The 72,089-nt window shown below is 33.1% G+C and overlaps 2 protein-coding genes across 2 annotated transcripts; both read right to left on the bottom strand.

Moving 5' to 3' along the window:
* Positions 1-12,073: 12,073 nt before the first annotated feature.
* LOC139500020 (uncharacterized) lies at positions 12,074-27,591 on the bottom strand. Its single transcript, XM_071288712.1, has 6 exons — positions 27,157-27,591; positions 26,466-26,527; positions 20,238-20,408; positions 18,756-18,885; positions 14,439-14,762; positions 12,074-12,991 (listed from the first exon to the last, which is right to left on the bottom strand). The coding sequence occupies exons 1-6, from the start codon at positions 27,538-27,540 to the stop codon at positions 12,815-12,817; spliced, it is 1,248 nt and encodes a 415-aa protein (XP_071144813.1). The 5' UTR covers positions 27,541-27,591; the 3' UTR covers positions 12,074-12,814.
* A 5,990-nt stretch (positions 27,592-33,581) lies between these two features.
* LOC139500447 (uncharacterized) lies at positions 33,582-66,131 on the bottom strand. The gene is made up of 7 exons (XM_071289184.1): positions 66,011-66,131; positions 55,039-55,181; positions 54,287-54,447; positions 51,394-51,527; positions 50,601-50,651; positions 49,019-49,186; positions 33,582-34,639 (listed from the first exon to the last, which is right to left on the bottom strand). Exons 1-7 carry the CDS (start codon positions 66,129-66,131, stop codon positions 34,449-34,451), a joined length of 969 nt encoding a protein of 322 aa, XP_071145285.1. The 3' UTR covers positions 33,582-34,448.
* Between the last annotated feature and the right edge of the window lie 5,958 nt (positions 66,132-72,089).

Here is a 72,089-nt window from a genome sequence, read left to right as displayed (position 1 = left end):
CAAAAATACACACGAAACGAACCTATATATTATCTACTTCATGCTCTGTAAAAAGTAAAATCACAAAAATACTGAACTTAGAGGAAGATCAATTGGGAAAGTCCATAATCACATGGCAAAATCAAATAACAAAACGCATCAAAAACGAATGGACAAGAACTGTCATATTCCTGACTTGGTACAGGCATTTTCAAATGTAGAAAATGGTGGATTAAACCTGGTTCTATAGCGCTAACCCTCTCACTTTTGATAGTTTGGATAAATGTTTTACATTATCATAAATCAAATATGAGAGTTTGAGTCAAATCGGTGACCATGAATTTGACAGCTAGTGCCCCTTTAAGTAAACACTTTGCATCTTGATTTTTTATCATCGTTAGGTCGTGCAATTATATCATATGAGTTCGTGTTAAGGTTGTTATATTACAATCACATGTTTTTCTTGCATAACCTAATTGTATTGTGATTTATAATTCTAGTCCTATCACATATAATATACTACTTATATAAAGTTTTTTTCAACCCTTTCATTTTGACTATTAGGGGGTCAACATCTATATAAGAACAATGCTAAATTGGTACCCAATTAGAAGTCTTTCTGATCTTAGAAAATGTTGAATTGATTAAAGAAGAAATTTCGTGGTCATGAGTCTTGAGTCAGCAGAGATACAAATTCGCAATGATTGCAGTTCTTCTAGTTGATCGTAATTGTTCGTATTAGTTGACTGTTAGTAGTTCAAGTTGACTTTAGTACGACCTTGTAAAAGTATGAATGGACTTGCTTCCCTGGAAAGAAAACTGAGTTTGTGTTCTACAGTACAAAAGTTATGAGACACAAATCAGACAAATGTTTACTACTACAGGGATCAATAGTGAGGTCTGACTGACCTGTCCATAGTAAATGTACCCACCTTCACCCAAGTTCACGATGTCTAAGTTTGGAATAAAATGACAGGTGTTAGGTCTAGCAAAGGGATAAGCATATGTGACGCCTATGAAATTGACCTTGTATGTCATTCAATATTTTTGAAAGGACAAACAGGAATGAATATGGTTTAGGAGTTGGTATCTCAATCTTTAACAAGTTCTCAAAACACACACAAGAGGGTGTGGGATGACCCTAGGGACTTCCCCTATATTTCATTTGATTTGTTATATTGTCCAATACATGAAAATATATGGTTGAGGGGCGGGGATCTCATCTGTTTCCAAGTTATCAAACAGGATTGGGTAGGGTGACCCTTAGGTCTCTCCCTATATTTCATTTGATTAGTAATTTTGTCCCATACATGAAAATATATGGTTTAATTTAAAGGTGGGGATCTCGACTGTTTCCAAGTTCTCAAACAACAGGAGGGGTGGGGTGACGGCAGGGACTCCCCCTATATTTTATTTGATTTGTTATTTAGTCCCATACATGAGTATATATGGTTAAGGGCTAAGGATCTCGACTGTTTCCAAGTTCTCAAACAGGAGGGTGCAGTGACCCTGGGGACTCCCCCTATAATTCATTTGATTTATTATATTGTCCAATACATGAATATACATGGTTTATGGGTGGGGATCTCAACCGTTTTCAAATTCTCAAACAGGAAGGAGTAGAGTGGCCCCACGAACTCCACCTATATTTCATATTATTTGTTATATTGTCCCATACATAAATATATATGGTTTAGGGGTGGGGATCTCTACTGTTTCAAAGTTCCCAAACAGTAGGGATGGAGTGACCCTAGGGACTTCACCTATATTTCATTTGATTAGTTATATAGTCCCATGGGTGGGGATCTCAACCGTTTTCAAATTCTCAAACAGGAAGGAGTAGAGTGGCCCCACGAACTCCACCTGTATTTCATTTGATTGGTTATACTGTACCATACATGAATAAATATGGTTGAGGGATGGGGATCGCGACTGTTTCCAGGTTCTAAAGCAGGAGGCGGTGGGTGACCCTAGGGACTTCACCTATATTTCATTTGATTAGTTATATAGTCCCATACATGAATGTAAATGGTTGAGATGTGGGGATCTCAGCCGTTTCAAAGTTATCAAACAGGAGGGGGTAGAGTGCCCCAAAGGACTCCACATACATATCATATGATTTGCTTAAATCAAGTTATCATATAATCTAGTTGCACTATATGTGTAAAATAAGAAACTTCCAGCTATTTTAACTGACCCATCAAAATTGAGAAAAATAATACCCATTGAAATTGCAGTAATATGTTTACACTTTAAAAGCATCTAACTTGCTTTACCAACATTTATTACATATAAAGAAAATTTATACTGTCACCAGGACCATATATATTGTTAGATATACTGTTCCCAGCTGTCACAAAGACTCACATTGTATTGGATTTTGACATTAAAATTTGTCAAAAAGTAATTTTGAGTTTCAGTACAAAATGTTTTCTGTTTTTTCATTCTTTTACATATATCTTTTGGTTTTCAATTCTAGTGTTTATATTTATTTACCATGCAAAGATGTATTTGTCATCCGTCTGATTTTATTAAAAGTTGATCGCCAAAACCCGGAATTACCCATATCCGGTTCCGGAATCGGATCCGATATTGTAATTTTCTTATCATGAAAAGAATGTTTTCAATGTTGTTATTGTCTGATACGTTTTTAGTCGAATTTAAACATTATTTGTAGGCAATTTTCTGTATAAAGCTAGCGGTTGAACAAAATGAACATAACTGTCATGAATAATAATGCTAAAAACAAGTTTTGAGATCGTTTATTAGGAGACTTTGGTAAAAAGGTTTGCAAAGTAATTTTTTATTTCCTCTCAAGTCTGGCATGTCGAGCGTAGCTAGTAACCAAGTCGAAAGTCCGACAGCAAAAGACCCCGGACAACGGCTAATTTGAACCCCTGCCTCCAAATTGAAAAGATACAAAAATTTCGTCTTATAATTAAAAATTGCCACCAACAGCATGAACAGTGGAACTTATTTTAAGACTACTGACGTAGTTGACTACGTATTGACGACAAACAATTTTCCTACGACTTTTGCCATTTGGGAAATCTAAACTACTTGTCTTTAGAGATTTTCGGCGATTAAACATTTCATACGTTTGTTCTTTGACAGCTTAGCCAAAATCTCTGGGGATAATAAACTACATTAAGATTCCTGATGTGCCCCACTTCCTATGTGCAACTTCAAAACTTTTGGATAAATCGACGATCATTTAAGGTTTTTCTGGTCATATTTTTTGTAATCAAGAATTAAAAGTATGAAAAAACTGTCCAATTAGTTATAAATAACATAATATCCAGCTAGATAATAACAATGGCACATATTTCAGCATTTATTTGGTAGAACACAAATCTAGGGCGCTTGCATAAGGCAGCTTAACTGCCTAAAAATAAGATGATATGGTATGATTGCCAATGCGACAACTCTCCACAAAAGACCAAATGACAGAAATTAACAACTATGAGTCACTGTACTGGCTTCCACAATGAGTAAAACCCACACCTCATAGCCAGCTATAAAGACCCCGAATAGACAAATGTAAACCAATTCAAACGAGAAAACTAACGGCTTAGTTTATGTACAATATGATGAACGAAAAACAAATATGATATGTTTGTTCCGCAAATGTTAGAAGGGCAAAATTCACACTAACATATAATTTGAAATGCATCGTCTAGTTTAAAATGACAACAAGAGACTGGATGAGATCCCTGAAATATATATAATTTCTGAATACTAGCTCATTGTTTTGGATTTTGACTGCAAGCAGAAGACACAAAATGTTAAATGGACGTCATTATGATTAGGTTGACTGTTATTAAATACTTGCATCATAGGTGTGATTTGAAGTTAGAATAAAAATGTGTGGTTTGAACTTAATGAGGTGATATTTATAGAGAGAGAGCTACATTTGAGTAGTTAGATATCTATATATAGAAATCTTTATATTTTTTAAGCCTCGGTCACACCTTACCGGATAGCTCGAACGTTATTATCTGTTAGACGTCAGTTGTTATCCGTTAGACGTCCGTTCATATCCGTTACATGTCCGTTAAGCGTATGTTTTATCCGTAGACGTCCGTTTTGTCCGGTGGAAAATTTTGAGCATGTTCAAAACTTTGAACGGACGTCCAACGGATAAAATGTTCGTTGAACGTCCATTAGGCGTCCGTTTTGTACGGTACTCGTCCGTTTCGTTTCCGTTTTGTTTCCGTTACATGTCCGTTATACATCCGTTGGAGGTGTGGTAGATAAATTCACCAACGGACTTCTAACGGACGTTGAACGGATAAAACGGATGTTGAACGAATGAGAAACGGACTTCTACCGGACGTATAACGGATAAAACGGATGATGAACGGATCTGAAACGGATAAATGCCAATTGAAAATTTCGCGTCAGAAATGCCAATTATTGGTATGTCATTTCTTACGGTTCATGAATTCTTATTATTCATAGAGTAAGAGCAATTCTTCACAATCAAGCAGCTCTTATTCAGGTCAAACACGGACCTTTTGCGGTATTTTGAAGAATAAACCAAAACCAGTTACACCTAAACATTTTGAATATTGATGCTAAGTACATGTATTTTTATTGTCGCCTTTAATTTTTCCGTATATATTGTTCATCCGTTTTATCCGGTACGCTTCCGTTAGGTGTCCGTTTTATCCGGTACGCTTCCGTTATGTGTCCGTTTTATCCGGTACGCTTCCGTTAGGTGTCCGTTTTATCCGGTACTCGTCCGTTGGATGTACGTTCGACATCCGTTATGTCCAGTACGTTTCCATTTCTCGTACGTTGCATATCCGGTGTGTGTCCGTTAGGCATCCGTTACACGTCCGTTTTATACGGTCAGTACATTAACGGACTCCCAACGGATAACAATTTTGTCAACGGGTAACTTTTATTTTCATCCGTTAGGCGTCCGTTCGTGCTATTCGGTAAGGTGTGACCGAGGCTTTAGTGCTTGTTTTTTTTTTACTGATATCGCATTTAAACTTCTTTCCTTTACTTATATTTTAGTTTTGGAAGTAACACGTTTTCTGATTGGCTGAAAGTGTTTTGTCTATCAGCTTATAGACATAATTTTATCATGTGACCGGGACGTTACCAACGTTTTTTTTTCAAAATTACTCTTTATAAAATTAATTAAATTATAAGAAATGACTGTAATATTTTTTTCTGTCTAAGACGGAAGTAACCTAAAAATGTGGTGCACACTTTTAAATATTTATTCAGTGTGCACCACATGTTTATGTTATTTCTTAATAGTCAGAAAAATATTACAGTCATTCCTTAAACAAAATAAATGTCAGGCTACATAACATCACATACAAATATATTGAATATGTGTTCAGAACATTAGCGCATACTATTTATAATTGATCGTTCGGTCAAAATCCTCTCGAATTAAAATATAAACATTTTCTAATTTCTGTAAGTGAACTGTCAATAATGTTAAGTATAAAACTTACACTGGAGTATTCCTGGAAATACAAAATCCATCACAAAATCTTTGAAAGCTACCCTTGTACACGGCAGCAGAATGATAGACTGATAGCTTAGATAGACTGAAAATAGTAACAATAAAAGTGACCTGATATGATAACTATATAAGCATAAAAATACGAAACGCTGAAAACGAGGCTGTGCCGAGGGCTATATAGATATAGGAGATGTATATATCCGTTTAGTGTTGTGACGTTACGCGCAGTGTTCAGTCTGTTCAGTAATGGTAACGTTAGTCGACGTAATTTTCATTTATTTCAACCGACTTTTGTACAAAATGTTCAAGCTTTGCACTATTTTTAATACATATGGCTTTTTCATGTTTGACTACTTATCTAAAAAAATAATAGATTGTGAACATGACTGATTATACATTTTTAATGAATAATCTTTCCATTCTCGATTTTATTTATTTCCTCATAATCTTAACTTCTTGAAATAATTTTAGGGTCTTTCTATCCGTACTACCAACAGTAAACATTCCAAATATGAGTCTTTCGAGAAGATTATAATGAAAAATAAGTCTCGTTCGGGTCAATGGCAGCAACAGCTACTATATGTATCCTCTGTTTGCTTGATCTATAATTACAATTTCATTCTCAGCTTTTGGAAAGAAAACGGCAGTTTGAAATTGCTCATTTTATTAAGATTAAAAAGTGATCTACAGTCCTTGAATTAGGATCAGTATTTTTCACATGCGTCCGTTTGTCGGATGCGTGGAAATAACTGTTAGTGTATTCAACAAACATCCGTACTAGCAGAAACATATCTTTTACTAAAGGTCCCAAAGTAGAAAGGTTCGGTATTATAGAAAAGTTATCATTTATCAAAAACTTCGACGCCTTTAAGACCAGCACATGGTTTACAAAACTTTGATGGAAGTCAAATTTCTTGTTGATTTATTACATTTTAGAATAAATATTTGAAAACTCTCTCCAAACAATATATCATTCAACAGAACGTGTCAAATGCTTAGGAGTTAGGACACAAAAATGCTTAACTTTTAGTCTATGGAAAATTAAATACATATACGTTACATTGACGTTCCTTGCAAAAAACGTTCAATTTGGACGTGGTAACATTTTGGGGAGACATGAACAACTTGATGGAAATTGATGAAAAATTTAGCGTTTGCTTAACATTGAAGGCTTAAACCAATCTTTAAAAAAAAATACATTTCAGAAGTAACATTTGTTTTCATAGCTCATTTGTCTGTCACAAATCTAAAATACCATAAATCAGCATGGTACTGACAATATCTTAAACAATGGCTCTATGGTAACATTTAAGGGAGACACGGAAAAAACTGAGAAAAAAAAATGAGAGAAGCTATGTTTGAAATAAATATGTGTTCGTAAAATTCAATAAAATTACATTTGCGTGTAGAGGTGTCGAACCTTTTTTTATGACTTATGTGAAAATATTGTAATATCGAAGTGCTTGCTTTCATTTTTGTATACTCGAATTTTCAAATCTTACAGCTGTATGGAATTTCGAAAATGGCCACTAGAATGCGAACTGACATGATATTTATCGTAACCGTTTCACACCATGCATATGATCATATTATGTCCCACCTGTTTGAATTTCATCGTAATCCATTCAGTAGTTTTTGATTTTTTTTTTCGTTTATATTTGTATGGTAAGTTATAATTGTTGTTACGTCTTACACGGCAAAAATGGCCTTTATTGCTTAATTATGTAATAATACATAAAATTAAATATTTTAAAATTAGGTTTTATTTAATATCGATTAAACTGATGAACCAAGACAAGTAATTATTTGTTAATACGCATAATTGATTTGTTTCTGTCCTACTTATGCATCAAGAAATGGTCAAATGAAACATAGACCGAATACCGTGCGTAACGTCTGTATCCTTACATTATTTTTATGTTAAGTTTATTCACAATTGCGGTCTTGAAACTGCATAGTAAACCGATTTCATACACATTTAATGTTATCGTTTTGTTCTTTTGTATATATTTTTTATAAAGAAATAAGAAGATGTGGTATGAGTGCCAATGAAACAACTCTCCATCCTAGTCACAATGTGTAAAAAGTAAACCATCATAGGTCAAAGTACGGCCTTCAACACGAAGCCTTGGCTCACAACGAACAGCAAGCTATAAAGGGCCTCAAAATGACTAGCGTAAAACAATTCAAAGAGGAAAATCAAAACTGTTTAACTGTTTTCAAAATTCAACCTTTTGACTCTTTAAATACATGAATTACATTGGTCCTAAATAATGTATGAACCATTTTCTACAAGAAATTAAGCAAATAATCAATCAATCAATCATATAGAAAACAAGATCTAACAATGGGGCAGTTTGTCAGATTTTTATAATAGGTTTAACTTGAAAATCTTTATATTAAGCCAATAATTTAGACAAAAAGGTTAAGGATGTGTAAAAATATTATCTATGTCTGTTTTCATAGATGTACAACCTTTATTATTGTGATTGTTAATGGTCATTAAATTTTAAGTAGTGATTTTCTGACAGAGGGTAAACTGCTATCATCAGAAATAGGTAGTACAAAAACATGTATAGACTCTAGTGATTCACACATTATTTTAGTATAGTAAATGTTAAAACATTAAACTTATAACACAATATTGACTTGGCGTCTCAATAGTGGTAAGGGATGTCTAATCCCGACACCGCTTATTGTTTTGTTAGATTCCAGTATCCCGCTTATTATTGTATTGACAACGCTTACAAACGATCAGCCACGATCTCGCGTCACGATTAAACACCAGGAGACCCACTTGACGGTTGCACCAAACCTTATGACGTCTTTGCTTAGTATTTATTTAGCTCACACTTCGTTGCCAATGTTATGAAACTCTATGCAACTGCCATACAAGTAAAACGTTTAGCTATGCAAGTAGGTGGAACATTCATTTTTTACATAAGGAAGTTTCTGCACCAAATTAAGAATATGACAGTTATTTTTCATTCGTTCGGTGTATTCAAGTTTTTGATTTTGCAATTTATAATGATAAAGATCTTTCCCCTTTGAATTTTCCTTGGAGTTCGGTATTTTTAGTATTCTAATCTAAAGTAATTATGTGTCAGTATATTATATAATTTTAAGAAACTAAGCGACGATAAAAAAAAAAGCTGTAAATACTACATTTTGTACATTTCTAGGTAGAAATAGTGAATTGTGAATAGGTCCTCTGATACAGCTTGTTCACATAAGAACATGCAATGATGCCAAAAGATTATAAAATCAAATTCAAAGTAACTTAAAATAACTCACCGGTCTCAAGTATTGTTGCGAGATATTAATTTTGTTGAATCGTTTTGCGATCAAGTATTTATAGTAATCTGTTTTAGTTGTTATATATAAAGATTATGCTAAATCAATTTAATAACACCAGGAAATAGGACAATATTAATTCATGGGATATTTTGACGATCTATATGATGTATTTATCATCACGAGTATGTTATGTCCACATAATTTGATGCATTTAATTACAAAACAAAAGGATGAACATATTATGCAATAGGATATGAAACGTAGGACGAACATAGCTTATTTAGCCTCGCATGTTATTATGTCATATTTGATTAAATATTGTTTCGTTTATAATTTAATTTATTTTACCTTCCTTATTGACTTTTGAAGTAATCTGTCATTTAATTATTAACATACAAGTGAAAAGTATATAGTTCTATAATTGATTTAAGATAATTCAATGTATGGGCTTGTATAGTGTTGAAGGGGTCTTTATGGGTGTAACTAATGAGACGAGACTTCTGGTTTCTGACGGTTATTACCAGAAAATATAAACTCACATGTGGTAAAGTTTCTAATAAGAATTGGATAACTAAAATTTATTATTAACCAATAATTTTGAAATTACAAAATTAATTATATATTTTTTAAAGCATATAAAAATCACTATGCTAGATTCTATCACAGAAGATATCGGATATGTTCCTAAAATAGTAAGTGCAACCCCGTTCCCTTTTAAGGAATGTGACTTACCGACGGCGGATGCCACATGTAAAGCAGGATATGCTTACCCTTCCAGAGCACCTGCCATCACACAATCTGTGGTGGGGTTCGTGTTGCTTAGTCTTTATTTGTCTATGTTGTATTTTGTGTACTATTGTTTGTCTATTTCTTTTAAGCCACCGCGTTGTCATTTATTTGTTTATCTGTGTGTTTGAATGTCCCTCTGGTATCTTTCGCCTTCTTTTATCAAAGTGTTTTGATTACAAGATATACTCGAGCGTTATGGTAACATATATTATGATGTATGTAGGATTTCTCAAATAGCTGTAGAAAACATACAGTAACTTTTTGGTGAAATTTCAGAAAATTTTGATACGCTATAATGTAGCTGCATATTATCCGAAAGTATTCAATAATAGCAATATTTTACGATCTATTGCATGGCTAAAATCGAATTCATGAAAGGATATTTTGGGATATACTGTAATAGTATTTCAGACGTTTGATAAGAATTGGATTATCTTAAATGTCAAAAACAGCAAATAAATTCGACACAACAGCAAAACAGTTGTTATCATAGGCATACATAATCAATGTTTTAAAGTCTTACTTACACTTTTTTTCCGATAGCAAGATAATATGTCATCAAATTATCTGTAATACTATGACCATTTGAATGGTATACAGCTGGTTAATGAAATAAGAGTAAAGCTTTCCTACTCCTCTATTTTTATTGTATGCTAGGATTAAAGTTTCCAAGAGTTTTCGTGCAAATCAATAATAAGCAAAATAATGAAATGATGAACAAATAATATTTATATAACGAATTCTAGGCCCATTGTGACTTACTTTATTGTTGTTACAGTTGAATCTTTAATATTTCTAACATTTCCGGACCACAGTGTCCAAATTATATTTGTATCTAGACATCCTTGACTATCAAATATTCGACTTTGAACGTTCCTAATGAAGGTAAATCTTGAAAACATCGTTATGCAAGGGTAACAACTGCAATAAGGACTCAACTGACAATGTCGACCATGTAGATCTTGTCATGCTGTTCGTTTTTGCCACCTAACGTTTCTGTCTATTATAAATTCCAAAATAACAAACAGAAATCAGGTCATCAATCACATTTTTCAAAGTATATACACCCTTGAAGACTTAAGCCAAATTTGGTAAAATTCAACAGCTAATGAAGACGTTTTAATCGTTTTTAATGGCAACAACTCATGTAGAGAGTAAACTGACCCTATCCATATGTTCACCAATTTGTAGATCTTGTCTAGATAAACATTCTGTTTTCATTAATGGGCAGTAATTCCTATATAGAGTTAGGCAGCAACCATTTGATTTTCTTGGGGGGGGGGGGGGGGGGGGGGGGGCGGGGGGGCTATGGATTTTTTTTCTGAACAAATTTTTTTTTTCGCCTATGGCGAAAAACAATCTAATTTTTTTGCGACAAGTCGAAAACAATTTTTTTCTTTCAATTTTAGCATAACATATAGTGGCACCTGAGGGGAAACAAACAATTTTTTTTCTCAGATGAATCAAAAACAAATTATCTTTTTCTCCAAAAACAGGAAACAAACTTTTTTTCCAAAAAAATCCATAGCCCCCACCCCCCAGAAAATCAAATGGTTGCTGCCTTAACTGACATACATGTTTTCGGCAATGCTGACATAATTGTAAATCTTATCCTGCTGATCATTTTTGATGTTTCAGTTTCCAATTTTAAATAGTTTTCTAGATAATAGGCAACTAATTTGTATAGTTAGTTCTAATGGTGTACTGCTACGTCACTGTCCAATGTTCTGGGAGAGTTGTATCCTTCAAAGTAAATTTAACCCAGTCACATTCTATATATAAGTCTGGAGCCTGTAATTGAGTAATATTTGTTGTTTGTTACTGTTTTAAGTTTATTATAATTGTTTTTGTTTAGTGCTGTTGAACCATTCTCCCATGTTTAGAGGGTTGGCACCATCTAACACCTTTATTTTAAACACAGTCCCATTCTCTATCTGCCTGTCCAAAGTCGATCGCCTGTAATTCAATGGTTGTCATTTGTTGCTGTGTAACATAATTGTTTTTCATTCAATATTTTGTACATAAATTAAGCCTTTAGTTTTCTCTTTTGAATTGTTTAACATTTGTTATTTCTGTGCCTTTTTTCTGACAGTGCAGTATGGTTTTTGCTCAATGTTTAAGGCTGTACGCTGACTTAGAATTGTTAATTTCTCTGTCACTTGGTCTATTGTGAATTATAAAACTACCACACCACATATTCTTATTTTTATAAAAATGCTCAAATTTGATGAGGGCAATAAGTACATGTAGCATATAAAGTTCAGCAAATTTGACTTATTTGTAGATCTTGTCTTGGAAATTATATTTATATATAAACAGTGTCTCCCTATCTATAATAGTTTTTGAAAAACAATATGCAATCACACAAACTATTTTTAAAATTGCTTTCTTCAGGCTACAAATCATTAGAAGAGTCAAACTACAATTTCATCTCTGTCTTACTTGTTGTAAATCATGTTTTGCTGATTATTTTTGCTTTATATCTATTGGTTTTCAAGATAGTAAACACCGTTCAAAAGATAACATCCAGAAATAATTTTATTTACAAAATTTCAGATGCTGTAACAATGACATATTGATCCTTAAACCAATAGGGGTTCATTCTCCCCTCATGGGTCATTAACAAACTAAATCTGGTTAAGATATTGGTTATAACTCAAAACATTTTATTTGGGAACATAATATTAACATTAGATATCCAGACACCATCCATCCATCATATCATAAGCTAAAACTTCCTAGCATTTCATTATGTTTAAGTTGTTTTGGGCCATGTTCATCAATAATGCTTCATGATATCTTGGATCTTTGTTCCTGAAGGTTAAGCTTCTGTATACATAGGATCCATGTTAATGATTTTTGGAGGCAATATTTCTCAATATGACGTCATGATATATTGGATCTTTGTTCTCTATGGTTAGGATGCTGTAAAATAGGATCCATATTTCTTAATCTTATGTTAATGATTATAGGATGCAGTATTTCTCCTTTTTAAAGTCATTTTATCTTTGATCCTAAAGGTTATGGAATTGAATACATAGGATCCATGTTGCCCAATCATTTGTTATGTTTTTGGGTCGTGTTTCTCAATATAACATCACAATATCTTGAATCATTGTTCCTCAAGATTATGTATATATAGATCCCATGTTCCCCAGTCATACATGTATGTTTATGTATTTTTAAGGCTATGTTCCTCAATGTGACGTCATCATATCTTGGATTTTTGTTCCTCAGGGTAAACTGATTGTACACTTTGTATCAGTGTTTGACATTACCCAACCTCACAACTGATTCCAACAATAAATTACGATCTTCCTTCTTGAGGTAATCCATTGTCTCTGTGTAATATATGAAGCTTCTTTCTTTTCCATTTACATTATTTAGGAATAAATCTTTCATATGGTTAACACTGTACTCAAGTAATGTAAAAGTCACCTGAAAGCACAAATAATTAAATGTATTTACAGCATTTATCTTGTTTATACTTAAATATATGTAGGACTCTTAAATTGCTTCTATTGGTGGTCACTGTGTTTTTAAAGAGCCTTCCCTGGGTACCACCATGTATGTTTTAATGGAACAGCCCTGAGTTGATTGTATAAGTCATATTTGCACTTTTGTAAATCTTGTATTGCTGATCATTTTAGCTGTTGACAGTTTTTTTCTATTATTTTACTTTGTATAATAATAAACAAGAACTTAAAACAATTCATCATTTAAGGGCAAGACTGAAACTTAAAACCATACAGAATATTATATAAAATTTGAAGTAACAAGCCCTTTTATTTCTCTTTGTAAAATAAATAAAGAATGTTTCCAAGGGACATTGATGTCCCTGCTTGAAACACATACAGCAAATTCTGCAATTTTTCGATTTACAATGGGACAAAACATAAGAATGACAAAAGTGACATTTAAGGGAAACTTATGTTAGAGTGAAGAAACTGCAAATTTAGATTTTGTTTCCTCATTGTAAATGGGGATTTAATTTGAGAGAAGTCAAAGTGAAGCTATCCAAATTATAATTTCATCTAGTTTTGATGGTAATAAGTATTGTGTATAAGTGTCATAATGTTTGGTTAAGACAAAACAGAGAAAGATTACCAAAACTGTAAATTTGACAATTTTCCCATTCATAAAGGGACATAACTCATGAACTGTGAAAGTAAGGCCACCCAAATTCAATCTTTATCTGTTTTGTGGTAATAAACATTGTGTATAAGTTTCATAATATTTGGTTGCTGAAAAATAAAGTTTAATTGTAGAACTTTTCCCATTATAAAGGGACATAACTCAGAAACTGTAAATCATTTGGTTGAGACAAACTAAATAGGTCAGGTGGCTGATGTCACAAACTAAACACCATCCTGATGTGTTGCAATTGATGCAATTCAGTGCATGCAAGAAAATAATGGGTAGACAAAGCAATATTATAAAGTTCATTTCAACAATAAACATGATTATGTATACTAACAAAACAATTCCTTACTTTGGACAGGTCTATTAAGACATAGGGAGGTTAAATTAGTTTATAAAATTATAAAAAAAACAGTGAAACTGAGAGCTCACTGATGATACCTACACCAGCCCAGGAAGTTGTTGAGGGATGAATCTAAAAACACTTCACAAGGTATAGCTGACCTTGAAACCAAATTTCAGAAATTCCTTAAAATGATATCGTTCCTGATGAGATGTGACGAAAAAAATATACCTGGGACAGACAGACAGACAGACAGAGTGAGACAGAGGTAAAACAGTATACCCCCACTTTTTTTAAAGCGGGGTAAGTTTAACCTGTATCTTTTTTTTTTTTATCAAAATCAGTGGATTGATCATAGCTACTGTTTTTTTTTACTTGAGGCCTATTCTATAAATCTCTTACCTGGGTTCCCATGACAATAATTCCAGGAATAAGTTTTTTTGTCTTATCCTTGGTGAAATGTTGACCAGTATATAACTGAGAAAGAACTAGAAGTTGTCCACCATGCTGTGCTAATAGGTTTGGTGGAATTTTCTTGAAAATATGTGGTTCATCAGGAATAGATGTCTTATCATAATCTGAGTGTTCACTATCACTAGATAAAGATAATGATGATGTTGATAATGTTTCAGCTCTATTCTGTCTGGTTTTCTTAAATCTTGTATGTTTTTGTTTCTTAAATCTTGTATGTTTTTGCTGATTCGTAGTTTTTTCCACAAAATGTATCTGAAATTTCAAACAATATCTGTGTTCAATTGCTTTCCTTATTAGGTCGACTCTATTTGTCTCCACGTGACACATTTCAAGCGACATAGAATTATGCAGTGCACGTTTTTCTGGTCTTGTAAGCGTGAACAACACTTTATTATAATTTTTTTATCAAGGTTTACATTAGACAATTTTCCAAAATTAGTGCCAATTAACTATTTTTAAAAGATGCACATTGCAATGCACGCTCAGGTCTACATTAATGTCTTTAAGGATTGTTAGGGAATTTATATTTTAGCTTTATATCAGCAATGTCTAGCAAGTTAAAAAAAATCATTGGGGATCAACAAATTTTTAGTCAGGCATTGAAAACAATAATGTACATGTATATTGAAAATTGAGTTGTTAGTGCTCTCAAGCCTACATTTCTCTAAGTAATCATACAGGTTTGAAAAAAAATTTTAGTTATTGCCCTTGGACAGAAAAACTGGAGACAAATGCAGTCTGTTCACAAATGCTCATCTGTATTCAACATGTTCAAATATTTTTACACTCTTTTTTTTAATTTCATTTAGTTTTGAGTCTTCTTGGTGAAGGTCAATGAGAAAGCCTTTCATTCAAACATACTAAACTAATAAAGTGGTATTTTTCATTTTACATTTTGGTAGTAAAAAATTTGTTGAAACTGAATTAATTTTAGTTAGTTTTGGTAGCTAATATTATAATAGAAATAAAACCTACCAAACTAAATCAACCATACTAAATTAAATGGGAATGTGACCATGGGAAGCCCCAGCTGAAACATATTCATTTATTTTCGTGGGTACCATTTTTCATGGATTATGGAAAACTTGCATGATCGAGGATATTTGATTTCATGCTTTTTAACAAATAGATATAGGAAGATGTGTTGTGAGTGCCATAAAAGTCTGCATACAAGCCAATAATAAATGGGAACAGATGAACCACAAAAGCCACGAAAATTGGTATCCAACGAATAATCAAAGCACTGTAAGCGCTATAGGCAATTAACCAAAAAACCAAGGCAAACATAATTATGACAACTGTGCCAATGTTGTTCAATTTTTTTCTTAAAGATTTAAAAGAATAAACATTAGATATTCATATATTGTACATTTATGCTTATTTAATTAATTAATCATTAAGGCAAATAATTCATATATATAATCAAGGTTTTCAAAAGCAACACATATATCAAGTATATTTTTTTCATGGTCATGAGTTTGCAGTGGTACAAGTTGGCAATTATTGCAGTTGTTCTAGTTGATAGTTAACGTTGGTATTAGTTGACTGTTAGGAGTTCAAGTTGACTTCAGTAAGGGCTTGTAAAAGCATCAAAGGCGAACCCGGGGCCCCCCCCCACTTTTGTGGGAAAAATTTGGTTGATTATATAGGGAATCACTGAACCATGACTGGAGCGGGGTCCTCAGCAGGCCTCCCTTATGAAAAGTTCTGGATCTGCCACTGAGTATGAATTGACTTGCTTCCCTGAAAATTAAACTGAGTTTGTGTTCTACAGTACAAAAGTAATGAGACACAAATCAGACAAATAGATATAGGAAGATGTGGTGTGAGTGCCAATGAGACGACTCTCCATCCAAATAACAATTTATAAAAGTAAACCATTATAGGTCGATGCACGGCCTTCAACAGGGAGCCTTGGCTCACACTGAACAACAAACTATAAAGAGCCCCAAAATTACTAGTGTAAAACCATTCAAACGGGAAAACCAACGGTCTAATCTATATATATATATATATACTACAGGGATCAAAGGTGAGGTCTGACTGACCTGCTCATAGTAAATGTAAATGACCCCCACCTTCACCCCAAGTCCATGATGTTTAAGTTTGGAATAAAATGACAGGTACTTATAGAACAGTTGGTCAAACATTCTTGGGCTTGAAAGATATGTTTTCTTTAAAATGAGTCATATTAAAGTGAAAATTCTTATAGGACCAGAAATATTTCAAAATATATTTAAGGTAAATTCTTAAAACCTACTAATTTTTTTCCATTAATAAAATTTTATAACAAACAAGAAATAATTGTAACATAATCATTAATGCTGTAACGAAGTCTCCCAAACAAAGCCTCCATAATTATTCATTCCCATAGTCGCCTGACATTGGGCAAAGTCTAGTACAGAGTACCCCTATATTTCATTTGATTTTTTATATTGTCCCATTCATGAATATATATGGTTTAGGGGTGGGGATCTTGACCTTTATCAAGTTTTCAAACAGGAGGGGTGGGGTGACCCTAGTGACTTCCCCTATATTTCATTTGATATTTTTATATTGTCCAATACATGAATATATATGGTTGAGGGCAGGGGATCTCATCTGTTTCCAAGTTATCAAACAGGAGGGGTTATTGTGACCCTGAGGACTCTCCCTATATTTCATTTAATTTAGCAGTGATCGGGAAGGACATGTTCTTTTGACCCATACATGAATATATATGGTTTAATTTAAAGGTGGGGATCTCGACTTTTTCCAAGTTCTTGAACAGGAGGGATGGGTTGACCACAGGGACTCCCCCTATATTTCATTTAATTTAGCAGTGATAGGGAAGGATGTGCACCCTGCGCCTATAGCACATATTGACCAGAAATGGCGCATAGAGTGACAAATATAAGCGCCCACGAGGTGCATGATATTTTTTTTTTTACAGATGTCAATTCAAATGGCCCACTCCTTTGACAACATGGCCCATTATTTTTTAAAATGGCCCATTGAATTTATTTTTGAGGGGTACTGGGCCCATAGTAAAAAAAACCTTCCAGATCACTGATTTAGAGGTGGCGGTCTCAACTGTTTCAAAGTTCTCAAACAGGAGGGTGTACAGTGACCCTGGGGACTCCTCCTATATTTTATTTTATTTGTTTAATATTGTCCCTTACATGAATATATATGGTTTAGGGGTTAGGATCTTGAATGTTTTCAAATTCTCAAACAGGATGGGGTAGAGTGGCCCCCAGGGACTCCCCCTGCATTTTATTTGATTAATTATATGGTCCCATACATGAATAAATATGGTTTAGGGATGGGGATCTTGACTGTTTCCAAGTTCTAAAACAGGAGGGGGTGGGTGACCTTAGGGACTTCCCCTATATTTCATGTGATTAGTTATACAGTCCCATACATAAATGTATACGGTTGAGGGGTGGGGATCTCATCCATTTCAAAGTAATCAAAGAGGAAAGGGTAGAGTGGCCCAATGGACTCCACCTATATATCATATGATTTGCTTACATTTGAGTATCATATAATGTAGTTGCACTATTTGTGAAAATAAAGTAAGAAACTTCCAGCTATTTTAACTGACCCATCAAAATTGAAAAAAAATACCCACTGAAATTGTAGTAATATGTCTACACTTTAAAAGCATCTAAAATGCATTATCAACATTTTCCACTGATAAAGAAAATTTATATTGTCACCAGGAACATATATAGTGTTAGATATACTGTATTAATAACATAATATCCAGCTAGATAATAACAATGGCACATATTTCAGCATTTATTGGGTAGAACACAAATCTAAGGTGCTTGCATAAGGCAGCTTAACTGCCTAAAAATGAATCCATAGAAGTAATGAATTCAATTAGAAGATAACTCTATTGTATTTTGGGCTTCCATGGCATCAATTGGTGATTTGATGGTTGAAATTGAGTTTACAGGCGACAAGTTATCGGAGCCAGTAAACAGTTATTTACAACAATCAAATCACCAATTGATGCCACCTAAGCTTAAAATCAACAATTGATGCCATCAGAGCTTAAATACAATGTAGTTATCTCCATTCTAATGAAACAGAAAACAATGTCAAATCATAAATTTATAATCTGTCATAAGTTGTTTTCACTTGTGAATTGATGCCATGTGAATTGATGCCATGTGAATTGATGCCATGTGAATTGATGATGTTATTCAATCAAAATGAATATTACAATTGATGTTGCATTAGAATTGTGAGTCATACCTCTACAACAGACACAGCACACACCACTCTGGGATTCTCAAGTATGTCTCCAGCAAGAATTACAACGTCTGGTTCTGCTGTTACACTTTTCTGAAGGATGTCCATAGTTGACTTAAACATTGGTCCTGGACTGAAAACACAGAAATTATTAATAAAATTGAAAATGGAAATGAGAAATGTGTCAAAGAGACAACTGTCAACGCGACCAAAGAACAGACAACAGCCAAAGGTCACTAATAGGCCTTCAATGCAGCGAGAAAATCCCGCTCCCAAAGGGGTCCTTCAGCTGGCCCCTAAACAAATATAAATACTAGTTCAGTGATAATGGATGTCATACTAAACTCCAAATTATACTCAAGAAACTAAAATAAAAAATAATACAAGACTAACATATGTAAATGTATACAACATGAATAATAGAATAAAGAGATATAAGCTTAGGGTTAGTGTAACAGCAATCAAACTTCAACAAATACCATAGTTACAGAAGTTAACTTAGACAAAATATATTCCAGTATTTTAAAGTCTGTCTTTTAAATAGCATTATATTAGGAGCCTATAAATTCAATGGTGTTGTTGGTTTATGTTAGTCATAGTTGTCTTTTGAAAATTGTTTTGTTTTAAATTATGCCGTAAGTTTTCACAATTGAATTGTTTCATATTTTTCATGTCTGGATCTATTAACGCTGTATAAATATAACGTCACAGTACCAAAATTGCACCTATTCAACAAAAATAACTGGGGAAATCTTAAAAGTTTTCTTTGAGACTAAACAATTTGTAATTTTGTAATCTGACATTTTACATGTCTTACAACATAAGCCATTTCAAATATATTAAAATATACACAAAACGTTTACAGTACGTATCAACATGATCAACAGATGTACCATTCACTGAAAAAGTAGAATCTAACAAAACATTGCTATGAGACATTAACAACGAGTTGTCTTTTAAAAATGAGCAAATAAAATATGTTACAATGTCATGTTTTTCTCTGACGGTTCATGGCATCTTTACACTAAATCCATCAGAATTTGGAAGTGTAATGATCAATAATTTAGATGCATGATTTTTTTTATAAGTTGTAATTGGCTTTGAACTAGCTGTCAGTAACTGTGAGTACTCTCAGATCTGTACTTTGTGTCTTTTAATTGTTCTGATGTACAAGTACCTAGCCAATTATATATATATATAAAAAAAAAAATATGTATACATGTAGCTATATATATAATAAATAAGGATGTGTCTACAAAGTCAACACAGAATTAAAACTTTTATCTGGATCAATAAAAAAAATGTAGGTGAACTATCTGTCAATATAGGTGCAATTTGGGTACCCTTTATTTATAATTATTGTACTTATATAACATGTATAAGTTATTACTTTTATATACTTGTACATTTGTACCATCAACATCTACATGTAATTTTTTTGACTATTGTCATTTTGTTGCTTTTGTATTGGACAAATGTACCTACCCTGCTAAAACACCAGTCATTCTTACAAAAATTGTAAACAAATCTATAAACACAGCTTCTGATCCAGTTTGTCCTCCATATTTCATCAAGCTATCTCCATTATTGAAATCATAACACTTTATCATCAGTATCAAATTTCTAATAAAATGTTCACCAAGATTTGTCAGGACTCTGAAACGAAACAAGAGTAAATCAGATACATGTACACCCAATAGTCATGATACTTACGGCTAAAACCCTCATAGTAATATCTAATAATTTGAAAATGGGTCAGTTCTAGCATTATTTATGTACCAGGACTCTAACGTGTGATGGTACTCTTAAAGTGCAATGGTCACAATAAAGTACAATGGTCTACGCTAAAGTGGGATGGTGTCAGACACTGAAGTGCAATGGGTTCAAAAAAATTTAAGTGCGATCAGATATTATGCTAAAGTGAGATGGTATGACACATTATAGTCCGATTGTGTAACAGGAATGTAGTTCAGACAATGGGTTTTGTTTGTTGCTGAGTTCCTATTACATTTTCATTTATTGTTTTATTTATATATCAAGCTGTAGTCTTTCTCTTTTGAATTATTTTGCACGTGTCATTTTATAACCCTATATATAGATTGTTATGCGGCATGAGCCAAGGCTTTACATTGACACCTGTAAGATAAGATAAGATAAGATAAGATTTTATTGATATAAAAATCCAAAATCTGGATTGTCATCAACACATACACAAAGAACAAACAAACAGTAATCATTACAATCAATTATATGTACATAAAATGGTAATATATATTTTCTTTCTTATCTATCTATTTGACTGAGGAGGTACAGTTTCACATCATAGTTATACAATTTATATACTAAATAACGTAGAATAGCTTAAGTTAGTGAACGTCTGAACTTGTACATCTCACTAATACCTTTTATGCAACATTTACTGACATCATAATCGTTACTTCGAAAAATGAGGTGAAATTTTTCTATGTCTGAAAGATTATTGAAAGATGGTAAAATATCTGAAATATTCTGAAAAAATTTAATTCTCAACTCATTGAGTTTGGTACATTTTATGGTGAAGTGTAATTCATCCTCAACTTCAAATTTACATAGAGGGCATAATCTGTTTTCTAAATCAATCTTTCTGTGTCTGCCCTTTTCAATCATAAGGATACTATTACTAATTCTAATTCTCACAAAGTTTGAAATATCAGCTCTGTCTATATCTAATTTTAAAAAGTCTTCCATCTCAAATTTCTTTTTCAAATCTTTGTAAGTTCTTAATTTATTTCCTCTTTTATCAATAATATTTTTTGAAATAGAATGGTCCCAAAATTTTATGAAATCATTTTTCAATTTTTTATATATAGAAACAGTCAAACGATTTTTACTAAATGAATTTTGATTTTCCCAGACATGGTCAAATCCAACTTTTTCAAATAACAATTTCATTTTAATTTTATACCAGTCTGACTTATTATTAAGGTTTATTTATTCATCATACCCAATTCTCCCAAAACTGCTAAATTTGAAGCAGTTTTGTTAACTCCTAAGACATATTTAGCAAATTTAATTTGTACTTTAACAGGTTGATATAAAAAATATCTAGACTCCATGGAAACATTATTTTTCAACAAAGTATCTAAACATAAAACTTCACTACAATAAAGAAGTATAGGTTTAACACATGAATCAAATAATTTAAGATTTGGTAATATATTTAATTTGTCTGAATGCAAAGTTTTATAAATGCAAAATGATGCTTTCCTTGCTTTTTTACATAAGTATTCATTTGCCTTGGTAAAGCTACCTGAAGGTTTAAATAATACTCCAAGATATTTGTATTCTGGTGTAATTTCTAATAAATAATCTTTGTACTTAAAATTGTGTTTTTTAATTACTCTCCCAGATTTATTGAAAATAATAACCTTTGATTTGTCTATATTTACTGATAAATTCCATGTATCACAATAATTTGATAACTTACTTAAACAATTTTGCAAACCATTTGCAGATTCTGATATCAAAACAATATCATCTGCATACATAAGACGGGCGCACTACGTTTGCGCGCATTTGGGGATTAAAATGTTTTACGTTTGCGCTCAGCTTTTGATTACATTTGCGCGCATTAATGTTACAGGTAAACTCAGGTAAAAATAAAAATAAAAATTAAATTAAATTATAATTGACTATATACTTTTTTTTATTTTCATAATAAATATGACTATCAATTTTTAATTTTGAAAATTATTTCTTAATTCAAACTATATATATTGTTCATATTGAATTATAAAACCAATTATAAAGTGATCATTATAAACTCCGTAGTATAGCTTAATACATGTAACTTCATTGCGAATATTTCAGAGTGAAAAGGATTTAAACGAATAGTGATCGTTTTTAAAATAAGTAAATAATTTAAGTTAGTTTGTAAAGTTACACCAAGGCACAAACATGGAGTTTCGACACGTACCTACATGTAAAGTAATGTAATTATCAATACTTTTACCTTTATGATTAGCTATGTTTTAGCATTTTAACATTTTTATATGTACATATTTCTAGGATTTAGTGCTTGTGCATAATAAAACGGACTTATCTTGATCGAAATCCCACTTCCACCTCATCGTTGGTGAGTAGGGGACCAAGACTAACGGAATGAGTACTTATACTTGTAAATAATTGAACTAATTATAAATAAATAAGTATTATTACCTGTATTTTACCTGAGTTTACCTGTCAAAAAAATACGCGCAATTGTAATCAAAAGCTGCGCGCAAACGTAATGATTTTTGCGCGCAAATGTAATGGTAATGCGCGCAAACGTAATGCACAGCATAAGACAAGATAAATTTACATTATTTATTACAGTAGGGTCACATGTGTTGTCAAATATATTAACCATGTCATTTACATATAAGGAAAAAAGAGTTGGACTTAAAATACAGCCTTGTTTTACTCCCACTTTTGATGAAAATGACGTTGTTTCGCCTTCTGTAAACTTAATTGAGTATTTAACTTCAACATACATATTTTTCAAAATATTGAAAAAACAGCCTGATAAATTATAACAGGACAATTTATACAATAATGCTTCTCTATTAACTGTATCAAAAGCCTTCTTAAAATCAATAAAACAGACATACAATGATTTAGATAGCTTGAAGGCCTTATCAATAAGACATTTTAAGGTTAAAATATGATCACTAGTTCTACAGTGTTTTTTAAATCCAATTTGTTCACTACAAACAATATTATTTTCCTCAAGAAAATCATCCAACCTGTTTGACAATATTTTAGTAAAAAAAATTCCAAAACAACTAGATAATGCAACTCCTCTATAATTAGAGGGGTCATTGAAACAACCATCTTTAAAGATTGGTTTTATAAAATTTTCTCTCCATAAATCAGGGTAGGTTTCACATTTTAATATAGCATTGAAAAAACATACAAACACCTTAGGATTAATATTACATGTAATTTTTAACATTTCATTCAATATACCATCAGGCCCACTTGCCTTTCCAAACTTCAGCTTCTTTGCTGCTTTGTGTACCTCCTCAGTTGTAACCTCAGAATTTAAAATTTCAATGTTTTAATTTTTGTAAGAAGATGTGTGAGTATCTTCATTTTCATAACTATTTATATGATCTATATTCATTAATTTATTAAAATAATTCAACCATTCCTTTGGGGATATATTACAACTGGGGTCATTACTTGCTTTTTCTTTTAATTGATTTACTGACTTCCAAAATTGTGATGGATTCTTGTCTTCAGATTCTAAAATATTTTTTAATAATTTATTTTTAAAAAGTCTATGTTTTTTTCTGGTTAATTTGTTAAATTCCTTTTTATTTAAAGCAACTTTTTGTCTCAAATTTTTGTCCCAAGGATTATTACTTAAATTCCTTGCCAATTGTTTCACATGTCTGTACTTAACTTCACATTCATCATCATACCACAATTTTTTCTTTTTTCTCCTTTTCTGAAAATCTGATTTATTTGACATATTTTTTATATCATTTTTACTTTTTGTTGTAGCACTTATCAAAAAAGAAGAAAATTCAGAAACTTTTTCATTTAATTTTATACCAGAACCTTGCTTATCAAGTGAATTATTAATATTTTCTAGGTCTTTACATAATTTTTCAAAATCAAAATTTAATAAGGTTGACTTAAAAGTAATTTCCTTCCTATCATTCCATCTAATGTTTCTCATACTTTTCTTTAAACAGTCTTGTAAATTTCTATCAGTAACTTGAGATAAAATTTTTACATGTATAGGACAGTGATCAGATAGTATAGGATTGAACTCATCTACCTTAAAACTCACAATGTTTTGTAAAAAATTTGAGTTACAAATGCAATAATCATCAATTGAGGCTCCAATATAATTATGATTTGTTGTTTTCCCTATTGAATCACCAATGGTTCTACCATTTAAAATTCTAAGTTGTGCATCAATGCATAAATCAACAATATTCTTTCCATATTCATTTGTGTTTTGATGTATTTCAGTATTACGAAATTTTTGTATATTATCTGCCACATAATTAAGTGGTAAAAAATTGTCAAGAACATGATCTGAGTCATTTACTATAAAATCTTGTTCCCCTTTGTTCATGTTGTTAATGTGAGCATTTAAATCCCCCATTACCATAATATCTCCCATCAGACTAAATTTTGAAATTTTATTATACATGAACAACATTTGGGCTTGGATGAATAGTTTTTACTACATGTACATCTTCTTATTTTTTTTTTTTAAAAGTATGATAGTTGTCCAAAAAGTGTAATTGGTTAAACTGCAGTATAATTAGTATATCAAATTTAGTGGAAGCCATTTTTTTAATAAAAATAAAATGGTATGTTAGACAATGCCCCGGGTTAAACGTCATACATAAAGTTGCAAACATCAATGACATTAGGTCGGGGATAGCGAGTTGTTGTATTGGCGATAATTTTTTATGATGATGCTACACATCTGTTTGACAGGTTGCTGTTTAGTTGATATATATATTCATTATTTAAAGGAAATAACAAACTATATTGTATTTTTTTTATAGAATTATTCAATAAGAAATTAACTGTTTTGATTAAATATAAAAACGAAGATGTGGTATGATTGCCAATGAGACAACTATCCACAAAAGACCAAAATGACACAGACATAAACAAATATAGGTCATCGTACGGCCTTCAACAATGAGCAAAGCCCATACCGCATAGTGAGCTATAAAAAGCCCCAATAAGACAATGTAAAACAATTCAAACAAGAAAACTAATTCTTTTTACAATTTTTCAAATTAAGTTAACCTCTTCCAGCAACAACCAAAAAATCCAGATTGTGATCATTTGTTTTTTTCTTCTTTCTTTTCTCGTGTAATAAAAATCCTTAAGGGCATACTCTACAGTTACAGGGGAAGTAAAGACCTTGCTAGCCTCAATTGTTATTTTTGCGACATCAAACTATGATTTAACTGGAAAATTTTTAAGATTTCGACTGATTTTTATTAATCAAACTTATCTAACTGGAAAACTAGTTCATGGACCCCTCTGTTTCAAAATGCCATTTGGTTTGATTACGTTAGAAGATAATGTTAGCCAATATATGAAAACGTAAATATTGCACTTTTTTTAAATTTGATAAATGTGCAGCAAAAAAATGATGTTTTTTTTACTACATTCGTTCGTGTACATTTGATAAATATGCACAAATTTAAAGGACATTCATCATTGTTCATATAAAACAGAATTTACAAATACATATAATTTAACAAAAAACAGCTTGTGTTTATCTTTTAAAACACAAAATTTATGTATTTCTGGCGAACAAGGCGAAAAGAATTATGTCCACAAATCCAAATTTTGAGCAAATATATATAACATTTGGACCTCTAGACATTTTACTCAAAAAGTAGCACATGATAGAAGCAAGGACGTATGTTAGTTATACGTCCTTGATTTTTGTAACAGTTGATGTGAGCACACCACAGGCACTTGTTTCTGTCAATATATCATGTATATGGGAGTTTACTATCCATACCCGTAAGAAAAATCACTTTGTAAGGGTATGGATAGTAAACCCCATATATTGACAGAAACAAGTGCCTGTGGATGTGAGGCATTGCATGTAAGGCATAAAAAAAAGAAAAGTAAAATAGCCTTTCGTTCAAATAATTATTTGACTCATTGAAAACCCTGAACATTGTGTTCATGGACTTTTACCTTCCATTTTCAGTAACATCTTCTTTGATGCTGTCTATTAATAGCATTTCTAATCTTTGACTAGTCCAAATAATTATGACGTCTTGAAAGGCTATTATAATTTTTTTCTTTGACGCCTTACATCAACGTCATAACGCCAAACTCATATATTCAGTTGGACTTTGATAGGGAATTTAGTGCTTTATAAAAACGTTTAGCTGATTTCTCCTCAAGATGCTTCATTAAAGGTGTATAAAATATATTTTTGAACCAAACTCGGTACATTTTGACCAACCTGAATTTCCGGATAATGTAAAACAATGGTTCCGGAAATTCGGGTTTTACCGAGTTTGGTGTAAAAATTATTTTACAATCTCCTAAATAGAAATCAGACAAACGTTTTAAAAAATGCAGTCGACATGTTCCCGCCTCGGATGGAATTGTTACTTATATTATTATTTCTGTAGGGATTAATTGGAAATATTTTGCACAAACAAACACATAAAAGGTAAGAATTTTAATATATGCATTTTGTTTTAGCCTTCATTGAAAATTTGATGGCTAAATTGGGTCTCAAAGTTGAGAGCAAAATATGCTCTCAAAGTCCAACCGAAAATGGCGGCTTCAGCATTATGACGTCGATGTAAGGCGTCAAAGAAAAAATTATAATAGCCTTTCAAGACGTCATAATTATTTGGACTAATCTTTGACTGGAATAAACAAGCAAGTCATTGGTGTCAAATGAGAAAGTAAAACAGTTCTCTAAAGTTTTCACAAATTCTGATTGTTCTGAACTTAAACCTTCAGACATCTCTGTTTCATTGTAAACCATGTCAAGTATTGTCGATATCGTATCTGGCTTATCTTTATAATAGACTCCAACGGAACCCAGGTCTTTAATATCCCAGTCCGTTGTACAGCTGGGAAGTTTGTGACACCGAGATCGACCAGGATACCTCCCCTCACGGCAACGATTCGTGTGTTTAAAATTGACATGACATGATCTGGGAAGACTTGTATTATGAGGGTTTTCATTTTCAAGCTGTAATACACCTGATCGCACGTTCAACCCGTCCTGAGTTTCTTCAAATTCCATTATTGTGTAGTAAGTCACCTTACGGTATAGGGACAGAAACTAGTAATTGATGTACAATATGTTTATCGCGGGTATTTTATACAATTAGTTTCACTCACTGGTTTCACTGGTCTGATCTGCTGATACATGTCATCAGAGACATATAATACAATAATTATATGTCTCTGATGTCATTTATAACAGGGACTTTCGAGTCCTTTCATAAATAGCAGAGACATATATAATACAATATTGTGTGTCTCTTATGATAGTTAGGGAGCTACCATTTGATTTTTATGGGGGGGCTAGGATGAAAAATTTTGTCCTGCATTTTTTTTTAGCTGTAATCTCTGTCCTGCCTTTTTATTTTTCACTCTGTTCGGTCCTGCCTTTTTTTTTTTTAGTTTATCCTGACTTTTTTTACCTAAATTGTCGTCCTGACTTTTTTTTTTTGCAAGTGTCTCATCCTGCCTTTTTTTTTTACTCAAAACTCCTGTCCTGCCTATTGTTTTCAAATTTCATCCTAGCCCCCCCATAAAAATCAAATGGTAGCTCCCTTAATAGTGTTTTTTTTTTATTTCCAATAAATAAACTCATCATATATATATATATATATAGATGCCAGCACTAAATTTAGTCTTCTCTTCTTCTTTAGGTTTTCAGTAGTCCTTCAATGATTTGAAGATTATTTACTGTTTGCGCGCGCAGCTAACCTATATATATATATGTTACAGTAAATAGGTGAAATTAGGAATTACACGTAATTACTAAACACTTCAGTAAATACCTGTAATTACTAGCCAATTTAGTAATTACATGTATTTACTATTTGTTTCAGTGATTACTGGTAATCACTGATTTTTTTTGTCATTTTTACAGCTATTTACTAACTTGATTTTTTTGTTTTAAAATTAAAAACATAATTCAAGATACCAAATAAGAAAGTAAAGGGGTAGGGATTTTAAGGGCGCTAACTTAAGGAAGTAGGAATATAATGCACATCCAAAGTGCATACTATTTAGTGTTTGTGAATTGAAACTGGAAAATGGTTGTTTTATAGGTTTTGAAATTCCGTAAATATATGTATGCAAGACGATGATATCTATCCAAAATCAAACTAAAATCTCCATCATGCACTGTGGTTCAAAACTTTAAAAAAAAACTTTCTCCAAATATCCTGGATTTCTACCAAACTTGGACAGAAGCTAAATGTTTATGATCATAAAATAATATCCAAAAGTAAAGTTTGAAAAAAAAAATCCTTTTTTTTCGTATATTACTTATAAATGGACTAGTTTTTTCCCAGTTAACATTACATACACTCTGTAGTTAAAGTTTTTAAAACATTAGATTTTATAAACCATCCTGGATTTGTACCCAATTTTGACTGAAGCTTCTTACAGTACTAGTCAAAAGATAGTATCTAGAGGAAAATTTTAATATTTTTTCCTCATTTTTGTTGAGCCTGCGATTAACAGCAAAAGTAGCCGAGACTATTTGTTCTGCAAAACCCTTACAATTTTAATAGCTTAATACATCGATAACCCATCTCCAGCTATGGGTTGATTTGAAGGTCACATGAATACGTATTCAATGAGGTCCAAATATTCACTTGCAAGTGCACAACTCATCAACCTTGTTTCTCAGCTAATTTAACAAAATAAAATCAGAATGGCTGCTAACAGTGAATTATAATTTTACTATATCATTTTTATAAATGATTTAACAACCAAAAAAAAGATATTTTTTTTTATATATCTCCAAGCTAATGCACATAACAGTTCATTCCAGTTCTTAACCTACATAACGTTATCTTATCTTTAAGTCTAAATATTCTTCAAATTCAAAGAGTTCTTTAAAAAGTTAAGACATAATGCTTTGGGAGAATTTTCCATTTCTGATTTCCATGTCTGCTGAAGTTGGTAAAAAAATATCTGTATAATGCTCAACTTAAACCATTTTGGATTAAAACTAAAGTTACTCTGATTTAACCAAATATTTGAAAGTCCATATTTATTCAAGATATTTTTTTATACATATCAACCATTCAAAATTTTAAGAGAACTAACTGATCTTCTAGTTAGTATTACACAGATAAACAATGTTGTATTATGGTCAGGTGATCAAAAGTTATGGTTGTTTTAGCAGTCCGTAAATAGGTGTAAAATTTCATTTTAAATTTAGTAATTACTGGTAATAACTGGGCCGTTTAAGGAATTACTTGTATTAACTAAGTGCATCGGGAATTACCTGTAATTCCTAAATTTTAGTAATTACATGTAATTCCTAATTTCACCTATTTACTGTAACATATATATTTACAAAGACAAAAACAAAAATATTTGAGGTGCGTAAGGCCACAATTAAAAATATTTTAGTTTGCCCAAACCCTACCCAAAGGTTGAGACAGTGGTTAGGTAGGTAGGCATTTTCTTTTCTTTTTTTTTTTTCAAAAAGAGAAATTGAAGTGTCGGGTGTTTATTAGTCTTCATGCCTATCTGATTAAAAAAAACTTCTTCAAATCAGGACAATAAAAGAATTTGAGTAGGCAGCTTTTTTCTGGGTAGGTAGCGTTTGGGCAAACAAACCTATTCTTTTTTATGGCCTAATTTAACTTTTTAAATTAAAAGGTGATTAAAACTATGTACATAGGCTAATAATGAGTTAGATGAATTTGTGGAGAACAGCTGGTGTGAGCTGTTCTCTAAAAGTGTCGACTGTGGCGACAGCGACTGTTTGCATTGGCAATAAGTTCCACTGAGTTATGGTATATGGAAAAAATGAATATTTATATGCATCTTTTTTGGTTGAAATGTGTCTAAAAGTATAATTATGGTTTTTGCGGGTTCTACTGTCTGATGGTATGAGAATAGCAGATGGTATAGCTACGATTTGATGTATTATTTTGTAGAACATTATTAATATTGTGCGTGTTCTTCTTTCCTGTAGAGTTTGCCAGTTTAGGGTGTTTATCATATCTGTCGGGCTACTGATGTTATGGTATCTGTTACAGACATATCTGGCAGCTCGCCTTTGGACCATCTCGATTTTGGAGGTTTGTTCAACTGTGTGAGGGTCCCACACTGAACATGAATATTCCAGTTTTGGACGGACTAGTGCCAGATATGCCTGAGTTTTGATGTTCTGACATGAGGTTTTTAAGTTTCTTTTTAAGAAGCCCAGAGATTTGTTGCCATTAGCTATGATGTTGTCTGTATGTTTTGACCATTTTAGGTTTGCTTGAAGTGTAATGCCCAGATATTTAGCCGAAGAGACAAGTTCCAGTTTGTGATTGTGGAGGATATATAGTCATGTTTGAATGGGTTTTTCTTCTGTAAGGACTGTGCATTTGTCTGGATGGAAAGCCATCAACCAGTCTTGCTCCCACTTAGCAGCTTCATCTAAATCTAACTGGAGTGCATCACAGTCACTTTGAGATTTGATGGTTTTGTAGATGATACTGTCGTCGGCAAACAGTCTGAGCTTACTGGATTGTAAGTATTCTGGTAGGTCGTTGATATATACCAAGAATAATACTGGGCCCATGACTGTGCCTTGAGGGACACCTGAGGTGACTGGAGCCAGGTCATATGACTCTACATCACCTGTTTGTGTTCTGTCATTCAAAAAGGCAGCGACCCAGTTGAGCGTTTCTTTTTGAATACCATAATATTTAAGTTTGTATAGAAGTCTTTTATGAGGGACCTTGTCAAATGCTTTGGCAAAATCCATTATAATTAAGTCTATTTGTGTGTTATTGTTGTTATTTGCTGCAAGCTCTTGTATGAATCAAATGAGTTGAGTCTCACATGATCGTGACTGACGGAAGCCATGCTGGAGGTCATACAGTATATTGTTCTTTTCAAGGTGGTTGATGATATGTTTGGTGATGATATGCTCCATAAGTTTACAGGAAATACATGTTAATGATATTGGGCGGTAATTTTCTTGCTTGTATTTTCCCCCTTTTTTAAATGCTGGTGCTACATTGGCGTGTTTCCAGTCTGTTGGTGTTATGCCAGTTTCAAATGACGTTTTAAAGATTAGTGTAAGAATTGGAGCTGTTTGATCTTTGAGTTCTTTTGATATTCTACCACTGATGTTGTCTGGGCCAGTTGCCTTATGAGGGTTTATGTTGTGTAGTAGTTTTTTGACACCAGGTAAAGATATTTCAAGTGGTGTTATCACAGGGTGTGAGCTAGGACCTTTGTCTGGAATGGTGTTATTTGATTCAGTTGTAAACACTGATTGGAACTGTGTGTTGAGGATGTCTGCCTTTTGCTTTGTGTATGCTATTAACTGCCCTTCTTTTTTCAAGGGAGCTACAACTAGTCAGAGACATATAATACATGTAACGTATTATATGACATTATATGTCTCTGATTTAGTATATACGCCAGACGCGCGTTTCCTCTACAAAAGACTCATCAGTGACGCTCGAATCCAAAAAAGTTAAAAAGGCCAAATAAAGTACGAAGTTGAATTAAGAGCATTGAGGACAAAAATTCCTAAAAGTTTTTCCAAATACAGCTAAGGTAATCTATGCCTGAGGTAGAAAAGCCTTACGGTATTTCCAAAAAATTCTAAAATTTGTAAACAGTAAATTTATAAATATAACCATATCAATGACAATTCATGTCAGCTCACAAAGTGCTGACTACTGGGCTTGTGATACCCTCGGGGAAATAAATCTCCGCCAGCAGTGGTATCGACCCAGTGGTCAAGTTGTAAATAAACTCATCATAGATACCAGGACTAAATTTAGTATATACGCCAGACGCGCGTTTCGTCTACAAAAGACTCACCAGTGACGCTCGAATCCAAAGAAGTTAAAAAGGCCAAATAAAGTACGAAGTTGAAGAGCATTGAGGACCAAAATTCCTAAAAGTTTTGCAAAATACAGCTAAGGTAATCTATGCCTGAGGTAGAAAAGCCTTAGTATTTCAAAAAATTCAAACATTTGTGAACAGTAAATTGGGCATTAGATGTCGAATTTTTCAATCCACGGTCACGGTGTATTATACAAGAAATTTGTATTGTACCAATCATGAATTGCATGTCTCTGTTTAAAAGTTTTCGTATTATGATCATACGAAAACTTTTTAACAGAGACAATATATGTGTATCAAATATTCTTGAGATCAAATATATACAGTATCAGAGACATACAAGTCTAAATTTAATGTTTCATTTTTCATTCAATATATAAAAATGTTTTTTTTTCTGTTACAAATCATGATGAATTGTATCATTTGTACATGTCATGCTGCACACCAAGGGCCCTTGATTGGAATAGAAATATTCTTATTCTTATATATTCTTATTCTTATATATTCTTATTCTGATCTATTATTATTATTATTATTATTATTATTATTATTATTATTATTATTATTATTATTATTATTATATCATATGTCTCTGATGTTAATTGTTGATTTGCCTCGGCTTTTATATGAATACTACTGATTTGTGGATTGAATCTGACAGCGGCAACTTTGTTTCACTTTCAATATTGATATTCTTTTCCTATAATATCCAAACACGCCTAGTTGGTGTGTACCCGTCTCTAGCTACGAACATCACATGGATATACGGATGATTAGGTCGAATTGTTCACTTGCAAATGAAGGAATTCACCAGTGATGTTTCTTAGCTGTTTTTGATAAAATTGAACCAAACTGGCTGCTCAATAAAGCAAATGGTTGTGATGTATATTTGAATAATGCCGAATAAAATTATGTTTTTCCATTTTACTTGAGAGTTTATATACATTGTATATGATATAAGAAAACAAAAGTTTAAAATCATGAAAGCTGGGGCATAAGTTACGCCGGAGATACAGAACAACAAATATGATTTTGTTTTTTGTAAAATCATTTTTGAAAGTGGAATAGTCAAACAACCATTTGCTTTATTGAGCAGCCAGTTTGGTTCAATTTTATCAAAAAATTCATATTGGGGTGTACCTGAGAAGGAGAAATGTATATATTTATGTCCTGGTATTGTGTAGTTCAGGATGTTCAAATTGTATATATATAAATGTATACTAGACTATTGTTGTTTCTTTTTGTTATTATCTTATTTATATCTTATATTGTCACTATGCTCCTGGTGTACCCATTTACAGCTGATTTCAATATGTGTGTAGGCAAAGGTAATATCTTTGGTTAGCTTGCTTGCTAGCTAAACCGTGAAGTCATTGTTAGCTTAGGTAAACTACCCTCGTTTAAGAGTAGATTAGTCCGACATATAACCTATCTATCTGTCTGTATGACTAGACTACTTTGAAAAGAGAGATGTTATGAACATAAACATCTTCTTTTTCTTCTTCTATATAAAATCTAATAATAAGATTGAAACTATAAAACACCAAGAAATCGTAAAGAACATAACATCATCAAATATGTAGATATAATTACTTGAAGGCAATGGTTATTTTGCCAGCTCCGGCAAGATACCTCTTAAGTGCCATTTAACTGTGTCCTGCAAAATAGCCTCATTAAAAGTAGCGTTATTTAGCCGGCTGCGGCAACATATAGCTATTTACTTAGAGTTTAACTATTTTGCCGGATTTTTCGGCATAATAATTACGGATATAAATAAATTTAGAAGATGTTGACTGACTGACTATTCTGCAAGTTTCTGTGCTGCTTGCCTTATAAGATTTTTGCATCCATCCGGCCGTAAATGTAAATAGCTACATGATAAAAACGAAGATAAATGAACATGCAATGATGAAACAACTTGACTAATTAAGCAGTGGATACAGTTTTCTGATCTTTGTGCCATAAACATAACAGTACTGTAATGCACCATAACTTAAATAAAAGGTTTCAGCGAAAAGGTCTGTACTTTTATTGTTATGAATATCATTTGATCGGTCTATTGTCATAACTATATTCTGTTGATTTTCAAGTTGCTATTCATCATTTGAATTTGAAACTTCGACAAAGCCTGTACTTCCGAAAGAGGAATTTCTTTATATGTTTGCTGTTTGTAACCACATCAATGGCAATGATAGTGCCAAAGATTGATAAAATGACAGATATTGCAACCGTTCCAATCGATACTGCTGATATTCTGCTTTCATAGACACTAATCAAAGACCTTTTGTAATCTGAAATACAGAATAATACGTGAAATAAAAATATAAAGTGTATGCATCCGAATCGCCTTTCTAGATTTAATGTAATTAGGAATAGAAACCTAAAGGTTTGAAAGCCAGGGATGCATAAAATTTAAATACTCGGTGCATAAGTCATACTATTAAGTTACTGGCGCAACGTTAGAAATTGCTACTACCACGAAAAAGTAGCGCTTAAGTAAATATTTGATAAGGAAATTTTCTTAGAAATGTTGAAATGAATATTTCAAATTATATATGAAAATAAAGATTGCTTCTTAAATTTTCACATTATGAAAGAGAAAGAATAAAAATATAATATTCACAGGCTTCGCAAGACACAGATTATAAGAGGAAAACGTTAAATGGGCGTTTGATACGGTGCTTTTTGTCCGCAATTCGCTTTTTGTCCGCTTTTGCTTTTTGTCCGATTATTTTGCTTTTTGTCCGAAACTTTTGCTTTTTGTCCGTTGCTTTTTGTCCGTTTTGCCTTTTGTCCGATTATTTTGCTTTTTGTCCGAAACTTTTGCTTTTTGTCCGTTGCTTTTTGTCCGTTTTGCCTTTTGTCCGATTATTTTGCTTTTTGTCCGAAACTTTTGCTTTTTGTCCGTTGCTTTTTGTCCGTTTTGCTTTTTGTCCGATAATTTTGCTTTATGTCCGATATAAAATGTGTATATTTTTGGCAGGTTTCATTTTGAACTTCAAAATACCATGTCCTTTTAGGAGTTAAATACAGACCATACTCACATTATAAATGATTTGTACATGAAATTTCATGTCTTTTACAATATATCGCATTACCTCTAAAATGGCTCGAAGCACTAATATCCTAGACCCGTAGGTGTTGGTCAACAGAGGGCAAGGAGAATACTCTTGTATATCCCTAAGTCTAAAAAACAACTATTGAAAGCTGGCTAAACTAAGACATACTCCAGGTAGGCCATTATACCAGAAGAAGAGGTAGTCAAACCCTTATAAATGGCTTATAGCACTTATGTCCTGGATCTACACGAGTTTATCAGCAACGAATTAAAAGGGGCATGAGTTTCGCCGGTATATCACGAAGTAAAAATAGACCTCATTATTGCCAGCTCTTCAAACTAAGAGATTCTCAACGTTGGCCATTATACCAGAGGTATAGGTAGACAGTGCCTCTTAAATGGTCCATGGGCCATGGCACTTATGTCCTCGACCCGTACGAGTTGGTCAGAAGAGGGTAAGGGGAATACTCTAGTATATCACACAGTCCACCAAAAATAGTGACGGCTGCCCAAACTAAGACATTTTTAGGTGCGCCCTTATACTAGATGTTGGAGTAGTCATTCTCTTAAAAATGGCTCATAGCACTTATGCTATAGACCCGAACGAGTTTGTCAACAATGAGTTAAAAGGGGGATGAATTAGCCCGGTATATAACGAAGTTGAAATAAACTGTTGCCCGCTGGCTAAACTAAGAAATTATCCACGCGGGCCTTAATATGAGAGGTAGAGGAAGGGATTGCCTCTATAAAATGACCATGAGCACGTATGACCTAGACCCGTACGAGTTAGTCAGCAAAGTGTAAGGTTGGTACCCTAGTATATAATAAAGTCGAACTAAACTATTGCTGGATGGCTAAGAGATTCTCCGCGTGGGCCATGATACCAGAGGTAGAAGTTGTCATTGCCTCTAAAATGGCCTAAATCACTTATTCCCTAGAGAAGTACGCGGTATCATCAAAGGGTTTAAAAGGGAGTTGGAACCTCTGTTTACAAAGAAGTCGAAATAAATTATTGCCGGCTTGCTTAATACGAGATTCTCCAAGTTGGCCATTAATCCTAGGTTAAATGTGTGCATTGCCTTTTAAATGGCTGATAAAACTAACGCCCTAGACCTGTACGAGTTTGTCAGCAAAAGGTTAAAGGGGGGATGCGATGCCTCTTTTTACAACGAAAATATAAATTAAACCGACTGGCTTAACTAAGAGATTCTATACGCGGGGTATTATATCAGAGGATGAGGTATGCATTACCTCTAACATAGCCATAACACGTATGTCCCAGACCCGTGTAAGTTAATTAGCAAAGGGTAAGGGGGGTACCTAAGTATATCACAAAGTCGAAATAAACTATTGCTGGCTGGCTAAACGAAGAGATTCTCCACATGGGCCATGATACCAGAGGTAGAAGTGGCCATAGCCTCAAAAATGGCCACTTATGCCGTAGACCCGTACCAGTGCTTCATCAAAGTGTTAAAAGGGGGAGGTGGTATCTATGTTTACAACGAAGTCGAAATGAATTATTGCCGGCTGGCCAAACAAAGAAATTCTCAACATAGGCCATTATAACAAAGGTAGTGGTGGACATTGCATCTAAAATGGCCCATACTTCTTATTCCATTGATCTGTACGAGTTTGTCAGCAAAGGGTAAGGAGGGTACCCTGGTATATAACAAAGTCGAAATAAACTATTGCCGGATGGCCAAAAATAAAAGATGATCCACGTTTATCATGATACCAGAGGTAGAGGTGGGCCTTGCCTTTAAAATGGTTTATAGCACTTATGCCAGCAAAAGGAAAGGAGGGTATTCTAGTATATCGCAAAGTCGTTATGAAATATTGCCGGCTGTTCAAACTACGAGATTCACCACATGGGCCATGCTACCAGAGGTATAGGTGGTCATTGCCTTTAAAATAGCCTATAGCACTTATATGGCATATACCCGTACGAGTTTGTCAGTAAAGAGCTAAAATGAGGCGGTGGTACCTCTGTTCACATTGAAGTCAAAATAACTGTAGCCGGTAGGCCAAACTCCGGGATTCTCTACGTGGATCATTATACCAGAGGTAGAGGTTTATTTCGACTTCGTTGTAAACAAAGGTAACACCTTTTATTTTTAACCCCTTGCAGGCAAAATCGTACAGGTCTTTGGAATTAGTGTTATATGCCATTTTAAAGGCAATTACCATATCTATCTCTGGTAAAATGGCCTACGTGGAGAACCTCTTAGTTTGGCCAGCCGGCAATACTTTATTTCGACTTTGTTGTAAACAGAGGTACCATCTCCCCCTTTTGATTCATTATTGTCAAACTCGTACGGGTCTAGGGCATAAGTGCTATAAGAAATTTGTATGGCAATGCCCTCCTCTATCTCTGGTAAAATGGCCTACGTGGAGAATCTTTTAGTTTGGCCAGCCGGCAATTATTAAAGTGTATTTCGACTTCGTTGCAAACAGAGGTACCACCTTACCCTTTTAATTCATTGTTGTCAAACTCGTACGGGTCTTGGGCCTAAGTGATCTGTGCCTTTTTTAAGGCAATGCCTACTTCTACCTCTGGCATCATACCCCACGTGGAGAATCTCTTGGCCAGCCGGCAATTGTTTATTTCGACTTTTTTATATACCAAGGTACTTCCCTAACCCTTTACTGACTTACTCGCTGGCTTATCCCTTATTGTAAGTAAGTAAGTTCAATAAATATAAGACTATATGCCAGGTCTTTCTGACAACCAATTACAAACAAATTGGGGTTTATCTAATGAGGCTTTTCCCAGGATGCAATTGCTCGTAGACTGTTTACAGTTGACCAAATAATCCACAAATTCCGCAAAAGGATCTTTTAATTATAGGCCATGTCCATTTAGACATTAAGCAACAAAAGCCCAGCATGACCGATGCATTTGTCTTTAACATCTCCGATATTGATTCCGCGTGGCCTTCCAATTGACATGAGTGTCCATTGGTGTTCATTGTTAAACCTTTGGAGCTATATCAGTTTGTGTGGAAATTAAGAGCACGATGACCTTCCCTTGGTGATAACAACATGACCAACAACCATATCGTGTGTTACCAAAAGCCGTCAGCGATAGTCACACCGACAATTTGCTACCTTCGTGGACAAAAGCCTGGCTTTTCGCTGGATCCTAATTAACATCTAGTGTTGTCACTACCATTTGCTGTAGAGATTTTGTTGCACAACATAACAGAAACATTCTTTGTAAATACTCTATGTTGATATTTTGACATTTGGATGGTTCATATACCAATTGTAGCCGAAAAATGATAATGAAACATTTCTGTTTAATATCGATCTATTGTTGGAATTGTAAATTTTCATATTCAATTTTTGTTTGTTTAAAGATGACCATTTTAAATAAAGATTTTAATTTGTTTAAAAGCAAGTGTTAGACTTGTGCTTTTATTGCCACTCAGTTCATATAACCTGTCATTTTAGTCGAGCCTGTAACTTTTGTTGCAGAAAGCTCGACATATGAATAGTGATCCGGCGGCGGCGGCGGCGTAAGTTAACTTCTGAAAAGCTTAATATTTTAGAAGGTGGAAGAATTGGATGCTTCATACTCTGTATATAGATGCCTCATGTTACTAAGTTTCTGTCAGTCACATGTCCAATGTCCTTGACCTCATTTACATGGTTCAGTGATCACTTGAAAAAAAAGTTCAGAATTTTTGTAACTTTTTGTAATGTTGAATTCTCTCTTATTATAAGTAATAGGATAACTATATTTGGTATGTGCGTACCTTGCAAGGTACTCATGCCCGTCAGACAGTTTTCACTTGACCTCGACTTCATTTCGTGGATCAGTGAACAAAGGTTAGAATAAGTTTTGGTGGTCAAGTCCACATCTCAGATACTATAAGCAACAGGGCTAATATATTCGGTGTATGGAAGGACTGTAAGGTGTACATGTCCAACTGGCAGGTGTCATCTGACCTTGACCTCATTTTCACGGTTCAGTGGTTATAGTTAATTTTTTCTGTCTTGGTCTGTTTTTCTCATACTTTATGCAATGAGTCTACAATATTTGTTGTATGGAATGATTGTAAGGTGCACATGTCTAGCGGGAAGATATCATCTGACCTTGACCTCATTTTCATGGTTCAGTGGTCAAAGTTCAGTTTTTGAGTTTTGGTCTTTTTATCTAATATTATATGCCAAAGGTCACTATATTTGGTGCATGAAAATATCTTATGATCTATATATAAGTCTCCCAGGTTTTATTTGACCATGACCTCAATTTCACGGTTCATTGCACAGTGTTATGTTTTTGTGTTTTGGTCTGTTTTTCTTAAACTATAAGTAATAGGTCAAGTATATTTGTTGTATCGAAGAATTGTTAGCTGTTCATGTCTGCCTGGTATGGTTCGTCTGATCTTTACCTCATTTTCATAATTCATTTGGTCTTTGTTTAGCTATCTTGGTTAATGTTATGTTTATGTGGCAGTTGTAATAAATCTTTATACTTAGTAAAATTGAGAATGGAAATGGGGAATGTGTCAAAGAGACAACAACCCGCCCAAATAAAAAACAACAGCAGAGGGTCACCAACAGGTCTTCAGTGTAGCGAGAAATTCCCGCACCCGGAGGCGTCCTTCAGCTGGCCCCTAAACAAATATATACTAGTCCAGTGATAATGAACGCCATACTAATTTCCAAATTGTACACAAGAAACTAAAATTAAAATAATACAAGACTAACAAAGGCCAGAGGCTCCTGACTTGGGACAGGCGCAAAAATGCGGCGGGGTTAAACATGTTTGTGAGATCTCAACCCTCCCCCTATACCTCTAACCAATGTAGTAAAGTAAACGCATAACAATACGCACATTAAAATTCAGTTCAAGAGAAATCCGAGTCTGATGTCAGAAGATGTAACCAAAGAAAATAAACAAAATGACAATAATACATAAATAACAACAGACTACTAGCAGTTAACTGACATGCCAGCTCCAGACTTCAACTAAACTGACTGAAAGATTATGATTTCATCATATGAACATCAGGCACAATCCTTCCCGTTAGGGGTTTAGTATCATACCATCATAACATATATGAGAAGAACATAACCCGTGTCATGCCAACAACTGTTTTTAGAATAAATGTGTTTAGTTCCGATGCAAAGATCTTATCAATGACTCAATATTAACGCCAAAATATGCAATCTTTAATGACTTGACAACAGTATCGTAATTATATCCCTTCTTAATAAGTCTATTCAAAGGTTTTGTAAGTTTCTGAGGTGAATACTGACACCTTTGTGCTTTATAAAGAATATTACCATAAAAAATTGGATGTGAAATACCTGAACGTATTAAAAGTCTGCATGTTGAGCTATATTTACGAATAATGTCTTTATACCGATGATAAAATTTAGTAAATGTTTTTACTAGTTTGTGATATCGAAAACCCTGGTGTAATAATTTTTCAGTAATACATAAATTTCTCTCGTTAAAATCTAAAACATTGTTACATACACGAGCGAATCGTACAAGTTGAGATATATAAACACCGTAAGATGGTGACAAGGGAACGTCACCATCTAAAAAAGGATAATTAACGATAGGAAATGAAAAATCATCCCTTTTATCATAAATTTTAGTATTCAGCTTTCCATTAGTGATATAGATATCAAGATCGAGAAAAGGGCAGTGGTCATTGTTAGTATTAGCTTTATTTAAAGTAAGTTCAACAGGATAAATTTCATTAATATACATACTGAAGTCGTCATTATTGAGAGCCAAAATATCATCCAAATATCTAAAAGTATTGTTAAATTTGTTTATCAGATGTTGTTTCGATGGGTCTTTGCTTATTTTTGTCATGAATTGTAACTCATAACAATACAAAAACAGGGCTATCAACATAATATTAATGATGAGTAAAGTAGGCGAGACATTTCAGTGTGTGCACTCTTGTTTAAATGTGCTTATTTTATCCGAGTCCTGGACTGCATTCCAGGGGCTTTCATTCGTTTACTTTTGTGTAAATTTTATACAGATCAGTATCTTTTGAAATGTTTTACCAATATGTTAGCTGCATGTAACATCTTGAACATTCAGAACAGCAAAACAAAAATTTAGATTTCAGAAATAAATAGCCTTTAGTCATCGACGAATAGCCGATGATTTCAAGAGTTGTTTCCGTTAAAGGATGATTCCTTTTTTTGTGCAATACTTGCTCTTTCGGAGGCTCGAGGGTAATTTCAGCAAAAATTTTATCATTTTTGTTTTCATTACAAATTTTATTTATTACACTATTAGTTATAACTTTATGAATTGGCTCAAAAATCAACCCAAAATTTTTTTATATCACTGTAAAAGCTCCAAATTGTCTCCCTTTAGTGCAATAATGACATTTTGTTTTGGCATTAGAATTAAAATGTCTTTTTCAACTCATCGGTGACCTATAGATATTTTTCAAATATGCTTTACGTAAACTAAACAGTTGTAAAATTAAATCGATTTCTGTAATTTAGTTCTTTTTTTATTTCGATATATATATCTCTCTATTTCTCCTATTAGTTCAACTTAAAAAAAAGTACCTTAACAAAAATGGTTGCTTCTTTCGAGGGCAGATTGTGAGCTTAAGTGAACGATAACCCCATGTTTTTATTTGATTTTTCTATTTAGTATATGATAAAAGTTCATCTATAGAAAAACAAGCAAAATCCTACATGTATATTTAAAAAATATGGATTAATACCCTCCAGTCCCCTTAACGAGAGAAATCCATGTATCATTATCGAATTACTACATTTAATCATTGTCTAGTGCCCTAAAATGAGATTTTCCGAGACGCTGGGTTTGAAATGGGATACCCTATTTAATTTAAACAATATTTGCAATCTTTTCAAAAAGATGCAGATGGGAATTTTCGTTCCTTATGAAAGTGTTCGCAAGGAGTTAAATTATAAACTCCTTATATGATTATCAAAAAGCAACTATTAAGGACCCCCTTGGAATAAAGATCTTCCAAGACAACGTGTTCGAGAGTTTGAGTTTAATACATGACTTTTTCAAACTTAATGGACGGAGCAGGATTATCTTACTCTTCCAGTTAACCATACATCATCACAGTTGCATTGGTTCTTGTTGCTCAGATTTTAAATTTCAATTATTTCGTCCGAGACCACAATTGTCGTCCCTTGATTTTCGTTATTAGTCCCTAGTGATAACAGTGGGTTACTTGCCAATAATTTTTATACCCCTTCGGCTTCCAAATTTATTTCTCCTTGTTTAATGCCTCACATTGTAAGTAGGGGGGAGGGGGGGGGGGGTGAAATTACACTAAAAAAATTTGGGTCCATAATTTTACAGGAAAGTAGTGATTTGGTCCAGCTGAAAAAGGTTAAAAATAGCACTTCGGAAGCGGTCAAAAGATTTCAAGACACCCTAAACACAAAATTGTCCATATTTTGAGTTAGACGCGATGACGTTTTCTATAATTTTGATATAATTTGTCCCAAAATTAGTACAACACACTGTAAAAGTTTCATTGAGAAAGCGCAGGTCGGATTTTTTAAATTTTCATTTATGTTCTAAAAGAAATGCACTACGAATTAATTGTGTTCTCGGACCATTTGTTTTGTGGACTGTTGTGTATCTTGTTGTTTTTCATTCAGCTGCGGCTTTGTTGGTTTGTTTCAACCCTTTTTAGTGTGATTATCCTTTGGTACACTTTGCCTCTCTCTTATATATGATATCGCAATAATTATATATATGTAAGCGTTCATATACATTTATATGGATACAATATTGAATTAAAATAGATATAATAATTAGATGAGTGAAAAAAAGAAAATGAAGTAATAATTGTACGTGTGAGGAGTTGGCATTCTTATAAAAAAGAAGATGTGGTATTATTGCAAATGAGACAACTATCCACAAAAGACAAAAATGACACAGACATTAACAGCATTAGGTCACCGTACGGCCTTCAACAATGAGGAAAGCCCACACAGCATAGTCAGCTATAAAAGGCCCCGATAAGACAATGTAAAACAATTCAAACGAGAAAACTAACGGCCTTATTTATGTCAAAAAAATTAATGAAAAAACAAATATGTAACACATAAACAAACGACAACCACTGAATATACAGGCTCCTGACTTGGTACAGGCACATACATAAATAATGTGGCGAGGTTAAAGTCTTTTACACTAGAAATATTTTAGATCTTGTTATATAGACTAATTCTTATTCATTCTGGTCATAAGTTAGTCTGTCATCCTCAAACGTGTGAGCAATGGTGTACGTACACCAATTTGTAGAATACATGGGATATTCAAAGACTTAAACGAACGTTAAGTCTCAGAGGCATGACTTTTTATTAGTTGTTAGTGGCTTTGAAATAGCTGTCAGATAACTACGAGTACTCTCAGATCTGTTCATTGTGACTTTTTGTGTCGGGATGTATAAGTACCCGGCCACGTCCACTTGTATTTGTGTCTATCTGATGAGTTAAGCCTTTTTCAACTGATTTTTATAGTTCGTTCTTATGTTGTACTGATATACCACTGTCCCAGGTTAGGGGAGGGTTGGGATCCCGCTAATATGTTTAACTCCGGCACATTATTTAAATCTGTGCCTGTCCCAAGTCAGGAGCCTGTAATTCAGTGGTTGTCGTTTGTTTATGTGTTACATATTTGTTTTTCGTTCATTTTTTTACTTAAATAAGGCCGTTAGTTTTCTCGTTTGAATTGTTTTACATTGTCTTATCGGGGCCTTTATAGCTGACTATGCGGTATGGGCTTTGCTCATTGTTGAAGGTCGTACGGTGACCTATAGTTGTTAATGTTTGTGTCATTTTGGTCTTTTGTGGATAGTTGTCTCATTGGCAATCATACCACATCTTCTTTTTTATATGCTCGAAACTTTAGAATAGTTTAGAAATTTATCAAATCAAATAATCCTTGAGTGATGGTTTCGTTATTGAAATTCTAAATTGATGTTTAACCGCGCTAAATATTATATATGATAATCATACGAATAAGTCAGGAACGGAGTTTCAATCTGTAATTCAATAGTTGTTGTTTGTTTCTGTATTTGTTTGTCGTATAGTGTTTTGTAAATCAATGGTTTTCTCGCTTGAATAGTTTTATCATTATGTTAAATGGTGTCGGCGTTTGCTACATGTGGAAGTGCACACATTTACGACATGTTATTGCTTAAACGCACAGTTTCTTCTTCCCGCTAATAATATATAGTCACCATTTGCACTTATATGCGAATGGCCGATTGACAGTCGCTCCAAAATATTTTGCAACATTTCAGTTAAAAAAAAATTTTTTTAAGTCTGGTAATATTTTCGTCATATTTCCAACAACTTTATTTTTCTTAAACATTACAAATATTACAAATATAACAAACAAACAAACTTCATTTTTGGAACACTATCACAAAGTTTATGTAATACATGTGTAGCTATTTATTTAGATAAACTGTATTAATCCATACATTTCGGAATTATTTAGCAACTATATCCAAATGACGAGGAAGTTCGAGGTTATTCAAGTAATAAGATTAAGGAAACTTTGGTTAACACAACAGCATTTTCAACAAAGTAGTTTATTTTTGTTTGACAAACTCGAAAAGAGGGGGAAAAGTAATAAAATGGTTACTTAAGCATTTACTTAATTTCTATCACGAAATAAATGCGTTTAATATTTTAGATACAGATACAATATAGTGCATTCGTAAATGTAAAACACTTTTTAATAGAAAATTTAAAAGAGATACATCAACAGTGTTTATTTTAGAATTGCTCAAGTCTGTAGGGCTTATTCCCGATTGTCCCATTTTTATTTAAATTAAGAGCTCATATTGTCCCACATGAAAAGTTCTGACTGGTCCACATTATTTTATGAGGCGAAATGTTCTTATCCCTTGTTAGATTGTCTCTATGGTTTTGTTTCAGATATATAAGCCAAAATCTACATTTTATTCGATGCTCTTCTTTTAGACATTGCGGCCATCTTAATTATTGGGCGGGGTCATCGGATACTTTTTTTAAAGTAAATACCCTAAGGATGATTTTGGCCATGTTTGCTTTAATTTTGCCAGTAGTTTCAGAAGAGAAGATTTTTGTAAAAATTAATGACGACGACGAATAATGAGAAAATGAGAAAAGCTCCCTTAGTCCTATGGTCCAGGTGAGCTAAAAAGCAAAACGGACAAAAAGCAACGGACAAAAAGCAAAAGTGTCGGACAAAAAGCAAAATTATCGGACAAAAAGCAAAACGGACAAAAAGCAACGGACAAAAAGCAAAAGTATCGGACAAAAAGCAAAATTATCGGACAAAAAGCAAAACGGACAAAAAGCAACGGACAAAAAGCGAAAGTATCGGACAAAAAGCAAAATAATCGGACAAAAAGCAAAAGCGGACAAAAAGCAAATCGCGGACAAAAAGCACCGTATCAGGCGTTGTCCTATGTAACAAGCTTGAAGCATTAAACTCCAACAACTCGCGAAATGTTCACACAACTCTTCGAAGTTTTGCATGAATGTTCTATAACATGATATATTTCAGTACTGGTTTACATGGCCGTCTCAATGTCAAATTAGCATAGATATTTTGAAAAGAATATGTATAAATGACTGTCCCAGGGGAAATTTAGTTTGAAAACATTTCAGTTAAAAAAAAAATTTTGACACATAATTTATTAAATTGTAAGCACGATCGTTTTGTACTAAGTGTAAGCTCCAAAAGCTCAAATTAATGAATGAATTGAGCTACATATTCAATTCAAAACAATAGGTTTGTAATGTCTTGCGGTAATGTCCGAGTTAAACTTTCTTGCCTTCACAAAACTTTTACTGCCAAAAAACAGAGATTTGATTTCATGTAGATATTTCTCGGATTTGATTACTATACCAATGTATACCAATAAAAAGTGCTTTAAAAGTTGATGTTGTTACACCAAATTGTAATAAGATTACAGGGTTACCTATAAAAAAAATAAGGATTAATGAAAATGTCTTGCAAGGTTGTTCGTAAACATTATTTGACGTCGCCACAAGCGTAATATGGGACGACAGGAACTGCATTCGCGGGTTCCTTCCTCCACTTAATGTCCTACTTTCAACAAAAAGAAATGATGCACATATTACAAAAAAAAACCAAACACATCTGTAAGACGATCAAAAAGTTAAGAAAACTTCAGTGTCATAACTATAAGCCATTTAATTGTCTCTTCACGACTTGTTCCACTGCTTGAATAAAATCATATTCGGGTTGTTTATATAAATGCAGCAATATTCCCCCGAAAAACACACTATTACTAGAAGTAAAATGTAATATCTTCTGTAAATTATAAAATCATATTGGAATGGAATATCTCGGCATTTTATACTTTGTGTACTATACTTTGCATTTACCCAACAAGGAAAGCAGGAAAACCTCGATAGTGCTCGTTTCTGATTTAACGTTATTTTTCTGTTACACTGAATGGTAGCAATATCTGACGTTGCGTCGCTATATATAAAAACAAAAATGAAGAAAAAAATCAAAATGGTCATCTGACTGCTAGGTAAAGACAGATTCCAGCAATTAGTTAAGCGCTTTACATGTAACCATGATTTGTTGCTAGACGTTGATCATTGAAGAAGTGGGGTTCCGGGGGTTGGAACCTCCCTTTTTTTGCCGGAGAAATGCATTTGAACGGGGACATATAGTTGGACCCCCCCCCTTTTGTCCTGGGTTGGGACCCCCTTTTTAAAATGGTTGGATCCGCATCTTTGGGAATAAGAATGATATCAAAGTATGCATAATAAATCATAAAAACAAAATATATCTTATATTGATATAAAGGTAATTGAAATAAAGGTAATTTCCATGGTAATACTGCTGCGCCTGTCCCAAGTCAGGAGCCTGTGGCATTTGTTACTTTTTTATCTTTTTTTAATTTTAGTTCATTCATATGTTTTGTGACGTCCATTTTAACTAGATATAGGAAGATGTAGTATGAGTGCCTATGAGACAACTTTCCATCCAAATAACAATCTAAAAAAGTAAATCATTATAGGTCAATGTACGGCCTTCAACACAGAGCCTTGGCTCACACCGAACAACAAGCTATAAAGGGCCCCAAAATTACTAGTGTAAAACCATTCAAACGGGAAAACCAACGGGCTAATCTATATAAAAAAACGAGAAACGAGAAACACGTATACATTACATAAACAAACGACAAATACTGTACATCAGATTCCTGACTTACGACAGGTGCAAACATTTGCAGCGGGATTAAACATTTTAATGGTACCAAACCTTCTCCCTTTTTCTGAAACAATAGCATAACATCACAACATATAAAAACACACGATAAAATATCAATTAACAGGCTTAACTCAATTAAAAAACGTAAATTGATACACTATGAACGAATAAATTTGATCTGCGATATCTAAATGCAAATGCACAGTTAATAAAATATTAGAGACAAACGTTCAAGGCCAAAAAGCAAACAAACAAGTCCAAACAAAGCCATGGCAAGACACCACTGCGAAATATTTAACCCTTCGAAAATAATCCCTTTTGAAAAAAAAAATACGGTTTTAATCTTACAGGAACATGTTAATCTTGAATTTTTTACAAATGTAGTAAGAAGAAGTGAAAATTATAATATATTCCAAATAATCAAAGCTGGTATATAGACAAGATCCACATTAATATAAAATAACAAAAAAACATTATAAACAGTATATCAACATGTCGAATTAACAAGAAAATACGATTTGAGAGTACAATATTACCATAAAATTTAGGATGTGAAATACCATTTTTAATAAGTTTTCTACAGGTACAGCCAAATTTACTAATCAAATCTCTGTATCTTTGAAAGAATATAGTAAAAGATTTAGGTAATTTTTGGTTTCGAAATCCATGACACAACTTTTCCCCAGTGATGCATTGATTACGTTCGTTAAAATCTATGACATCAGAACACACACAGGAAAACATACACGTATGATGGAGCCAAAGGCACATCGCCGTCTAAAAAAGGAAAATTAACAATAGGAAATGAAAAATCGTCTCTTTTGTCGTAAATTTTAGTATGAAGTTGTATATATACAATTTTATTTAGGGTCCAGCTGAGAACCACCTCCAGGTGTGTGATTACCTCGCTGTGTTGAAGACCCATTGGTGGCTTTCGGCTGTTGTCTGTTCTTTGGTCGGGTTTTTGTCTCTTTGACATATTCCCCATTTCCATTCTCAATTTTATCGGATTGATTTAAAGACAAATCCTTCTATTCAGATCTACCAATAATATATTCTTTATATTTTATTTTTGATTTAGGCTTGCGAATTAACACTAACAAGTGGACACACCACATTTTATATGTAAACTATCACATTTATTCATTTAGTCTGCATACTTGTATATCAATTTGGGTATGAATCAACCAAACTATGTTACTCACGAGGAATTGTTAAAGTAACAAGGACAGTCCAGGAATAGGTTAAACACCGTCAACATGCTCATTGATATCATGTGATATTAAGTTCTCCCCTTACAAGTACTTACTTGAAGTTGACTTGTTTACTATTTGTTGTTATAATGCGATATTAAGTTCTCCCCTTACCAGTACTTACTTGAAGTTGACTTTGGGTCGACTTGTAAAACTTTTTTAAGTTTCTCTACTCTATCTTGTGTATTATTGATTTCTTCCTTTGCAGATGTATATACTATGTTGGTGGATTCTGTTGTTATTGTTGTTCTGCTCACATTCTCTTCATCATATTCGATGGTACACGGACCAACTGTAAATTTTTATAAGAAATTTGAGTATATAGGCAAGTATAATCATGTTTAGACTCAGTGTACATTCCAAAATGCATATAGAATAAATTTATATCCATGATCTTAATAATGTTAGGAAGTAAGGTCAAAGAGAAAATGTTCTAAATGCCGATAAATGTATATTTTTTTTTACAAATGCTGTGGATTGTTTTCGTCAATAAAATTTTACTTCATACAGTTATATAAGATTTTCATAATGATAAGTTGATAGATAGCATCATGCGAAATACAACTATAGTATTAATTGATTATTTTGCTTTTTGTACGTTTCTAAACACCAATCCGTCTTCTTTTTATGTATGTGTTGTTTATCAAGTACATTTCTCCGTCAATGTAAAAGTTAAATACAACATCGCGGCCGTAGTCAAATATGATACCGGTCTACAGTATCATATGGACAGCATATGTTCTAGTTGTTAAATATTTGACTAAGAGTTTTACTTGATACTTGATTGTGTTTTGTATACTACTGCTTGTTGTTGACGTTTTCAGTTTCATTTTTACTATGAGCTTGAATGTCACTTTCGCCTCTCTTTACCAGACTGGTTTCTCGGCTCTGAATGTTCTGATTATTAATTAGGACGAATATGAAGAAAATATACTAGACTAAGTGTAGTTTATTAAAGGTAGAGAATATTGCATGTACATATACATGAATACATTCATATCCAAATATAAACAGTGAACGAACTTCGTTTTCTATTGCATTATGACGTTGTAATTGATGAGTTTTATGTAGACGAAACGCTCGTCTGGCATACTGAATTATAATCGTGGTACCTTTGATAAATATTAGGACATAAACTAGTCATGTTCGACAGTGAACATTTTTTTAGAGTGTAACGTATTTACGTATTTTTAGATGAAAGCAATTACTAGTATTGATTTAACGCAACGTAGGCTTATCTTGATTGCCAATATGACCCAAAATGTTAACTAAAAACTAAATGCTAGTATGGCAAGTCGTTCTCGTCAAAACTATGTTTAAACCATTTTTCGAAAAATTTACACACTGAGAATTACAACAAAGCACACTGAGATTTAAAAACTTCAAAACGCACACTGAGAATTGAAAATTACACACTGAGAATTGAAAATTACACACTGAGAATTGAAAATTACACACTGAGAGTTGAAAATTACACACTGAAATTTCATAAAGACGCACTGAGATTACAAAAATGAAAAATGTACACTGAGAATTGAAAATTTTTAAATCTCAGTGTGTAATTTCGATTTCTCAGTGTATTATTTTAGGTTTTAGGTTTTTAAATCTCAGTGTGTATTTTTTTCGAAAAAAGTGTTTAAACATAGTTTTGACGAGAACGGCTTGCCATATGCTAGGAATAAAACGTTTTACAGTAATGTACTTACATTTGATATACATCTCTAGATTATCTACCTTTTTCTTCCGTGAATCTGTAACTAAAACACGCAAAAAAGAGTGGCCAAAATACACCAAAAGGACATAACTCATATATTAGTAAACAACAATCGTTCATTCTAAAGAAATCACTTGTGTTAAACTTAGAAAATAAAAGTAAAATAACAATGATACCACACTCCAAATCGGAAGGTCCTTTATCAAATAGCAAAATCAAAAGTTAAACAAATCAAACGGAAAACAATTGTTATATTCCTGATTTTGTATTAAAATGTTCTGTATTAAGTCAGAAAAATGGCAGTTTTTATCTTATGGTTCGTTTTTGCGTGTGTCGCATTGTCGTTTGTTTGTGTGTGTGTCACATTGTCGTATGTTTTTGTGTGTCACATTGTCGTTTGTTTTTTGTTGCAATTGTTCCTGTTTCTGTTGTTTCGTTAATTGTTTTCCTCTTATATTTGACGTGTTTCCCTTGGGTTTAGTTTGTAACCTTGATTTCTCTCAATCGATTTATGACTATCGAACAGCGGTATACTATTGCTGCAATTATTTGGCACAATAATTTTCTTGTGAGGACAATGACGGATGGTATTGGTATCTTTTGATGAACAGTTTATGCAGAAAGTTGCCGAACAAGGGGTATGTCAAAGAAATTCTCGTTTATTTTTTTTAAAGAAAACTTCATCGGAAGATACCAATACCATTTACACCTTTTGTTCATTCGAAATATACATGCATATGTTCAGTGAACGATACCCTAAGACAATTGTAGATACAAATACTCACAATTTAATGGAAAAAACACAATAACGTTCTTTTGTCTTTTAGCATCCAATACCAGCATCTTAGGCTGTAGTATATCGTCTCTATCGTATTCAGCAATCAAGAACAACATGTGCTGTGAGTGTTCAAGTTCATGCCTATGAAAGAAAAACAAGAATAAAAGTTGAAAAAGGTATGTGTTAATGGTGTGTTATTTTTTTATCGTGTGTTTTTCTATGTTGTGATGTTATATTATTGTTTCAGAAAAAGGGAGAAGACAATAACAATCAAAACCAAGGAGTAAACAAAGACTCACAAAACCAAAGGACATTTTCATCAACAGTTATAAATAATAATTAAGAAACAACACGAACTCCACGAAAAACTGGCAGTGAAATCAGGTGCTTTGGAAAGGTAAGCATTTCCTGCACCGTATACGGCACCCGTCGTGTTATTTGTTTGTTCAGTTCGGTAATGATGGAAAGTTATTATGACTGAGGAAGAATATCAGATATGATTTCTGACACACTTTTGTCATAATGGCCAATCAGCTCATGATGGCAATCGTAAAATTTCTTGAGTGATGACCTTAATTTGATTGATTCATAACCCTGTCTTAGCAACTTTTGAGAAAGCAGTATTCCCTGTTCAACAAAATCAACGTACTTTGAGCTAGCTCTAGAGTAACGTATCAATTGAGACACATATACTCCATATGATGGTGCCGCTGGGATGTTGCTATCGAGAAATAGAAAACTGACTATAGGAAAATTAATCGTCGCGTTTGTCATAAATTTTGGTATTCAACCTACCATCAGTAGTCATTTCGAGTAAAAGGTCTAAATATGAAGCAGATTTATCTGTGTCGGTAGTATCTATAATTTCAAGTTCACTTGGATACATTAAATGTAAGTGATCACCGAATCTATTATTATTTTAAGAGACAGTACATCATCAATATACCGAAAGGTGAAATTAAAAGACTGGGCTAATTTCTTTTCTCCTTTCTATACAAGCCCTTGGATAAATTTTGCTTAATAGGAATATAAAAAAAAATCTGCAAGTAGAGAAGCGCAATTGGTACCCATTGGGATTCCAATAGTCTGTTGGAAGACCAAACCTCCAAATTGAACAAATATGTTGTCAATTAAAAAGTCCAACATGGCAGTGATATCCTCGTCGGTATATTTTCCTTGACTCTGTATGATTTTTCACAAAGTAAGCTGAATTCCAGCCCAAAACTAGATATTTAAAACGTCTAGTGCCCTTTTTGTTAATGAATCATAAGCTGACGAGTTCTTTCAGTCGAGCTTTAAGTTTAGTATGTGCAATAGTACTGGTAGAAGGAGTTGAAAAATCAAAGGTTTTAATGTTGGTACAATGTTTTAATGATTGAGATTGTAAATTCACCTATAACTCAACCTATGAATTTTTCAGTATTCACATCTGGTTAACACCACTGCTTGAATATGCCGTTTCGGAATATTTCTGAAGTCCGTCTTTAACTGCAGTTAGTATGACAGTAAGAACTTTAAAAAGGGGTTGAGTGGAACACTTGGAAGAACCTGCAATATACCTTTCCTTTTAATGATTCTTGTGAAGCTTAGGAATCCAATATAGGGATGGAAGATCCTGATCTTCATCCTCTGGATTAACACCAAAGGAGAATATAACCGATTTGTAGTTTTCCAGGATCTCCTGCTTCGTAAACGTACTCAGTGTATATGTAGGATTTCCAAGTGTGTTATTTATCCCCAGTTCCTTAATCAGGCAGTCAATGTAGTGTTTCTTGCAAACAAAAACAATATTGTTTGAGGCTTTGTCAGCTGGAACGACAACATATTTGTCATGGAGGCAAGACACCTCCTCTATGACATGAGGGTCTTTAAAGATGGAAGGAGCTTTGGTGCTCATTGACCCTTTAAGCTTACTTACTCTTATCTGAATCAATGACCTCACTGATTTTACCCACTCCAAAAGAGTGCCAACCTCAACCGTTTCCCTTTTTGCCCAGTCATTTGCATAACCCTCAACATAATCCATTAGTAGTTTGAAGTTCTGCTTCCGATTGATTGGCTGTGGCTCTCTGTATTTCGGCCCTTGTTGTCTCAACTTGTAGTTATTGACTATGTTTAGGTCTCCAGAAATTACATGGCCAGCAGGATTATACACGAAATGGGAATGTGAACAGGCACAATCAGGTTTTTTAGCTTTGAGGTCATCAATATCTATTTTCTGCAACACTTTTTTGTGATTATTGTTTTTTTTAGATACAACAGGGTTGGTGTAGAAATACGATACTATAGGAGAAGATTGATCCTTAACGTAAGAAGGAATGTTGCTTTTTACTCTTTTATGGTGAAGAATATTACTTATATTTATAGCATCAATACCCTTGTTTGTGAACTTCAAATTGAAGAATGAACGTTTTTGCAGTTCCTCCGAATGTTCAAAAAAGGGTCTGAATAATCTATGATTAGCAATATCCATCCCCATGGTAACTATTTTATACTTCGTAGATCGACTATCTGTAGAGTGGCATTCTTGACAAGCTTTCAATAGAGAGTTCAGTCTAGAGAGCGGAAGTGAGTGCAGTTAAGAGCGAATGTGATGAATTCCAAGATGTTTATTGATATGTTCGACAAGGCCATCTATAGAGACATCATGCATATCAGGTGGATTATACCCGTTTCTTACCCGTTTGTAACACTTCCGTTTTAAATTGGTTTCTTGTTGTTCAGTCTTTAGATTTATATGGTATGTTTTGTATACTATTGTCTGATGGTCTTTTTTAGTCAAAGCGTTGGCAGTTTATTTTCTACTTATGAGTTTGAATGTGCCTTTGGTTTTTTTTGCCCCTCTCTTTCTTTCTTTTATAATTACCAATTTTTACATTATAGATACGTAATAAACTTACCCTAAATTTGAAAAGTACAATTTTGTAGTATTACTTGTTAAACCTGTATAGCTACTGCGTAGTATTCTATCTGTAGAAAACCAGTTTGTTTTGTTTGTCTCTGTCCCATTAAATATAAAATACGCCTCTTCGGTGCCTTTCGTATTGACCGATATTTTAACCTAGTAATAAACAAACCAATTACTATGTGAGCGAAATGTGACTTATATACATGTTGACATGTTCTACATAAGGACATGCCTGTACACTGTCAGAAATATGACAGTTGTTTTCATTTTGTTTGGTGCGCTTGAGCTGTGATATTACCATTTGTTACATGACGTTCTGTTTTGAATTTTTTCTTCACTTCATACATAGTGATGTGATGTGATGTCGTCTTTTCTTTAGAAATTTTAGATGAAGAAAACACTTAATAACGATTATTTCTAGAATAACGCACAGAAAAAAATGTAAATATTTTGAAAGATGACATAGATATATTGGACTAGTTTGATATACTATTATTTCTTTCATAAGTTGTTACTGTAAATATATTAATTAGGGGTCAGCTGAAGGACGCTTCCGGGTGCGGGAGTTTGTTGCTACACTGAAGACCCATTGGTGGCCGTCGGCGGTTGTCTGCTCTATGGTCGGGTTGTTGTCGTTTTAACACATTTCCCATTTCCATTCTCAATTTTATAAATAACACAACAAAAATTCATGAATTACTGAAGGGATAAATTAAAATGTTCACACTAATAGAGTTATGTTACTTGTTCAATATTGAAATATTCCCAGTAGTTGATGATGTCTGACTTGAAATGTTGTTTGACTCTCGACGAGGACGAAGCCGCTTCCTGCTTTGTTAGGACTGATGTATCGTTACCAATGTACAAATCATAAACACGTTCCATGCCTACAAAAAAGTTAAGTAACAAAAATACCAAACTCCGAGACAAAACATAGGATGGTGTCAATGAAATAAAAATTACATTCTTTGAGATGACTAAAGCATATATAGTTCTTTAAATGTTTATCGAGGAATAATATTGCATAAGCAAAACCTCCATGATTTTACAAAATTGAAAACCAAAAATAATGGTTAAAACCGAAACTGATACTATACAAAACCGAAATCATTATGAATAATGGTCTATGCAGGAAAGTGAATTTAAACTCATGGGAAACTATTATCAATTCCCTGTTTGCATTATCCGATATATTCTAGTTGATGTTAACCTAAAGAACAGGGATGCTATCATGACTACCGCAAATTTACCTTGCCACCAATCGGACACATGATTTGACCAGGGATGAGAAAAAAAGGTGAAGTAAATCCTATACACATTTAAACTTCAGCCATGATGCCCCAATTCAACTAAAACCGTGCCTAATCTTAGTGTTTGTCCAGTCTATTCCGTTTATATTTTGAAGAACACACTTACATTAAAATATTGAAACCGTTATCAAGGATTTCTCACATTCCCAACAATCTGGTAGTACTTCCATTTACGATACGCCGGTTATTATAATCCTGGTACCTTTGATAACTATATAGGTCTAAGCTCAATCTTCTAGATATTGTTATTTATTGATATATGTTTGCAAGCAACACATTAATCAGATGTAACTGAATCTTTTCCCCGAATGTTTCCTTCAAAATTAGACTATATCCGAGGTTTTCCATATATGAGCAACGCGACGGTGAAACACGTAGTAAAGAATCGGCTTTAACCTCATCCTCCCACAGCCCCGGTTTTGATAGAGTGCATGTCGTCCATTTTTTAGTTTTCAGTGTTGTGTTTTGTATGCTGTTGTTTGTGGAAGCATGAAAGGAATATATATATATAAATATGGTTGAAGTTGTTTGATAATTATCAGCGAAGATGTTATGTCAACTGCTTATAACATTACCCTTTCTTTTCTATTCTAATATGACGTGCTTCTTTCGCTTTGTAAACAACACCGTGATAAAATTCTCGATATATCTATACTTAGCGCAGACTCCAAGATGTACAGAAATGGCTGTTTAAATATGCCTCCCACGTAAATCCACATGTATCGTAACCTATGTGTAAACGGTTGTGGATTTCGCTGTGTTAACAATTACAATTGAATAAAACCCTACAGAACATTTATTCTGATTCTGATGCATAACAAAAAGAATCTACACATTAGAGAACGGAAAAATGGACAAAAACAAATCAAATTTAAATTCCGCGAAATTCCAGTAATGATTTTTGCGCATTAACGTCATTTTAAAACATGACGTCATACGAATGAAAACGTCATAGCTGAAGGTATTTCTATTGCGTTTACCTTCTAAACTCGCATACAATTGCATTAAAATAAAGTATTGAGGTAGGTGTTGCTTGTTTTCTCTTCTATTGCAATATTCGCACATTTACTGATTTCAGCAAGTCAACATGGCGGCTCCTTGGTTACAACATGTCAACAGTGAATTTGACGGTAGCTTACGATAAAAAATGCAAATCTAAAATTGCAAATGTTTACTGAGAAGTAAAAAAAGTAACCACATTTTTTTCTAGCGGTTAGTTAAGAAATCATTCTTGCAGGTTTATTAGATTTGTTTTACATTTATCGAACAGTGGGTAAAATAGAACAGCCACACACACGGTATACTCATCATCGCTTCAGTTTTTTAATGATCGTATTTGTCCTATTAGAATCGAAATAATTCATGGAAGCCATAGATTTGTTGTAAATTTACACATGGCATGGGCCGTGATATTCGTTAATTTTATCCCTCGCTAACGCTCAGAATAAAATTCAAATATCACGGCCCAGGCCATGTGTAAATTTCCAACAAATCTATGGCTTCCATGAATTATTTCTTAAATGAATATATAACAGATGCAATAATGTATACGACGAAAAACATGCAATTAAAGAAATAATTACATATCGAAATAGTTCCAAAGGAAAGTATGTCTATAACTGGGCATACACCGATTAAATGAAACACAAAAAATTTAAAATACAAACCAAAATTTATGATATTACAAGACCATTTCAATTTGAGTATGAGCTATACAGTATTATCCAATCACTCCACGTTGTAAATAACAGTATATATTTTATCACAAATGGTTTTTTTTTAAATTCACGTTAAAATATTAAACCGATATTTATACTGACACCCGACTTTTTTCTTAAATCCCTTGCTGCAACTTGTAAAGTACTTCAGAATGGATTTTATGTTTTCATTATTGTTAGTAGGCAACACTAAAGTAAATCACAATTTACTTATAAATGTTAAAGAAATTAATTAGACTCCACTAGCTAGCACCTGCAATAATTCTACATCCAAACCTAGATATATCTCAGGTGTCAGACTAACCTCCAGTGGTTGCTGTAAATACATGATGCCAGGTTTCTCCTTTTGTAGTCAGTATCATATTCAGTAAGAAAATTATCAATACTGAAAATGTATAAATCTTTGATAATGAGAAGAGGTATATATACTTTCGTTATTTTGTTGGGATTTTTGTCTCAATGACGTATATTTTATGATGTTTTTTTTAAATTTTCAAGTTAAACTTATTCATCTCGTTTTTCATATGAGGAAAGTCAACGAATGTATGACTATCACTGAAAATAATATAGAAATGCCATACTGAAAACATAATACGAAAGTCACACTCAAAATACAGTTTGATTATTAGTATTGTTAAAGATAAAATTTTAAGTCTTTAGCATGTGCAAAAATCTTCAACATTTTGTCATTGTCCAAAATAATATTGCACTTTTTTTTGAATGTTTTACATAATTTTAGACACTTCTAAATGATAGATCTAATCAACCATAAATACTTTATAAATATCAATATACTTGTGTATCCCATAATTTTTTTTCTAGTGATATGACAGAAGACAGTCGTTCTGCATGGGTAACTTCATGGAATTTGACTGATCACTGGTCATTTACGTTCACTTATAATTTGTCTACTATGAACTGTTACCCTATCCCAGGGAAATGATTTAACTATGGTTCGTAGTGTTCTTTGTAAAACAAACAAAAAATAGATAAGAGAGTAAGGACAGATTTAAACTACCTATACAATAAAACAATACTGTTGTTGCTAGGCACAGCAATATTATGGGAATTTTTCGAAACGTTTCAAACCATTACTATAATAGATATTGTTCAATACTTGACTGCTACCCTGACCCAGTGCAATTTACACGAACTATCGTTTTGCCATATTATAAAGGACTTTCCGTTTTGCGTTTCCTTGGAGTTCGGTATTTTTGTTATTTTACATTTTAAATACATATCACAAGGGTGGATTTGACAGCAAAATAAGGTACATCTTACAGTTGCGGTGTCTTGTGGGCTTGCTGAAATATGATAGAGAATCAAGAGCCAGGTAAAGCTTTGTAGCAGATATTATGGTAATTATAAGATACTTCAGTTATATTTCTTGCATATATTAGACAAGAGATCATAATACATTGAACATAGAACATTGTCTCATTTGCAATCATACCACATCTTTTTTTTATATAAAGTAAACATATATGTAGGACTTTAAAGTGCGATGGGGACGCTAAAGTACGATGGTCACGCTAAAGTGCGATGGTCTACGCTAAAGTACGATGCCTACACACGCTAAAGTACGATGGTCCGCGAAAGTATAGACTTAATAAACGTACTATGGATTATGACGTGAACAGTCTCTTATACAATCAAAAAATGAAAATGCCGAAAGATAAATGTATACTATTTGATTAACAACTTTAAACCAAATGTCCATAACTTACTTAATTTAAACCTAACCATGCTTTGTCGGCTGAGGCAAATGTTTTTTCCCCGGATGCTGGAAGAAGGACTTTTGTCATGCAGTCCACCATTTTACTATACAGATACAAAAGTATACGCATAGGTATCCTTTATCTTGTTTCTATTAAAAGCTAACGGATACATTGCAATCATAGTTCATGTTGTAATTTACTTTGCGGTTCCCGTTAAAATATCGTCGATTTTATTGAAAATTAAAGTCGGTAATTTTCATAAATAAATCATAAATTTTCCGCTAAAACATTATTTTGTGCATTGTAGGAAAATACAACCTGTATTTTTTTCTCGCTGAAAAAAAGGAGAAAGCTAGAAGAACATATTGCATTTCTCTCTCACTTTAAGATTTAAACAATTAAATGTTACACAATGAACAAATTTTGTATTTGTAATTTTCGATGACGACTTTAAAGGGAGATATTCACATAATTGATAGACTACATGTGAATATTTGATACGCCCGAATTTAAAAAAAAAATTACATACACAGGATATATAATTTTATATGTCACACTTAAATTACCATTTTAACAATTATCAGTTGGTCGGTATTTTAAATTCAGAAACAATGACTTAAGCCTGCCAGTATCTTATACAGCCTATCACATATTTTATAAAACTTTAGCATACTAGCTTTTGCAAAAAAAACCATTTATTAACATCCGTGTTTAGTTTTGTTTTTTTAAAGTTTTAAGCCCTTTAACATTACCCTTTTGGTCCATTGCACTTTAGCGTGGTAGACCATCGTACTTTAGCGAACAAACAACCATAACACCTTAGCGTGATACTCCATCGTACTTTAGTGTAGACCATTGCACTTTAGCGTGACCATCGCACTTTAGACTACCATCGCACTTTATAGTCCTACATATATACCGCATCTTGTTGGTTTATCATCGGCAAGTCGTGCAATTATTTCATAGGAGTGCATGGTCAAACTAGCTATTAGTTATGATATTATGTAATGTTAACAGACCACGTGAACAAAATTGTTGAAATTGTGACTGTTAAAGGTGACCTCTATCCTATAAACTTGATAACAGTGTACAGTAAAACCTGTATAAACCGGCCGGCTACGGGACCATGAAAAAGGGCCGGTTTGGACAGTGAGCCGGTTTATTCAGGTTTCTGTTTTGACCGGAAGTTAATGACTTGTGACGTCCGACATTTTGCATGAAAAAATTCTCTCTGATTGTAAATTATATCTGATAAATTAAAATACTTTCACTTCGTTTTTCATTGTTTGCATTTGCATCATAATGCTCGCGTTGTTTGGATTGTAAGATGAGAGTTTCGATTTACTCCCATGATCAATAATTTGAAATGTTGGAATGGCCGATTAAAAAGCCAGAATATATTATCAAACGTAATGTCATCACTTTCGAAACGTTGTCGTACAGTGTACAATATCCATTGATTGATGTCATCCGGGTGTTTTTCATTATCAAGGTCATTTGTTTATGGTTTCACAACAAGGAACCAAGGATTTCGAAATTACGATGTGAACTTTTTACTTCGCGATTTTAATTTGTTTATCCAAGTTAAAACGTAAGTTCAATCCGAGATATATATTCGGTGTGTCTTTTGGTTTATTTGACACGTTTATAATGTTTTAATAAATAATACAGCTCACTACTGTACGATTGTAGGTTCACAGTTTGACACATGACTAATTGATTTTCACGAAAAGTTATCTTGTATCAACAAATATGTTTTGATTGCATATCGATCATTAAAATTAATTAGACAAACCGGTTTTGACAGGTAATAATTAATGTAATTAAGAGTATTGGGACTTCATAATAAGACCGGAATTCGGAATACACAGGGTCCGGTTTACAAAGGGTATTTTAACAAAGACTTTGAATGGGAAAATATGGGACTTTCATTTTCGGCCGGAATGGACAGGAAACCGGTTTATTCAGGGTCCGGTTTAATCAGGTTTGACTGTAGCTGTTAAAATTTGAACACCGTAATTGTCACAGTGTTGAATACACAACCATTTGAAGATGAAGAAAAACACAGACGGACGGAAAAGTCGATCTTTTGTTGTACTTCATTTTCAGTAAGAAGTTGTATTGCTCAACAATTTTAATTTAAAATTAGTCTTTTTTGTTGATCTGTTTCGCCTTAAAATAGCATTTTATTTTTATATAAATCCATTCTTCATACATTAAAATTTAGGGAAGGGCAAAGATGTTAGTGTATATGTATAATAATTTCATACGCAAATCAATAAATGATATGAAAAACATGTAAAACAAACAAAACTTACATAGGAGTATTCTGGCCATGAACAATGTACTGAATTGGCTAATAAGTTACACAACAGATTGTAGAAGGGATAAGACTGAAAAAAATATATTTGCATTATTTCTTTCCGATTAGACTCATCGAGTTTGAATATTAATGTCTATGATGCATTAACGTTAAATTCTTCTTTTAGTTGCTTGACTGGTAAAGTCCGATATTTAGGACCTTTGGTAGTCCAAAAGCTCTTTATTTAAACCGATGGCAAGATCTTGATTTTAAACACAGTGGTAAGATTTTTAATTGTTCTGGTTCTGGTACGTTCATTTAACATTTTGTTTTATATATTATAACACAAGTGAAACTTCGCATTTAACATATAACATATAAGTTATGCCATTTTTGGTTATTCAGCTGTTCAACATTTTAAAATAACATTTATAAATATTTAGACCTCGAGTATCGCTGAAGAGATATTCATTGCCAAAATGCTCATCTGGTAAATGAAGATTGTTCCGTTAGTCTTATCATACATATGTTTTGCTTTATAAACATGAAAACATATAGCCCACATTATGTCTATACTGTAAACTATTATATGGCCGCGCGAAAGCTCATGTTCTACGTAGACTGTTTGTGATGGCTTAATCCCTTGGACTTGTATTTGACACTTTAGTCTTAGAAAACATGCAACTGGCTTTAAGTAAAAAAAAAATGAACACCTAATAAATCATATCCGTCCAAAGAGCTTTTCTGAAATTTCCTTCATTAGGAACGAACAAGGCCTAAAATTTAAAACTAAAGGATGTATAAGATACGATTCAGTTTGACCAATTCTTTTGTAATATCGGCACTTGCTATTGTTTTTGTGTGTCGTAGAAATCTGTTGATTTAACCGATTTCTAAATGATTTATAAATACATTGTAATTTGTTCACATTTTTGGCTCTCACAGGTTAGAGTAAGTTTAAGGTTTCAAGAATATATTGATACCGCTATATTTGTATTTGTAATTGAGTATTTCCTATGATAGAGGCTTTCTGTGGATATTTACCTTAGTGATTCAGTGAGTCATGTGGATGGTCAAAATAATTTGACTATGTGTTGCAAATGTAAGTTTTACAACAACATTAATACATAGTTGTAGTAAATCCATGTCATGTCATTTTCCCAATCAGTTGTATTACATTTATATTTAATAGTATTTGATGAAATTTCAGACTGAACACTCATTTCACTTTTCAAAAGGGAAATAGGACTAAGTATTGTTATTGGTTTGAAATTATTTTACCTAATTTGTATCAATTCAAACTTAAGAAAAACTCACCTTGTTTCAACCAAAAGTTCAACGCCGTGAACTGTTTTGAATAAAAATAGTAAGAGACTCTTTAATGTTGAAAGCATAAACTCCGAAATATAACTCCGAAATACAAATACTCCTCAAAGATTGAATATCATTCAATCCTAATTTATATTTCGACTTGTTTTTATATCCTATGTATTGTATTGATTTACTTAATATCATTTCTTAGTTACAACAAACCAAATTAAATATATGAAAATATTACATGAAATTGTATCAATTCGAAAATAAATAATGTTTGTGAATGTTGACGAAGACTTAAGTAAGCTTAACCATTTGTCCAACTAAAGTTGATTTGTTTTGAATAAAATAATTTGATTAAACGTATCTATAGGTTAATTGACTTTCGTTATTGACTTTACTTAAAGTCTTTCAAGCAATCTTCAATAATGAAGTGCACAAATATAACTAAGGAATGACAGTACTGTAGTTGAAGAGTTGCCACCGTCAATTGTAGATTTGACGGTCGCAAATGCAGTTTTACTGACGAGGCCTTTATATACCACATATTCTTTTTTTTATATCTTAACCAATAAAATAAATGCACTTCGATATTACAAGCTATATCAGACATATACATATTGAAATATTTTTATTTCTATAAGGTTTGCAAAATGAAGAAAATATATAATATATAACATGTATAACTTTCATACTTCAGTATATGACGGAGGGACGAAACAAAACATACAACTAGATCAATAATACAAGTGCAATCATATTCCATACACATGCACATACATTGTCTCAAGTGTAAATATTATGTCACGACTAAAAATTGGTCAAGGTTAAGTGTCATGTTAGATCTTGAACATAACACAAGACGACTACAGTTTGAATAAATTTACATTGCACATGAGGTTGATATATTTGTAACTATTTTCAGTTTAATTATTACATTTATTGATGCGTCAAGTCCTCAGTTCAGTTTTGTGATCCACACACAATTCTATGTGTCATGCTTAATATCTACACGACTGGACCTGTATCTGTGAATAATGAAGTTCTTTATTTGTTTGCTGTATGTTATCACATCAAGGAGAATGATTGTTCCAACAATAATTGAAATGAAGGATATAGCAAGTGCTCCCATTGATACTGCTGATATTCTGTTCTCATACACACTAATCAGAGACCTATTGTATCCTGTAATTGAAATATATAAAAACATTTTTTTCTCATACACACTAATTAGAGACCTATTTAGATAAAAATAACACAGTTGTGATAATGTTAAACAAGTCAATAAAACAATGCATTTTTTAAAACTAAATTATACTATATCTCTTTAAGCAAATTCCGATGTTTATTATACATTTCTGTTCACAGGATACAGAAATGTATAATAAACATCGAAATTTGCTTAAAGAGATATAGTATAATTTAGCTTTAAAAAATGCATTGTTTTATTGACTTGTTTAACATTATCACAAGTGTGTTATTTTTATCTAAATTGTCTAGAAAAATATTTGGTTTATTACTTATCGCATTGTAATTTTTTTTTTTACATTTCTATATTTTTAAAAATACGACATTGGTATGAAAAGAGCATCACTGTTTAAGCCCCAGTCCCACTAGACCACGATCGCACCACGCTCACCACGATCTAAAATAAATGCAGATCATGGTGAGGTCGCAGCATAAGCGGCATGAAAATGTATATTTTCGTTGCCTCCACGATGCTACTAAGTCCTCATTACGCTTCTACAACGATCCCACTACGATTATACCACGTTTTCACCGCGTTTATTCTGCGACCTCACTACGCTTATCAAGATCTTTCTACGCTCATCACGTTTTCACTACGACCATACCACGAGATATCCGATTGCAACATGATCTTACCACGCTCCTACTGCGATTATAGCACGTTCTTTCCACGATTATACTACGTTCATACCGCAATCTTACTACGTTCACAGAAATAGCGTCAACATCGTGTTCCATATCAATACGATTCCATTCTTTCTATTTCTGATTAATACGTAGATTTCTCGGAAACGTTATGTCTTGCCACCAAAATTTAAAAGAACACTTGGGAGTGGTGGTAAAGTGATAGAGGCAGAGGGAGCTTTGATAGTAATGAATCCTGATCCAGTAGAGATGTCGGACCGACCAATCAAACCTGAATCGCAAACCTATTGCTAGTCCATCATGCTCAAATGACGATGTGTAAGTGAACGATATCAGGGATGACACAGATGTGTCAATATAAAAAAGAAGATGTGGTATGATTGCCAATGAGACAACTACCAACAAAGGAACAAAATGACACAGAAATTAACAACTATAAATCACCGTATGGCCTTCAACAATGAGCATAGCCCATACCGCAAAGTCAGCAATAAAAGGCCCCGAAATGACAATGTAAAACAATAGAAATGAGAAAAAATTAACGGCCTTAGGTCGAGCCGTTAGAGAAAAAGGACAAGAGGTTCAAATTACATACAGACAAACAAAACCTGGAGAGCTTTTATATATTTTATGTGACAATGATTAAGAGCATGATGGTCGTAATATGAACGTAGTCAGGTCGGAAGAAGAGCGTGACGAGGACGTCATGGGCGTGCTAAAATCGTACTGTGATCTTGAACAGCGTGGTGTAAACGTGGTATAGTCGTAATAAAAGCGTAGTTGGGTCGCAGTGAGAACATGATGGTCGTAGTCAGGTCGTAATAACATCGCTGTAAGATTGTAGCGCAGTCTCTCCGAATAGAATCACGCTTTCACTACGCTCTCGCTACGATGGTACAGCGACCTCTGCGATCTTAGCACGACCTTAGTGCGCTCTCACTACGCTTATACTGCGACCTGATTTTGCCACGACCGCACCACGACTGTTTTGAACATGTTCAAAGTTGGCCACGCTCATCACGATCTTGAAGACCTCACCACGACCGTGATACGACCTTACTGCGATCTACACGATCGCACTACGATCGTCAAAATTTACATTTTTTTCACAGATCGTAGTGCGATCGTGGCCTAGTGGGACTGGGGTATAAGTCTTATGTAGACGAAAAGCGCATATGGCGTACTAAATTAGTTTTCTTTAGTAGTAGCCTTGATTCTTTGTAAACGTTTTCATAATGGTTCGGCAATACATAGTCTTATTTGATGACGCCACTATCGAGACACATATAGTGCTGGATCGTTGCTACATGTAATTTGAGTAGAGCTATGGTTATTTGTAACACACATATTCAATACGGTAAAATAAATCATAATAACATAACATATTCGTTTGGAAGCATTCGACTTTCAATATGAACCCTTTTCATAATTATTATTCGTGACACTGCTGCAATTACTTACTACCAGTATGTTTTGGATTGACCCGTAAGCTTTTATCTAATTCTTCTATCTTATCTTGCAATGTATGTTTGTCGCCATTGGTAGATGTAGTTAATGTCGGATGTCGTCTGAACAATATCATTTTTACATTCTGTGATACGTGGACCAACTGAAATGTAGTGAGGACAAACATGTAGACTACTTCTCTATATCACCATTATTTGGAACGGTCAGAAAAAAAGCCCAACATATGTACCAAAATAACTTAAACGGTCTCATAGATTATGGTTAAAACCCTAAAATGTCATTAACGACAGTATTTTACCCACGTTTGTAAATATTCAGGACTGATATTAGAATAAACAAAAACATATTTGAAAACCACTTTTTGCATACCTCTTAATACTTTTTCATTGAAACTGCATGACATATCTTAAATGTGATAGGGATATAAAATGTGTTCTTGAAACTATCATCAACAATAAAAAAAAAATGAATCTTCAACTTGGCTTGTCGTATTTTTCTTATTCACGTCAACATTTACGCAAAATAATTGTATGGGTTTATATATGTAATATTGATTTCAAGTTTCATATCAACTCCGTTTTACTTCCCATTGGTCGATAAACTGTTAATCTGAAAATATTGATATCGTGAAGAGAGCCAATAATGTTTTGCCATTATTCGAAAATTATACATGATACTTCTATCAAGTCGCAATATATTTAAACATTTTTTTTACTTGCAACAAGTGTTTGTCCATTTTATTTTAAATACTATGAATGAATATGGCAACAATGTCATTTTTAACTGACGAAGCTTCTATTAACGTTTCGTCATAAAGAATTACAACAACAAACGGTAGCAAACGGTAGCAAGAAGTCGCAGCATCAAAACCCTATGCCAAAAAATCATTTTCACCACCATGCGTTTAAATTGGAAACACCATTTTACAAAAAGTTTTTGAAACTGGTATGAGCTCATTTTTTTTTACCGGAAACAAAATAGCAATACCAATAAGTAACGTTACATTGAGACCGTGTTTTTTAATCTTAAATATCGAAAATCCTTTCATTTCAAAACTTTTTATTTCTTCTTTGATATCTATAAATCATATTGTTGCAATTTAGCTACGTTAAATTATAGGTTATGAGCGTTGAACGTGACCTATACATGTTTCAATATCAATATTTGATGCATTGTTAAACAGAGAATGTTCAAGATAGAGAAGGACTTGCTACTTACATTTAATATACATCTTCGCATTATCGGCCAGTATAATATCCTTATATACAATAAATAACTTTACATATCATGATACCGTAAATGTAAAAGTAAAATAAAAATAAGAAAACAATAAATTGCTATATTAACATGATTAAGAGTATGTAGCTTTTACAAATGAGAGCAACTGTTCGTATCAATCAACCACCAGTAGTAACAAATTATTTTCTGCTTTAAATTCATTGTTTTAAAAGTAAAATATTTAATATTAAAATGAAATTTTACGAACGATTCATTTCCTACAATATTTTTTTATCTACAAAAATTCATCTTATACACTTTTACTGATCTGTAAAAGATCCATTTTGATTTTGTATCTTGTACATAATAAGTTGGCTTCAGAAGTTTTTGACCCGTTCATGAACGTCGAAACAATACTTATTAAACAGATGATACGGTATGAATGTCCATGAGACAACATTCCATTCAAGTCCGAATGTGTAAAAACTTAACAATTATGGATCAACTTACGGCCTTCAACACGGAGCTTAGCTCACATTGAACAGCAAGCTATAAAGGGACAAACAATGTTTAAAATAATACAACTCAAACTGGAAAACCAACGTTATAATCTATATAAAAAAACCTAGAAACACTTATGACCCACACCATCAAACGACAACCAATGAAAGACAGGCTCCTCTTTTCCTTTCAAGCAAACAGAGAACCGTATCACAATCGATAAAGACATGGCTTACAATAAGTGTGTGTGATCACTCATTGCCTAGTGCATTTTAAAGGTCATTCATTGATAGATATCTATTCAAAGCTTTTTGCCCTCTCAAACACAATCATTACTTCGTCTACCCCTATGCCACGGAATAGCTAAACAGTACTAATGAACGCATCGTCAGAAACGACTGTTTGAATCATGACTCAGTGAAGTTCGTGCTTCACTGCATCAGACACGTGCTCAATGATTCTAGTGTCAAGTGCTAAACATGAAATACATCAACACTTGGCACAGTTATGATGTACTTTTTTTATAGGTAAGAACATAATACCCTATTTGCATACTCGTTATGAAACACCTTGAAATTGTAACAACAGTGTTTATTGTCTCAGATGCGTCCTTAGACAATACCGGTAGTTTGTAGGCTGCTTCAAGAAGCAAGAGCTACATTTAGGTGAAAGGGAATACACAGACAAATCCAGGGTCAAAATTGGCAAAGTTTTCTAAGAGATGATGACAGTAAGAAATAACTTTTTAGTTTTCATTCACAGCAGCTTGCTCAATAGATTTTGAGGAAAAGGTAGTTGTAGCAACAAATGCTCAGGATGTTCTGTGTTATCCACCGCATGGTGATGTTTCAAGTTTAGCACAATTTTTACATGAAGAGGCTGACACTAGATTCAAGAATCATACGTCTGATGCAGTGAAACACAGTCTTAACAGAGTCATGACTCGAACAGTGGATACTGATATTGCTTTCATTTCTGTTTCGCTATTCCGTGACAAAGGGGCAGACGAACTTTGGCTTGCATTTAGAAGTGGAAAAAGCTTTAGATATATATATATCCCTGACCTAGCCATTGAGAGATTACACGTTTGCTGGAAAAGGAACTGCGTTTGTGATATGGATGGTGTTTGATGATGTGACTTTATCATTTAGAATGATGATTGATCAGCCAACATCACAAGATATGGATTTGATAATGTCATTGATAAAACGATACGTGGTTTTGTTGTAAGATCGAACAAACTTGTCAGATGGGGTTATCGAAGCAAGAAAACATGTTTTTGAAAGAAAAAAAGACTTATTGAGGCTATTCCCACGACTCGGTCAGTCCTTTTCAGCATGTAAAATATGCAATATACCATTGCGGGTTTGAATGAGTAACAAGCTTGGAATTGGTTCCTATACATGGTAACTAGTCCAGACGCTTATGAATGTCAAGGGGAAAACTAAGATCCATGGAAACTCTTTCGGACAAATCTTTTTGAGGCCTTTTCATCTTATCAGGAGTTTGTACATTATGGATGTAGAACACAATACAACGGTCTTTGTAAATGTTGAAAATCATCTCTCCGATTGTGAATAAACATGTATTTGAGACCATAAATTAGTAGTTATAAAGATGTTTTACTACTTTGGTGATTCTATTTTGTTTTAATCAATCTATCCAAAAACTCTACATCGAGGCTTTGGATTGAGAACTCATCTTTGAAATTTATGCCATTTTGGGTATTTACCGGAGGCGTTAAATTTGTATCTAAACATTTACAGCTGAATAGAATTAGTGGTTTCGAGGATAATTTAAAGCCAAAAGTTGATTGACCAGCACAAAAAAATCTTTTCATTTTGAAAAGAGTTGAATATTAAGAAAAAGAAATCAATATTTTTATGTCCGCCAAAGTGAATATCACCGGAAGTAGGGGTTTTAAAGACATTCGTCCTATAAATTGTATCCATGAGAAGCCCCGAGGAAAGGTTCCTTCACAATATAATGATAGAAGCAATACTTTCAGACACTCTTTAACAACCCTCCCTAAAAATAAGCTTATTTAGGTACAATGTCCGCCATGTTGGGTTTTTACCGGAAATAGGTTTTTGAAGACATTTAATCTATATAATATATCCAAAAGTAGTACATAACAAAGGTTTGTACCAAATATTATGATAGTAGCATGATAATAACATCTTTTCACATACTAGCCTTAGATATTGGGCTGATTTAAGTATTATGTCCGCCATTTTGGATTTACCGGAAATGAGACATTTTTTTTCAAAGGCCTCCCTATCTGAATTAAAAAAGTAATGGTTGAGGAAGGTCTATGCCAAATTTAATGCTTGTAGCAAAATTTTTCACAAAGCCGCCGTACTATAAAAAAAGAAACTCAACCTTTAATGATATAACTTTGTAATTGAAGAACTCATATCAATTAGACTTAGAGTCAAATTCTGACTTTTGTTGATACTTTATTTTAAAAACCCAATAATCTAAATAGAAACATATCATGAGAAATTTGTCCTTTAAAACAAACTTGTACATGCGTTTCATAGTTTTGTCGAATTGATGTTTACAAGTACACGTTCCTTTCATTCAGTTATTCATTCATGTTTTTGTATATGGTGTTTCAGTATATAGGTTGTAGAATATGGAAACAATACTTCCGAAGGTTTTTACTGGGTTTCCCTTTATCAGATACGCTCAAATAAGAATTGTTCAATGACAAGGATATCACATGTTATCGTCAAAACGGATACCGCAGATAACGCTTGAATTGCACCCATTTCAAGAGACGTCCTCAAATGACAAATCTGTCATGGTCATGATGGTCGTAACTTCTTATAAATAGTTCCGAATAAGGCAAGTCAAGAGTTTTAAACGTGTCTTTTATTATATAAATATAGGTTATGATACCTTACTTGTGTTCAGTGTCCTCCATATTAATAAGAAGATGCTGTATGATTTATTGACTTTTAGTTTTGTAAGTGTGTGTTTGTGTGTGTGTGTGTGTGTGTGTGTGTGTGTGTGTGTGTGTGTGTGTGTGTTTGTTGTTTTAATTCTTCATGGTTGGTCAGCATTGAACACGTAAAATGTGAGTAATTTCATTGTAAACTACCACATTCGGTCAAATTTCAGAATAGGAAAATATACGAATATAAGTAAATTAATGGCTTATGCATTATGTCTTAGTCAGGAGTAATTAATCAACCATCATGAATGTAATACGTACATTTCGAATATTCATAAAATCGGATGTAAAAGTCACAAACTAAACATTGAAGAACGTAAGGAAATTCAGACGACTATATGATCGCAAGATAACATTTTGAAAAAATAATCACTTAGACTATTAAAACGCATATCTTGTACAAACCACAAAAAAAGGGAACGGACTAATGTGATTCGGAAATGAAAATAAAATATCATTGTGATAATTGTCGTATTGTTGTTCTTTTGAAGTTCATTGATTAGTCGCACTCAGGTATACATGATAAAAGAGATGAGAGACTCTTCAAAAAACCCTGGATATAATTATTTATTATCCGAAAAATAACTGCATCAAGTTGTACTTAATGTTTAATGTAAAAGTACTGCAAATGTACGGTTGTATGGATGAAACGCATGGTCTGTTCCGAAAATGAAAAAAAAAATGACACTGAAAATATATCTAGTATTGTTAGTATGTGTTGCTATTACAGTACTAAAAAAGGATTGATTATTCAAGCATGTTACCTAACCAAATAGTCACACTATGTTCCTTAGATAAAATGGTGAAGATATATACATTTGTTTTCTCTAATGATATGTCTCTGATATTAAAATTGTTGACAATGATATAAAAAAATATTAGAATTTTCCTTTTTCTTCAAATGCTAGATTTTTAAAGACAACAAACATTAAGACAAATTGAAAAACAATTGTTAAGAGAACCACTAAAGTTCTTTCCACCAAAAACGATATATTTTGATATGCAAATCGTAATTTCTGATTTAAACTGTCATTTTCAGTGTCAAATGATTGCTTATTGTGCGCTGATTACAAAAAATATATGATTTCTATACACTTTTGTTTGAAATATGGGTGATAATTTTGTTACTTCCGGTTTGAAAAATATCACTTCCGGTATCTAAGATAGGTAACATGACACTGATTCTTAAAATATATTTCTATTTACTTTAACATTAAATAAGTACAGAACAATAGCATCTTCCGGTTTACACATGGTCACTTCTTTCAGCACTTTCAAAGTCATATATTTTTGCTTGCAACCGGATGCATAAAGTCTTTGTGTGTAATCATGTATATGTTACACTTAACAGGTAAATTAGATATAATACGTTATTACTAAAATTTAGGAATAACA

Source organism: Mytilus edulis, chromosome 13 (genome assembly GCF_963676685.1).
Source record: "Mytilus edulis chromosome 13, xbMytEdul2.2, whole genome shotgun sequence".
Lineage (NCBI taxonomy): Eukaryota > Metazoa > Mollusca > Bivalvia > Mytilida > Mytilidae > Mytilus > Mytilus edulis.
The sequence above is the reverse complement of the archived record's forward strand: the minus strand, read 5'-3'. Positions and strand labels throughout refer to the sequence as shown.

What these genes read in the sequence shown, in the direction of transcription:
- LOC139500020 (XM_071288712.1), bottom strand. Translation starts at nt 27,540, where the DNA reads ATGGAATTTGAAGAAACTCAGGACGGGTTGAACGTGCGATCAGGTGTA. An exon ending in ATGACTTGCTTGTTTATTCC is followed by an intron (nt 26,528 to 27,156) that starts AGTCAAAGATTA and finishes ATTATTTGGACT; the next exon opens with AGTCAAAGATTAGAAATGCT. An exon ending in TTATTGTCATGGGAACCCAG is followed by an intron (nt 12,992 to 14,438) that starts GTAAGAGATTTA and finishes TTGTGCTTTCAG; the next exon opens with GTGACTTTTACATTACTTGA.
- LOC139500447 (XM_071289184.1), bottom strand. Translation starts at nt 66,131, where the DNA reads ATGATATTGTTCAGACGACATCCGACATTAACTACATCTACCAATGGC. An exon ending in TCTAGAGATGTATATCAAAT is followed by an intron (nt 49,187 to 50,600) that starts GTAAGTACATTA and finishes AAAAATTTACAG; the next exon opens with TTGGTCCGTGTACCATCGAA. An exon ending in CGACCCAAAGTCAACTTCAA is followed by an intron (nt 34,640 to 49,018) that starts GTAAGTACTGGT and finishes TCTGTATTTCAG; the next exon opens with ATTACAAAAGGTCTTTGATT.